The sequence below is a fragment of the Pongo pygmaeus genome, chromosome 14 (genome assembly GCF_028885625.2).
Source record: "Pongo pygmaeus isolate AG05252 chromosome 14, NHGRI_mPonPyg2-v2.0_pri, whole genome shotgun sequence".
NCBI lineage: Eukaryota > Metazoa > Chordata > Mammalia > Primates > Hominidae > Pongo > Pongo pygmaeus.
The window spans coordinates 46546056-46618144 of record NC_072387.2 but is presented as its reverse complement, the minus strand read 5'-3'; the positions used below and the strand labels follow the sequence as shown (position 1 = coordinate 46618144).

At 34.6% G+C, this 72089-nt stretch overlaps 1 pseudogene; it reads left to right on the top strand.

Moving 5' to 3' along the window:
- Positions 1-18849: 18849 nt before the first annotated feature.
- Positions 18850-71279, top strand: LOC129011303 (60 kDa heat shock protein, mitochondrial-like; annotated as a pseudogene).
- The last annotated feature ends 810 nt before the right edge of the window (positions 71280-72089 follow it).

Here is a 72089-nt window from a genome sequence, read left to right as displayed (position 1 = left end):
TAAGATGCAATAGCATTAGAACAGATTTAGGCATCTGAGAACCAATTGTTTATGTGATTAAACAACCTTAAAACTCCCAGAGCATTTTAATAATCAAGAATGTTCTTTAAAATATTAGCATAATAAAAATGATCTCAGTGAAAAATACTAATATGAGAATGTAATGGATGCAAGACACTGTTCTAAGAGCTTTACATGTATTAATTTATTTAATACAATCATACTATGAAGTTGGTCACATTACATTTTCTGTTTTACAGATAACAGTGTTGAGGCACAGAAGTTTCATAATCTGCCTAAGATCATTGCATTTACAAGTGACGAACCCACTGCACAAATTTTGGCAATATGTTTTACGTTAATTAGCATTTACTATCTGCATTTTAGAGTTAATTCTGTTTTATTGTTCTGTATTTTCTCATCTTATTTCATTTGCAATCTGTTCACTAATATACCATGAATTTTAAATATTAATAATTAAATTAACAATGACTGGTAGTTTAAATTTTGGCTCACTGAAAATGAAATTGAAAATGACTTCGTGTCACTTTTTGTATTTTTGAATATTTTATACCTTCACTAAAGTAATGCAAATTCCATAAGCAGTAGAATAACACCTCACAAATCTTTCTGCTACAGATACAACAAAGAGAGAATTTATTAAAGTATCTTACATTTTACCATTGCCAAATCAAAGCTGTTTTTAACAGGTTCACGTAGTCTCATTAATTTTTAGACTCCAGTGGGAATAAAATTTGCAGATCATTAAATTTTTACTTTTCTATGAAATATCTCTAAATTGTTGTTTCTGTCTGTAAAAAGTAATATTATTTTACATTTTCAAATAATATTTACAAAAATGCTACATTTTATAGCTATTCTCTTGATATGCCTGAATTTTAACCAAGAAAACAGTTTCTGAAGATTTCATTACCTCAAAAATATTTGACAGGCTTGCTCTTTATGATAAGTAGAATGACGAAGATGATAATTTTATTAACCAAAATATATATATATATTTTTTTTTGCAGATGACAGAAGCTTCGTCTGCATTGGCTTCGGCAAAGCAGAAATTTATTAGCTTACAAGGTAAATGGGGGAATTAAGTAACCAAATTTTGGGAAGAGTAAGGATGCAGCTAAGCCTTAGCATCAATGGGACAAGAATTTCAGACACCATAGGAGGTCTACCTCTATCATCTACCTATGTGTTTGATATTGTTTAGAAATCTCTAATTCTGGCATGTGTTTTCCACATGTTAAGGATCATATAACTAAGAACTCTCAGACCTCATGGCTCACAGCATTTGCTACTTTGGAAGCACTCCTATTTCAGTTTTAAAATACTGAGAAAATCTATATGATGTTCCTACCTGGGTTTGCTGCTCGGCTTTGGGCAATGAACTCATGTAATGGTGTCATGTGTTAAAATGGGACAGCCCATGAGAACCATAGGACTGGAATGATATAATAAGGAATGTCTAGGCTGGGCACAGCGCCTGTAATCCCAGCACTTTGGGAGGCCAAGGCGAGCAGATCACCTGAGGTCAGGAGTTTCACACCACCCTGACCAACATGGTAAAACCCCATCTCTACTAAAAATACAAAAAATTAGCCAGGCATGGTAGCTCATGCCTGTAATCCCAGCTACTTGGGAGGCTGAGACAGGAGAATCTCTTGAACCCGGGAGGCAGAGGTTGCGGTGAGCCGAGATCGTGCCATTGCAACACAAGCGACAAGAAGTCTGGGCAACAAGAGCGAAACTCTGTCTCAATTAAAAAAAAATGTCTAAAAAGATGAGAGCTGCACTTCCCAATACAAGAATAGGGTCACTGGGCGGACAAAGCAATGATTTTCTATACTGAATTAACATTGATGACGGTAATGGTGGTAATAGAGCAACATTTACTTCATGTTATTATGATTGTTATTGAGAAAAATACCCTGGAAGAATTTTTTCCTAACTACCTCAAGGTAGTTAAAACCTAGTGAGAGGCAAAAATATATGAAAAGATTACATAAAGTCTCCATATTTTTTAGTGCAAGAATATTGATTTAAATACATGGAATAAAATAACCATGGAGACATTCCCAAATAAGGTTAAAATTCAAAGAAATTATATTAATTGAAAAAAGTTCAAGTTTTTAAAAATCCTATACCATGATTTTATTTTTATTAACTTTTGGTTAATACTTTGTGGATAAATATTGAGATATTATGCTAATATTCTCTTCTCTCTCATACATTCATAGAATCCACTAATCCACTGATGACTCCCATCTCTATTTACCGCCACTATGGTGATGGCCAAATAGTAATTATATCATCCTTCCTACATTTTTTCCTACATTTGCTACTTTCTTTTTCACTAAGAAAAGTAGTATGTGTAAAATACATACACACATATATACACATATACACAAAAACACTTAGTCTAATGGATTTCTGTTTTATTCATTGGGTTCTAGTCTGACACTCTCATTGTTTATTTGATGTTAACATTGTTCTAAATTTAGCCAATAAGAGCCACGTCAAGCTGGCTCCTGTATTCTCTTCATGTTCCATTATTCTTTGAGCATTTCCTTATGCCTTATTTTTTGACTCAATACAATCTGCAAGCTTATCTTGTACTTTTCTTGTCCCCATTTTGAAATCAGCCATTTCTGCAAGGCTGCCTGCTCCTTTTAGTAGAGGATGGTATTTAGATATCAATACCCAGAAACTAGATATGCTCAGTGCTTCTATGCCCTCCCAGTAGACAGAACTGAGAAATATGTACAAATAGCTAGATATGCAGATATACAGTTTGATTCTTACTACTCTTGGGTGTTGTATTTGTGAATCCACTTCCTTGCTAAAATTTATTTGAAACCCCAAAATCAATACTCATGATGCTTTTGCTTTATTCATGGACATGCTCAAAGTGACAAAAAATTTGAGACACCCCATGGTGTTCCCAGTTGAGATCAACTAAGGCAATTTTCTCCCTTCTTGTTTCCATACTATAAACAAGTGTCCCCTTTGTGATCTGTTTAGTGCTACATTTTTCACATCTTGATTTTTTGGTGATTTTGCTATTTAAAATGGACCCCCAGGGTAGTGCTGAAGTGCTGTCTAATGTTCCTAAACACAAGAAGCCTGTGATATGACTTACAGAGAAAACGTGTTAGATAAACTCCATTCGGGTACAAGCTATAGTGCTGTTGTTGACTATGAATCAACAATATATATTCAATAAAGTGTCTTTAAGCAGAAAGACACCTAAAACAAAGTTATGTAATGATCAGTTGACAAAAATGTGACCAGAGCCTCACAGGAACCTAACTCTATGTTTTCCCTAAAAACAATGGTTTTAGTTTCTGCTAATTCCATATTCACAGCAATTTTTATAGAACATAATACTTCAAATAATTAAAGTCTATTATGTATAGACTTTTATACACATACATGTATAACCATTTCTATTTATCTGTGTGTATTCATGTCTGTGTATGTATACATAAAGCTCATTAGTTCATATCAATATTTATAATTTCAACGGAACACATTGGGGTTCTTTTCAACCGTCTTCCTTTGCCATAATTATGAATCTATTCTCAGACAACAATGATAAACCTGATTCCCACACCATCAATATACTTACAATAAGTACAAAGTACAGTAAGTATACATTGTGAATACTTATGTATACTCACAAATATTTTGGCATCTCTTTGGCCATATCCTTCACAGGCCCCATCTTGTCCATGCACCTGTTTGCTTCCTTGGCTTCAGGGCATTGCCTCCAAGTCCTCTACAGCACAACTTTCCCCTCAGCATCCAACCTTATGATGTACTGGGATATTGTGTTGCCCCTCTCCCCTCACTACCTGTGCTGGGCTTTGAGGCTGACACACCTATAAACCCTAGGAGTGCACGGAAGGTAAGAAGGAAAAGGGTGATGTTAAAAAAAATGATTGAAAAGGAGATAAGATGACAAGGACATGCAGTGAATATTTATGGCATGTTTACCTTCTAAGGGAACGTAATCTCACAAAGCTTCTGCTACAAACAACAAAAATATTTAATCTGTCAGTTATAAAGATACTAACATATATGAAAATTTGTACACAATGTCAAAAGGTAGAGTGTATATTGAAGGGTAAAAATATCATAGAATGCAGGCAATTGTACACATATGCCAGTTGAGCTCCCTATAAGTGCTATATATAGGATTGTAGTGACATATGAGGCAACGGCCAGACCTAAGACTTAGTTGCTTACTTCAGTGTATCATAATATGTTAATCAAATGTTGGTGATTTTTAGTAATTATTTGAAATTTGGATTAAAATATTTATCTGAGTAAAGTCTCCCAGATAGATGCTAAAGCCAATGAAAACACTACATAGAACATATATTGTGCATGTGAGAAAACTGCACATGTGAAATACATAAACCTGCCAAAAATGTGAATTAGGTAGCAGACTTTACAAAACTGCTACAAATTAGAGGTGGCTAATACTTTAACATATCTTTAATTACTTTATATTGTATTAATAAATAGTGAAAAAGAGAAATTTTAAAATAACCTATCTTGTTTCTTACATTATTTAAAACTATTATATTATTACAAATCAGGTAACATAAGTGCTGGAAGTCCAATTTATATGTGTGTTTCTAATTGTCTTCATTAATTAAATGTTTGAAGTCAAATGCATACATACAGCCAAATCTAGAGATTCTTAGAAAATTAAAAGCTTAGTGATCTAGTAATTTGGATGGATAAATCAATTGCATAGAAAGGAAAATGAAGCCTTAAGGCAATTCTTGAAAAAATGCAAGGCAAACAAGCAAATGAACGCCTTTTTATTCATACAGGTGTGTGTGTGTGTGTGTTTGGTTGATTTTACCTCCTTGATTTTTTTTCAAGGCCTTGGCTAAGTATGAACCAGCATATGTATACATGCCTTATTTTTTATAGTAGAAATACACCTACGTTTTCATGAATCATACAAAATGTTGAGACACAAGAAAAATTGTGAAAAAGAGTGATAATACAGTGGATTCATTAAATGAAATTCTGGGCATTTATCTCAAAATGGCATTGAGATCAAGTGCATATTCTGTCATAATTTGAATTTTTTTATTTTGCATGTCATAATTTTAAAAATAATGTGACATATTAGTATTCATATTTTCTCAGGATATATGAGCTAAAGTGAAAAACTAAACGGAGCTAAAAAATTATTTGGAAAAAATAAAGCACTTAGTGAAAGATTAATATTCATTCATACAAAACATCTAAAATCTCAGCATATTTTCAAATAATTCTACTCTACATAATGCTAGAAGAAAGTGACATCATTTTAAGGATATGGAAAAATCTTTTCTTAGAATACATTGAGTTTCTGTTCTTTGGAAAAACTTCTCATATTTAGCATACTGTTAGTACTAGTGTTAATATTAACAGAAATTATAAAAGTAACAGAAATTAATTTGCACTTACCATGTTCTAAGCACTTTGCTAAGTACTTTATATTATTACCTCATTTGATCCTCATAATAACATTAAATGGATCTTATAACTGCTCCCATTTTACAGATGAGGCAATTGGAACAGCAGGGTTGAATTGACTTGTCCAACATGCTAGTATGTGGTGGAAGTCTGGTTTCAAACCCATTAAATAGGACTCAAGAGTCTGTGTAGGATGCCATTCTGCCATTCCTTCTCTTCATATCATTGAAATGTATGATGAATTATAATCATTTAAAATAAACATGTAACCCACTTTATTTCATACATGTTTTCTTAAAATGTTAAATAGCTTAATTTTTTTCACAAACTGTATTACATTTTTGATACACTAGGAATGCAGGATAGCTAATGAAGCAATGATAAAGTCTCTCTGAAAAGGGTAGATTTTTCCTTTATGAGTTATACTTTTTATTTTTGAGTGACATCTAGGGGATCTGTTTAAAGCAAAACACGTCAAAGATCATGATAAAACTCACAAGATAGTCATATCAATATAGTAATAGCTACTGAGAGCCCTCACTGTTTAAAAGAAAAGAGTGATGCACTTAGCTCATGTTGGTGCTTTAGCTGGACTTGAAATGCAATAGAACAACAAAGCTTTATTACTAAAGTGAAAAGATTTGAGGCTATCTCAAAAAATCCTGGGAAATATTTAAAATGTCAAGATTTTGTGATCATAAAGACATTACTGTTGGCTTATAAAGCTGGGCAATCGTGTCCAAACTATTACCTACCCTCATCTCTGGTAGTTTCTACAGTCATTCGGTAGGAACCCCACAGCTTTTAACAGGCAAGACTTTCTTTGAGAAATATCGGTTTTACATTTTCTTCTTAGACAAACACTTAAAAAGTAAAAAGAAGAAAACCTACTGGAGGCTGGAAATTTTATATGTTTGTATATTTGGTTTTTATAAGACAAATTATTTGATAGGCTTAAAAAAGCCCTGAATCTCAGATAGATTACATAGCTTTGCCAATGTCATATACTTAAATAAGGCAGGAGATTCTAGCTTCAGAACCCAAGCTTCCTTCAATGAACTGCAAACTGCCAATAAACTAATGAAGGATCTCCGTAAGTAGATTTTCTCTTGCATTATATATTATATGTCTAATGGCTGATTGGTGGGTAGAACAGTGTAGGGGAGTTGCAAACATTCCACAGAAGGTGGTCAGACCATCAGTAGTTTTGAGGGGCAGAGTAAGGAAAACATAGGGCTTTGTAGGTATAAAAGCAGGATTTCCTAAGTGTAGACATAGCTGTAGGGAGTTGCTTCCACTGTCTACAGGATTCAGTTCAACTTTGAGCTGGCTGACTTATGTATATGAAAATATTTATTCACCAACATGAGCATGCTATGCCTTCTTTCCTCTGTGAGTTATCCTTTGTGTTTTTATTCTATAATTAGAAATTGATTTTTTTTTCCTGGAAGAATCGTTTGAAAAAAGCTTTTCTTTATATATATTTATGAACTAACCTAGAGAGAGGTATTTCTAAAAATGCTTCAAAAATTAATAACACCTACTGCAAATCATATGTGTCAAGGGGTAGGCACAACTTCTTATGGATACGTAAAGAAATACATGGAATAGGCCCAATGCAGTGGCTCATGCCTGCAATCCCAACACTTTGGGAGGCCAAGGTGGGCGGATCATGAGTTCAGGAGATTGAGATGATCCTGGCTAACACAGTGAAATTCCATCTCTGCTAAAAATACAAAAAATTAGCCGGGCGTTGGGGCACGCACCTTTAGTCCCCACTACTTGGGAGGCTGAGGCAGGAGAATCGCTTGAACCCGGGAGGCAGGGGTTGCAGTGAGCAGAGATCGCATCACTGCACTCCAGCCTGGGTGACAGAGTGAGACTCCATCTCAAAAAAAAAAAAAAAAAAAAAACAAAACATGGAATAATCACACTGTTAAGTTTTCTAATTTGCAATGGATATAAAATACATGAGGATATAAAATGTACTCTTAAGGTCATTCTTAGGCATTAAAGAACATGCCAACTCCTTTATAAGAAACTACGTATTTGTCATAATAAGTATTTTTATAATAGCTTTTAATAAAATATGTATCCAGTAACAATTATTATCATCATGATAATAGTAATAAGAAAAAAAGAACATTGATTGGGTGACTAGTATGGCTGGACTTATAACTTAATAGATTACTTCATTTAACAGTCATTCCAGATACCTGTGAATAATCAAAGGTACCTAATAAGACAATTCCAACAAAATGTGATCCTACCAATAACCCACAACCCCCCCGACTTCCCACTCAAGTGGCAGCCAGAGAAGACAATGGTGTTCTATGAGCACATCTTCCCACCTACCCACACCCAGGTCTCTGCTGGTTGGCTCAATTGTGGATTTGTGACTCAATGACATTCAATCAAACACTAGCCAGTCACCAATGATGCTACATTTTGCTAAAATATAAGCTGGAATAGTCACATTTCTTTGTCTCGAAAATTGAACCATAAACTATTAAGAGAGAAAAAGAGTTCATACTGAGATCAGTAGCTCAACAGTCATGAGAAAAACTGGAAAACCTATGTTATATTGTATATAATCCAAAGCAAGGTAAAAGTTTAAACTAGCAGTGAATAAGAGTTATAGGATGGATAAAGAGTAAATGAGAAAAACAGTTGGAAATAGATGAAAAAAGAGAATATACCCAAAGAATAATCAAATCCCAAAAGTAAACATCTCACATAAGCCTGATAGTTCATGACTCAAAGTTGCCTTGGGTTAACAGTAAGCCTCTTGCTCATCCTGGCAACTGAAGATAACTGAAATTGCAATTTCCTTACAGGGATCTTGTGCTTTTATTGTCCCTTTATGATGAAATGATTATTTTAAAAGACAACTCCATCCCTACTCCGCTGTAAGGAATAGATAGTTTTACTTTACAAAAAAGAAATAATAATTTAGAGTGTAAACAAAGTTTTCCAAGGTCATGTAGAGTGTCTATTGCCCTCCATAATTCTCCACACTAACCTACTACACGCTATTGTTTTCCTATTATCAACTTTTCTTACTCTTTTTTGAAGCATTGATTTAGAAAGCTGAAAATGAATTATAGTTTTTCAACAAAATGTTATTTTAATTAATCAACCATTGCTTATAGACAAAAAGAAGTGTAAGTGCTTGTTGAGAGTAGGGCACACAATTTTAGCTGAATTATTATATTGTATTAATTTCACATACTATATTTAACAAGGATATCTAAATGACAATGCTGCTAAGCATAAGTAAAATGTATAGATATTTTTATACTTACAGGTGATAAAGCAGAACTAGTTAAATCCTAGTGTGAAGGGCTCATTTAGATATGTCTTTGTATTAAGAGAATGATGAACCTCTAAGATTAGAACTAATCCAAAGCAACCTCTAAGAGTGGAACTAATCCACTGAAGCCTAGACCAGAAGGATTTCATAGTAAAACATGATATTGTTGTAATTACAGAGTTTCTCAGCTCGGGCACTATTAATATTTTGGACCAGTAACACTTTGTTGAGGGAAGCTGTCCTGTGCGTTGTAGAATGCTTAGCAGAATTCATGGCCGCTACACATTTGATTCCGGTAACAATATCCTAAGGGTAAAATTGCTCCTGGTTTAAAACCGCTCTATCTGATGTGTTTTTATACCAATATACCCTGTGCATTTGCAAGAGTCCTAGAAAGAAAAGAGTATGCAAGTTAAAACTAATAGCTCTGTTTTCATTTTTTGTTAAAGGGAGAGTGGATAGTCGTTGAGACATATGTTCTGCTTACATGGAGAGTAACTTGAGCAATGTTACCCACCTCTATGTGGAAACACAGGTTTATTTAGTACGTTGAAATTCCAGACATAACTATCTGTTCAGTAGCAGTGGTTCCTATAAGACAACAACTTCACTGTTCATTTTGTGCTAGTAGAATGGAACTTCATGGACCTTGGAGAAGCATACTCCAAACACTACAAATTACGGTTATACTTTGGTGAGATGCTAAGACAGCAGATGCTAAAATCCAGATATCTTTTGTGAATATGAGGCATTTTTACTGGGAACACATCACAATAATTTGTTGAGGTAAACATTGAAGATGGTGGCAATAAGCAGTTGGAGAAAAAGAAAAATATCAACATGCAAGGCACCATTGTTTTCTTGCTTCTTAATTGTAACTTTTTACTTTTTGTGTATATGGGTATCACAGAGATTTAAAAATTAATCATTGAAAATGATTAATAGAATCGACCTGTGAGCATCAACACAGAAATGGATAAAGAAAATGTGTTATATATACAATGGGATACCATTAAGCCTAAAAATGAAGGAAATCTTGTCATTCACAGCAACATGGGTGAGCCTGGTGGGGCATTATATTCAGTGAAATAAGTCAGGCACAGAAAGATAAATACCACCTGTTCTCACTTATATGTGAGAGCTAAAAGAAGCTCAGCTTATAAAAGTAGCGGGTAGAATTGTTTAGTATTAGAGGCTTGGAATGGTAGGGAGGAGAAGAAGATAGCTAGAAGCTGGTAAACTGACACAAAATTATCTAGATGGAGAGAAAGTTCCAGTGTGCCATAGCACTGTAGGGTGACTATAGTTAACCATAATCTACCATATTTTCCAATAGCAGGAAGAGAGAACTTTGAATGTTTGAAGTGCTGGACATTCTCACTACTCTGAGTTGATTATTACACATTGCACACATGCATCAAAACATCACTCTGTATCCTATAAATATGTACAATATTACATGGCAACTCAAAATAAGAAAAAATGAAGTCTTGATTTATTATTATCTAATTTCAGTATTTTACCACTTTCCCCCAAATGAAAAAGCAATTTAATACTATTTGTCAGCATCCCATTGTCTTGTATTTTAGTATACATTTTATAAATCCCATACTACATGTATTTTTTTCCCTAGTATTGATTTACATATACCTACACACATCTGTACTTTCACCTGGGATTCCTTCGTTTTAGTCCTTTAGCATTCATTTTAGAGAAGATCGGCAAGTTGTGAATTCTTTTAGCATGTGATTGTTTCTATCATATGCTAAAAGAATATGATAGAATAAATAAAATAATATGTTTTTTCATTTTGAAGGATATTTTCACAGAGTATAGATTTTGAGGGGTTTATGTTTACTTTTAATATTTTAAAGGTATCATTCTATTATCTTCCAGCTTCCATCATTTTTGACAAAAATTTAAACATCAGTCATGATTTTACTTTGAAGTGCTTTAAAATGTTTCCCTTTGTCTTTGATATTCAGCAATTTGACTAGGACATATCTAGATGTGTTCATCTTTATATGCGTCCAGATGGCTTTCACTGCACTTTGTAAACGTGAATTGATAATTTTTTCTGATTTGAAAAATTCTAGACAAATGCTTTATCAAATATTGTTCCTATTCCATGCTCTTCTTTCTGAGCAATAACTATAATTCAAACTATTTTATCATGTTCCAAATATCTCTTTCTTTTTGTTACTGTTTTCTCCCCTGCTTCAGTATGTAAAATTTTTATTGACCTATCTTTGGGGTCACTAATTCTTTATTCTGTTGTACCTAATTTTTAATATTATTAAAATTTTTAATTTTAATATTATTAAAATAATTAGTATTAAAATTTTAATATTTCAATGTTGTTTTTATTAATATCATTTAATATTATTTAAATGTTATTTTTATTAAATGATATTTAATATTATTTTAATATTTTAAATTTTATTAATATATAAGCAGAGTTATTTTGAATACTTTTTATTTCAATTCCATTAACTAGATTATCTCTTGATCTCCTTTACTTTATAGTTTTTCTCTAAACTTTAGTTACCTACTTTCAGGATTATTTTAAACTTTTATTTTAGGTTCAAGGGTGCATGAACAGGTTTGTTATCTAGGTAAATAGCATGTCATGAAGGTTTGAGGTATAGATTATTTTGTCACCCAGGTAATAAGCATAGTACCCAATAGGCAGTTCTTCAATCCTCTCCCTCCTCACACTGTCTTCACTCAAGTAGGCCTTGGTGTCTAACATTCTCTTCTTTGTGTCCATGTGTTCTGAATGGTTAGCTTCCGCTTATAAATGAAAACGTGATATTTTGTTCTCTGTTCCTACATTAGTTTGCTTAGGATAATGGTCTCCTGCAGCACATACATGTTTCTGAAAAGGACGTGATTTCATTCTTTTTTATAACTGCATACTATTCTATGCTGTATATTTATCACTTTTTCTTTATCCAGTGCACTATTAATGGTCATCTAGGTTCATTCCATGTCTTTGCTATTGTGATTAGTGCTGCAGTGAACATATGCATAAATGTGTCTTCATGGTGGATGATTTATATTCCTTTCAGTATATACCCAATAATGGAATTGTTGGATCAACTGGTCATTCTGTGTTAAGTTCTTTGAGAGATCTCTGAACTGCTTTCTGCAATGGCTAAACTAATTTATGTTCCCAGCAGCAGTGTGTAAGTGCTCCCTTTTCTCCACAACCTTAGCTGCAACTGTTATTTTTTGACTTTTTAATAATAGTCCTTCTGACAGGGGTGAGATGGTATCTCGCTGTGGTTTTGATTTGCATTTCTGTAATGATTAGTGACGTTAAGAATTTTTTATATGCTTGTTGGTCACATGTATGTCTTCTTTTGAATAGTGTCTTTGCCCACTCTTTAATGGGGTTGTTTTTTGCTTGTTAATTTGTTTATTATTGATTCTAGATATTATACCTTTTTTGAATGCATAGTTTGCAATTTTTCACCATTCTATAGGTTGTGTGTTTACTCTATGTATTTTTCTATCCCTGCATTGCTATAAAGAACTACCTGAGACTGAGTAATTTATAAAGAAAAGAGGTTTAATTGACTTATGGTGCTGCAGGCTGTACAGGAAACATGGCTGGGGAGGTCTCAGGAAACTTACAATCATGGTGGAAAGTGAAGAGAAAGAAGGCACGTCTTACATGACAGAAGCAGGAAGAAGAGAGTGAAGGGGTAAGTGCCACACACTTTTAAACTACCAGATCTCATAAGAACTCACTGTCATGAGAACAGCAAGGGGGATGTTTGCCCCTATGATCCAATAACCTCCCACCAGGCACCTCCTCCAACACTGAGAAAACTATAATTTGACATGAAAATTGGGTGGGGACACAGAGTCAAACCATATCATTCTGTTGATAGTTTCTTTTGCCATGCTGAGACTCTTTAATTAGGTCTCATGTGTCCGTTTTTTGTTGTTGTTTTTACAATTGCTTTTTGTATCTTTGTCATGAAATCTTTGCTAGGGCCTATGCCCAGAATGGTATTTCCTAGATTATCTTCCAGCATTTTAATAGTCTTATGTTTTACATTTAAGTCTTCAATCCATCTTGAATTGATTTTTGTATATGGTGTAAGGAAGGGATCCAGTTTCAATCTTCTGCATGTGGCTAGTCAGTTATCCCACACCATTTATCGCATAGGGACTCCATTCCCCATTGCTTGTTTTTGTCAACTTTGTCAAAGGTAATCTAAATGGTTGTAGGCATGTGGCATTATTTCTGAGCTCTCTATTCTGTTCCATTGATTTACATTTCTGTTTTTGTACCAAACTCATGCTGTTTGGTTACTGTAGCCTTGTAGTATAGTTTAAAGTTGGATAACAGGATGCTTCCAGCATTTTTCTTTTTGCTTACTATTGCTTTTGCTATTTGGGATCTTTTTTGGTTCTATATGAATTTTAAAATAGTTTTTTTTCTAGTTCTGTGAAAAATGTCATTAGTAGTTTGATAGGAAAAGCATTGAGTCTGTAAATTGCTTTGGACATTATGGCCATTTTAACAATATTGATTCTTCTTATCCATAAGCATGGGGTGATTTTCCATTTGTTTGCATAATCTCTGATTTATTTGAGCAGTGTTTTGTAATTCTCATTGTAAACACATTTCACCTCCCTGGTTAGCTATATTCCTGGGTATTTTATTCTTTTTATGGCCATTGTGAATGCGATTGTGTTCTTGATTTGGCTCTCAGCTTGGATATTGTTGCTATATAGGAATGCTACTTTTTGTACACTAATTTTGAATCCTGAAACTGCTGAAACTGTTTATCAAATCAAGGAGGTTTTGGGTAGGGACTATTTGGTTTTCTAGGTATAGAATCATATCGTCTGCAAAAGGGGATTATTTGACTTTCTATTATCCCATTTGGATGCCTTTTTTTCTTTTCTTTTGGCCAATTATTCTGCTTAGGACTTCCAGTGGTATGTTTAATAAAAATAATAAGAGAGGGCATTCTTGTCTTGTTTTAGTTTTCAAGGGGAATGCTTCCAGCTTTTGCCCATTCAGGATGATGTTGGCTGTGAATTTTCATAAATGGCTCTTATTATTTGAGTATGTGCCTTTGATGTTTACTTTGTTGAGAGTTTTTAACATGAAGGGATATTGAATTTTATCAAAAGCCCTTTCTGCATCTATTGAGATGATCATGTGATTTTTGTTTCTAGTTTTTTTTATATAATGAATTACATTGATTGATTTGCCTATATTGAACCAACCTTGCCTCCCAAGAATAAAGCTTAAGAGATTGTGGTCATTTAGCTTTTCAGTGTGCTGCTGGATTCAGTTTGCTAATATTTTGTTGAGGATTTTTACATCTTTGTTCATCAAGAATATTGGCTTGTAGTTTTCTTTATTTGTTGTTTGTCTGCCAAGTTTTGGTATCAGAAGGATGCTGGGCTCATAGAAGGATTTAGAGAGGAATTCTTCCTCCTCAATGTTTTGGAATATTCACAGTAGGGATTATACCAGGTCTTCTTAATATGTCTGGTAGAATTCAGCTGTGAATCCATCTGGTCCTGGGATTTTTCTGGTTGGTAGGCTTTTTATTACTGATTAAATTTCAGAACTCATTATTGGTCTGTTCAGGGTTTCAATTTCTTCTTGGTACAATCTTGGGAGGTTGTATGTTTTCAGGAATTTATCAGTTTCTTCTAGGTTTTCTATCTGGTATGCATTTAGGTGTTCGTAGTAGTTTCTAGGGGCTTTTTGTATTTTTGTAGGGTTAGTGGTAGTGTTCCCTTTGTCATTTCTGATTTTGTTTATTTGGATCTTCCCCTTTTTTCTTTATTATTCTGACTAGGGGTCTATCTATCTAATCTATTCCTTCAAAGGATCAATTCTTATATTTGTTGAACTTTTTTACAGTTTTCTGCTTCTCAATATCCTTCCATTCAGCTCTGATTTTTGTTAATCCTTGTCTTCTACTAGCTGTGAGGTTGATTGCTCTTATTTCTCTAGTTCTTCTAAGTGTGCTGTGAGATTAATTGGAGGACTTTCTAACTTTTTGATGTGGCATTTATCAAGTATAAACACCCCTCTTAACACTGCTTTTACTGTGTCTCAGAGACTCTTGTATGTTGTATCTTTATTCTTCTTAATTTCAAAAAATTTCTTGATTTCTGCTTTGACTTTATTGTTTATCCAAAGGTCATTCAAAAGCAGGGCTTTTAAAAATTTCCATGTAATTTTATGGTTTTGAGGGTTTTTAAAGTAATAATTTCTATTTTTATTGTGCTGTGGTTTGAGAGTGTGATTTGTATGATTTTTTGTTTGTTTGTTTATTTCCTGAGGATTGTTTTATGGCTAATTGTGTTTTCTCTTTTGCAGTGTGTGCTCTGTGCAGATGAGTAGAATATATATTCTGGTGTTGTTTGGTGGAGAGTTCTACAGATGTGTATTGGGTCCATTTGGTCAATGTTGAGTTTGAATCCTGGATATTTTTGTGAGTTTTCTGCCTCAGTGATCTGTGTAATACTGTCATTGGGGTGTTGAAGTCAACCACTATTATTGTCCAGTTATCTTAAGTCTCTTCATAGGTCTCTAAGAACTTGCTTTATGAATCTGGATTCTCCTGTGTTGGATGCATATATATTTACAATAGTAACATCTTTTTGTTGTATTGAACCCTTTACTATTATGTAATGTCTTCCTTTGTCTTTCTTGATCATTGTTGGTTTAAAGTCTGTTTTGACTGAAATTAGACTGTCAACTCCTGCTATTTTCTGTTTTCCATTGGCTTGGTAGATTTTTCTTCATCCCTTTAAGCCTATGGATCCATGTGAGATATGTCTGTTGAAGACAGCATACAGTTGGATCATGCTTCTTTTTTTTTTTTTTTTTTTTTTTTAGGCTGAAGCGCAGTGACATGATCTCAGCTCACTGCAACCTCTGCCTCCTGGGTTCTTCAAGTGATCCTCCCGCCTCAGCCTCCCTAGTACTTGGGACTATAGATGAGTACCACCATGTCCACGGCTAATTTTTGTATTTTAATGGAGATGGGGTTTCACTCTGTTGGCCAGACTGGTCTCGAATTCTTGATTCACCTGTGTCGGCTTCCCAAAGTGCTGAGATTACAGGCATGAGCCACCTGCCTGGCCAGGGTCTTGCTCTTTATCCAACTTGCCACTCTGTGACTTTTCACTGGGGCACTTAGCCCCTTCACTTTCAAGGTTAATATTGGTATTTGCTGATTTGATCCTGTCATTGTGCTGTTAGCTGGTTATTATGCAGTTTTATTTGTGTGGTTGCTTTACAGCGTCAATGGTCTACGTTTTTAGTATGCCTTAGCAGTGGTCAGTAACAGTCTTTCTTTTCTATATTTGGCACTTGCTTCAGGATATCTTATAGAGCATGTCTGGTGGTAATGAATTCCCTTAGCATTTTCTTGTCTGAATAGGATCTTATTTCTCCTTTGCTAATGAAACTAAGTTTGTCTAGATATGAGATTCTTGGTTGAAATTTATTTTCCTTAAGAGTGCTGAATACACACTCCTAATCTCTGGCTTGTAGGATTTCTGCTGAATGATCTGCTGTTAGCCTAATGAGGTTTCCTTTGTAGGTGATCTGCCTCTTCTCTGTAGCTTCCTTTAACATTTTTTTCTTTTGTTTTGACCTTGAAGAATCTGATGACCATGTGGCTTGTGGATGGTCTTCTTACATAGAATCTCACAGGGATTTTCTGCATTTCCTGAATTTGAATGTTGTCCTCCGTAGCAATGTTGGGGAAGTCTTCATAGATGATATCCTGAAATATGTTTTCCAAGTTGCTTGCTTTCTCCTCCTCTCTTTCAAGGATGCCAGTGAGTCATAGATTTGGTCTCTACATAATCCCATATTTCTCAGAGGTTTTGTTCATTCTTTTTTATTCTTATTTTTGTTTGACTGAGTTCAGAGATGTTGCCTTTGAGCTCTGAGATTCTTTCTTCAGCTTGGTCTATTCTGCTGTTAATACTTGTAATTATATTAAGGAATTCTTTAGTGTGTTTTTTAGCTCTATCAGATCAGTTTGGTTCTTTCTTATAATGGCCATTTTGTCTTTCAACTCCTGTATTGTTTTATTGTAATTGTTAGATTCCTTGGATTGGGTTTTGACTTTCTCCTGAATCTTGATGACCTTCATTCCTATCCATATTTTGAATTCTCTGTCATTTCCACCCTTTCAGCCTGGTTAAGAATCCTTCCTTGGGAACTAGTACAGTTATTTGGAGGAAAGAAAACACTGTAGTTTAGTTGTCAGAGTTCTTGCACCAGTTCTTTCTCATCTGTGTGGGCTGATGCTCCTTTAACTGTGGTGTAATTGAGTGCAGACTCCTTTTCTGAATGTTTTTTGAGGGCCGAGGCTTTGTGCAGGGTCTTTGTTGTTGAAATCTTGTCCTTGTTTTCACAGAGGAGGGTATATTAGCAAGTATTTTTGGAGTTGGAGTTTGGGCTATGATCCAGTAGATGGCACTGAAGTGTAGTGGCCAGTAGGTGGGCTCTTGCTCCACCACGTGGCTCCTCTATATTTCCTCATGATTGCAGCCGTGCTCCCACTCAGTGCTCTGAAAGTGTGGGCTCCCTTTCCCACTCCAGTGCTGGGTAAAGGTCTGGCCTTGGCACTCCTGGGCTGCACACTGCTGCTAGGGGCGAGCTAAGGCTTTATTTTCCCTCCCGAGCTTGAAGGCGACAGGGGAAGGGACCTTGGCAGTTGCTGTGGCAGAGGGCCTTTCACTTGCCTCTTGGGGCTCCACCCTAGAGAAATGCAGAGCCATTACTAATTGGAGAGATGGGCTTGGGATTGGGGCAGCTGCATTGTGAACCCATGCCTGGAGGCCCCGCCTGGTGATGAGCAAGGGTGGCAGGGGTCTCGCAGAGGAGACAGACTGGCCTCCTCTCCTTAGGGCAGCTACCACTTCCTGGACATGTGGGTTAAGCACTCAAGGTCTCTGCCCCTTCCCCAGTCCAAGGGCAGCAAGGCAGTACCGCTGCAGTGGCAGTGGGAGAGGTGCTTTCAGTTGTTCCCGGGAGCCCTACCTCAGAGAAACGCAAGCCATTGCTACTGAGAATGTTCAGCCAGTGGGTGGGGTGGCTACACTGCTAGCCCAAGCTGGAGGCTTCACTTGGTGAAAAGTAGGAGGTCAAGGGCTCACCAGGAGGAACATCTGGGCTCCTCTCCATATCATGACTGTGTTGTGCTAGGAGTGTGAGTGAAGACCTCAGGCTGTTTGTTCTTTCCCCAGTCTGAGTGCAGTAAGGGCAGAACTGCTGCAATGACAGTGGCAGAGGGGATGTCAATTGCTTCTGGGAGCCCCACCTCAGGAAAATATAGAGCCAATAGCAGTGGGAATTCTCACCTGGGGGTAGGACAACTGCTCTGCCATCCCCAACTAGGGGCCTTGCCTGGTGAACAGTGGTGAGTGGGGGCTTACAGGGAAGTGAGACTGGGCTCTTCTCCATATGGTGGCGGTGGTGTGCTGGAAGGGCCAATGTAAGGACCAAGTCCTTTGTTCTTTCCCCCAGCCTGAAGGCAGTAAGGGCCATACTACTGCAGCTGCAATAGCAGAAGGCGTATGGATTGTCTTTTGGATTTTTCTCCTCAGAGAAACACAGAGCTATCAATGACAAAGTGTTCATGTGGGGGCAGGGTGGTTGTGCTGGGGGCCAAGGTCAAGAGGTGCTGCCCAGTGAGGAGTAGCAGGGGTGAAGACCCATGTGGAAAACAGTCCGGCTGCTTTTCTGCAAGTCTGTACACTGTGCTGGGGGTCTGTGTTAGTCCCCAGTCACTGTGCTCACTCCCAAGCCTGAGGGCAACAAGAGCAAGGGCTGTGGAGCAGCAAAAATAGCAGTCTGCCCATCCCCTCCAGGAGTCCCATGCCAGGGAAGTACAGAGCTGTTCCTCGAGAGCCCAGGTGGGTCTCTTGTGACCATGCTAGGATCCCAGGCCAGTCCGGCAACAAGCAGTGTAGAAGAGCCCCACAGTCCACCCACTGCTTAGCCCCATGGATTCTGTTCCTATTCTGAGGGCATGCAAGGGAGCCTGTCCTCACCCATTGCCACAGCTGCAGCCATTGGTACCAGGGTGCCTGGGGATCAAAAGCTCCGAGGATTTCATGTGTGCCTGAGCGGCAGCTCTGCCCACACTCCATGCAGCTGTCTGTGTCAGTCCAGAGGCCCTGGTGGGGCACGGGTGTCATGGGGGATCTTCTGGGCCCAGGGTTGCAAAGGTCTATGGCAGAAGTGTGGCTCCCTGGGGACTCTCACCTACTAACCATGGTAAGGGCCATCTCCTGACTCTGTGCCACTTCTGGGTGAATGATTGTCCTGTCTCATTCTTCTGTTTTCTGTGTGTTGAGGTGTTTCCTTGATGAATCCCAATGTGTCCACCTGGATGGTCCACTCACCACTCTTTCTTCTCTTTGTGAGAGCAGCACACACCAGTTGCTCCTAGTCAGTCATCTTAGAAGGAGCTCATCTTTATTTATTTTTTTATATGCCTACAGTGGAAGATGTGGAAGATACATTAAAGATTATCTGAATTGCACTATATTCCCTCAAAGATTGTTAATTATTCTCTGGCAAGCAAGTCTTTGAATTCAGGCACATCTTTTATTTATTTATGTATTTATTTTTTTTAGATGAGGTCCTGTTCTGTCACCCAGGCTGGGGTGCAGTGGTGTGATCATGGCTCACTGCAGTCTTGACCTCCCAGGCTCAATGGTCCTTTTGCCTCTCAGCCTCCTGAGTAACTGGGGCTACAGGCTCACACACCACCCCGCTAAGTACTGTATATTTTACAGAGATGAGGTTTTGCCATGTTGCCCACCCTGGTCTTGAACTCCTGGACGGAAATGATCTGCCCAGCTCAGCCTCCCAAAGTGCTGGGATTGCAGGCGTGAGCCACTGCATCCAGCCAGGTGCATCTTAATTTTTTCAAGGGTTAGTTTCAGGCTTTTTAAAGGTACATTATTTCAGCTTTCCCCTTACACCTAGAAGAGACAAGACCCTTACTCCTAGGAACTAGGTCTTACCCTTACAATGTGTTTCTACTGGAATCTCTAGCTAAATCTCACTATTCATCAAATTGTCTCCACTATAGCTGGAACCAGTGTCATCTTCTATCTATCTTCCTAATACTGTGCGGCCTCTGTGATTTCTTCTGTGATCTCCAGTTTCTAGCTGCTATTCTATGCTTGGCCTTCTAGAATCTCTTCTTATGTATACAAATCTCAGTAGTTGGCCAAAAACCCAAAAAAAATTTTGGGGACACTTTACGGCTCCTTCTTTGTGGAATCCTGCCTCTTGATTCAACCACGTCAACCCCGTTAAGCTCTAATCTCTGTTTCCCATGCCTAGTGAAATTGACATTCATCTTGGGTTCTATGTAGCAGCTTAGTAATTGGTAAATGCTCTTGGGGGAAAGCTGGAATATGTGTGATCTTAACTTTCTATGTTTCCTTCTTTCAAAGACCATAATCCACATTGGTTGCCTTCCAATGCCTGCAGTCATTGTGTATATTTTAGCTGTTATATCATTAAGGAAAATCTTATATTCAAGCCATTTACTTTAACTGACACTATTTAAAATCTTAATCTTGTATGGTTTGAAAAAATATGGTATTTGCATGTTCTCACTCATAAGTGGGAGTTGAACAACGAGAACACACGGACACAGGGAGGGGAACATCAGACACCAGAACCTGTCGGGGGGTCAGGGACTAGGGGAGGGATAGCATTAGGAGAAATACCTAATGTAGATGACAGGTTGATGGGTGCAGCAAACCGTCATGGCATGTGTATACATATGTAACAAACCTGCACGTTCTGCACATGTATCCCAGAACCTACTTAAAGTATATAATAATAAATATGTGTATATACATATATACATATATATATATTTTCCTAGAAAAAAATGGTGTTCAAGGGAAATGGATAAATACAAAAAATAAAAAAGCATACAATATATAATGCTAACAAAACATTCTTTGGCATATGACTTGGGCTTTTAGTATATTCAATCCAATCTCCAGTTATTTTTATATCTTGAGAATTATATGAGAGATTAAAATTCAGAACTACGACTCTAAGGTCATATAAATCTTTAATAAAATTAAATAATATCTAGTAGATTATACTTATTAAACTATACATGCATCTCACTGATACTGTATTAGAGAAAGTCTTTAAAGTAAAATATATTTTTAAAAATTAACCATCTTTGTATTAGGATACTGAGAACATGAATCACTGTCTTTTTCTCCTCTAAGGCATGCATCCATCGACCCAGGATTTTTACTCTTGTGACTCAGTACTATCAGACATTACCCTACAACACTCTGATGAAGAAATATAAAATGTTTCTATTTTGAAGTGAGAAAAGGAAACTCAAAGGAGCTACTTTGTTTGTTTGTGTATAATATCATATCTAGTTAGTAATGAATAAAATACTAAAACATATATGTTTTTAAATATTCATTATAACACTCTTTTTAATAGGCAAACTGCTTATATTTCACAGATGTTTTGTGTCTGTGTTTGTGGTGTGTGTGTGTGAAAGAGACATAGAGAGAGACAGAGACACACAAAACACACAGAGACATTAAGGTGGGGAATACAAGGCTTTATAATTAACCAGCTAACTTGAGAAAATTATCTAAGCAAAGATCCCCAAAGATTACTATTAAACTAGGTTTTATAGGAGACGTTCTTTTGAATCTCTGGCCCCCAATCTAAGCAGGAGTTCCAGAATGCTGCTTCAGAAATCTTCCATAAGAAGAAGAAGAAGAAAGACTGCAGTTGTGAGGGACTGAGGCTTGTTTTTAATAAATGGAGTTAGTTATCTTCTCAATTATGAACTAGTTTTTTTTTCATTTTTTCTTTGCTGTATTGCAAACTTTGTATTTTATCCTAATGACAAGAATATCTTGAATAAGATATTTTTTGACCCATTTTTTTTTTCTCCTGGAGGCATAAATGAGCTAGAAAATTATCTAAACTCAGGCTTCAGACCGATAATTCAAAACCTAAATTTCCTAACCCTTAATTTTAAATTGGGACTTTTCAGCATGTAGATTATTGGATATGAACTATATCAATGTGCTTAAGGTGGAGATAGTGATAGGGCAAATTTAAATTTGTCTAAAGCTTGATTTACAAACAAACAAAAATATACTTTTGGATTGAATTTAAAGATTCCGTTAAAATATTCATGTCTTCTCTCCCTTTTCCACCACCTGAAATTATAGATTCTCTTTATAGCAGCAGAGTACATGAGGCAGTACAAAACATGTCAGTCTGTGTATGCATAATCATATGCACATTTATTTTTTCCATTCTATGTTGGTGAGTTGAAACAATCCTGCTGCTATATCTCCTGGAGAAGACTGCTGTATTTTTTGGTGGGGGCTTACAAAATGAAGAGATTTCAATGTTCAAAAATTGGCTCTGCAGCTGTGGCATGCCACCTTTTATAAACAAGGAAAAAAAGAGCCGCTTTTTATTTTTCTGGAAGGAAAATGCCACCTGTCATAGAGTTCTGCAGCCCCAGTTCATATTTTAACAAATAATTTTCATTTAGTTTTCCTTTTCCTAATGAAAGGTCTAAAGTTATTAAAAATGTAAGTAGTGCAGTAGGAAATAAAAGGAAGGTTAATTGTAAGAAACTGAAAAAGGATATTTTAAGAAAAATACAAAGCCTCCAAGAAATATGGGACTATGTGAAAAGACCAAATCTACGTCTGATTGGTGTACCTGAAAGTGACGGGGAGAATGGAACCAAGTTGGAAAACACTCTGCAGGATATTATCCAGGAGAACTTCCCCGATCTAGCAAGGCAGGCCAACATTCAAATTCAGGAAATACAGAGAATGCCACAAAGATACTCCTCGAGAAGAGCAACTCCAAGACACATGATTGTCAGATTCACCAAAGTTACAAATGAAGGAAAAAATGTTAAGGACAGCCAGAGAGAAAGGTTGGGTTACCCACAAAGGGAAGCCCATCAGACTAACAGCTGATCTCTCAGCAGAAACTCTACAAGCCAGAAGAGAGTGGGGGCCAATATTCAACATTCTTAAAGAAAAGAATTTCCAACCCAGAATTTCATATCCAGCCAAACTAAGCTTCATAAGTGAAGGAGAAATAAAATCCTTTACAGACAAGCAAATGCTGAGAGATTTTGTCACCACCAGGCCTGCCCTAAAAGAGCTCCTGAAGGAAGCACTAAACATGGCAAGGAACAACTGGTACCAGCCACTGCAAAAACATGCCAAACTGTAAAGACCGTCAAGGCTAGGAAGAAACTGCATCAACTAACGAGCAAAATAACCAGCTAACATCATAATGACAGGATCAAATTCACACATAACAATATTAACCTTAAATGTAAATGGGCTAAATGCTCCAATTAAAAGACACAGACTGACAAATTGGATAAAGAGTCAAGACCCATCAGTGTGCTGTATTCAGGAAACCCATCCCATGTGCAGAGACACACATAGGCTCAAAATAAAGGGATGGAGGAAGATCTACCAAGCAAATGGAAAACAAAAAAAGGCAGGGGTTGCCATCCTAGTCTCTGATAAAACAGACTTTAAACCAACAAAGATCAAAAGAGACAAAGAAGGCCATTACATAATGGTAAAGGGATCAATTCAACAAGAAGAGCTAACTATCCTAAATATATATGCACCCAATACAGAAGCAACCAGATTCATAAAGCAAGTCCTTAGAGACCTACAAAGAGACTTAGACTCCCACATAATAATAATGGGAGACTTTAACACCCCACTGTCAACACTAGACAGATCAACGAGACAGAAAGTTTAAAAGGATATACAGGAATTGAACTCAGCTCTGCACCAAGCAGACCTAATAGACATCTACAGAACTCTCCACCCCAAATCAACAGAATATACATTCTTTTCAGCACCACACCACACCTATTCCAAAATTGACCACATAGTTGGAAGTAAAGCACTCCTCAGCAAATGTAAAAGAACAGAAATTATGACAAACTGTCTCTCAGACCAGGGTGCAATCAAACTAGAACTCAGGATTAAGAAACTCACTCAAAACCGCTCAACTACATGGAAACTGAACAACCTGCTCCTGAATGACTACTGGGTACATAACGAAATGAAGGCAGAAATAAAGATGTTCTTTGAAACCACTGACAGCAAAGTCACAACATACCAGAATCTCTGGGACACATTCAAAGCAGTGTGTAGAGGGAAATTTATAGCACTATATGCCCACAAGAGAAAGCAGGAAAGATCCAAAATTGACACCCTAACATCACAATTAAAAGAACTAGAAAAGCAAGAGCAAACACATTCAAAAGCTAGCAGAAGGCAAGAAATAACTAGATCAGAGCAGAACTGAAGGAATTAGAGACACAAAAAACCCTTCAAAAAATCAATGAATCCAGGAGCTGGTTTTTTGAAAAGATCAACAAAATTGATAGACTGCTAGCAAGACTAATAAAGAAGAAAAGAGAGAAGAATCAAATAGACGCAATAAAAAATGATAAAGGTGATATCACCACCGATCCCACAGAAATACAAACTACCACCAGAGAATACTATAAACATGTCTATGCAAATAAACTAGAAAATCTAGAAGAAATGGATAAATTCCTCAGCACATACACCCTCCCATGACTAAACCAGGAAGAAGTTGAATCTCTGAATAGACCAATAACAGGAGCTGAAATTGAGGCAATAATTAATAGCCTACCAACCAAAAAAAGTCCAGAACCAGATGGATTCACAGCTGAATTCTACCAGAGGTACAAGGAGGAGCTGGTACCATTCCTTCTGAAACTATTCCAATCAACAGAAAAAGAGGGAATCCTCCCTAACTCATTTTATGAGGCCAGCATCATCCTGATACCAAAGCCTGGCAGAGACACAACAAAAAAAGTGAATTTTAGACCAGTATCCCTGATGAACATTGATGCAAAAATCCTCAATAAAATACTGGCAAACTGAATCCAGCAGCACATCAAAAAGCTTATCCACCATGATCAAGTGGGCTTCATCCCTGGGATGCAAGGCTGGTTCAACATATGCAAATCAATAAACGTAATCCAGCATATAAACAGAACCAAAGAGAAAAACCACATGATTTTCTCAATGGATGCAGAAAAGGCCTTTGACAAAATTCAACAATCCTTCATGCTAAAAACTCTCAATAAATTAGGAAGTGATGGGACGTATCTCAAAATAATAAGAGCTATCTATGACAAACCCACAGCCAATATCATACTGAATGGGCAAAAACTGGAAGCATTCCCTTTGAAAACTGGCACAAGACAGGGATGCCCTCTCTCACCACTCCTATTCAACATAGTGTTGGAAGTTCTGGCCAGGGAAATCAGGCAGGAGAAGGAAATAAAGGGTATTCAATTAGGAAAAGAGGAAGTCAAATTGTCCCTGTTTGCAGATGACATGATTATATATCTAGAAAACCCCATTGTCTCAGCCCAAAATCTCCTTAAGCATATAGGCAACTTCAGCAAAGTCTCAGGATAAAAAATCAATGTGCAAAAATCACAAGCATTCTTATACACTAATAACAGACAAACAGCCAAATCATGAGTGAACTCCCATTCACAATTGCTTCAAAGAGAATAAAATACCTAGGAATCCAACTTACAAGGGACGTGAAGGACCTCTTCAAGGAGAACTACAAACCACTGCTCAATGAAATAAAAGAGGATACAAACAAATGGAAGAACATTCCATGCTCATGGGTAGGAAGAATCAATATCGTGAAAATGGCCATACTGCCCAAGGTAATCTATAGATTCAATGCCATCCCCATCAAGCTACCAATGACTTTCTTCACAGAATTGGAAAAAACTACTTTAAAGTTCATATGGAACCAAAATAGTCCACATTGCCAAGTCAATCCTAAGCCAAAAGAACAAAGCTGGAGGCATCATGCTACCTGACTTCAAACTATACTACAAGGCTACAGTAACCAAAACAGCATGGTACTGGTACCAAAACAGAGATATAGATCAATGGAACAGAACAGAGCCCTCAGAAATAATGCCGCATATCTACAACCATCTTATCTTTGACAAACCTGAGAAAAACAAGCAATGGGGAAATGATTCCCTATTTAATAAATGGTGCTGGGAAAACTGGCTAGCCATATGTAGAAAGCTGAAACTGGATCCCTTCCTTACACCTTATACAAAAATTAATTCCAGATAGATTAAAGGCTTACATGTTAGACCTAAAACCATAAAAACCCTAGAAAAAAACCTAGGCAATACCATTCAAGACATAGGCATGGGCAAGGACTTCATGTCTAAAACACCAAAAGCAATGGCAACAAAAGCCAAAAGTGACAAATAGAATCTAATTAAACTAAAGAGCTTCTGCACAGCAAAAGAAACGACCATCAGAGTGAACAGGCAACCTACAAAATGGGAGAAAATTTTTGCAACCTACTCATCTGACAAAGGGCTAATATCCACAATCTACAATGAACTCCAACAAATTTACAAGAAAAAAACAAACAACACCATCAACAAGTGGGCAAAGGATATGAACAGACACTTCTCAAAAGAAGACATTTATGCAGCCAACAGATATATGAAAAAATGCTCACCATCACTGGCCATGAGAGAAATGCAAATCAAAACCACAATGAGATACCATCTCACACCAGTTAGAATGGCGATCATTAAAAAGTTAGGAAATAACAGGTGCTGGAGAGGATGTGGAGAAACAGGAACACTTTTACACTGTTGGTGGGACTGTAAACTAGTTCAACCCTTGTGGAAGTCAGTGTGGCAATTCCTCAGGGATCTAGAACTAGAAATACCATTTGACCCAGCCATCCCATTACTGGGTATATACCCAAAGGATTATAAATCATGCTGCTATAAAGACACATGCACACGTATGTTTATTGCGGCACTATTCACAATAGCAAAGACTTGGAACCAAGCCAAATGTCCAACAATGATAGACTGGATTAAGAAAATGTGGCATATATACACCATGGAATACTATGCAGCCATAAAAAATGATGAGTTCATGTCCTTTGTAGGGACATGGATGAAGCTGGAAACCATCATTCTCAGCAAACTGTCGCAAGGACAAAAAACCAAACACCGCATGTTCTCACTCATAGGTGGGAATTGAACGATGAGAACACATGGACACAGGAAGGGGAACATCACACACCGGGGCCTGTTGTGGGGTGGGGGGAGGGGAGAGGGATAGCATTAGGAGATATACCTAATGTTAAATGATGAGTTAATGAGTGCAGCACACCAACATGGCATATGTATACATATGTAACAAACCTGCACGTTGTGCACATGTACCCTAAAACTTAAAGTATAATAAAAAAAAAGAAAAGTATTTACATTGAATAATCAAAATTTTACAGGCAGGATGAATATTGAAATTTGTCTAATTTTCTCATTTTACACATAATGAAGCTGAGGTTTTTATCAGTTCAACATTACACAGCTAAGTAGTGATAAAAATCAAAGCTAAGACTCATTTCTACTAACCTAATTGACATTTTTCTTTACTTTAAATATCAAATCAGTATAAAAGGGTCATGTCCATCAATCCCTTTCATTTTAATAAATGAAATTACTTTCTCTTACCTATAAAATACCTTTGAACATTTTGCTATATTAATCAATTATATTGTTTTATTATGATAGATTTCAGTTACTTGTCTGTAATAAACTGAGCATTTCACAAATATATTTATACAAATATATTAGAAACTGTAAAAAGACAGAGTCATGTTTGCCTTTTATTTTAATCTATTATATAACCAATATGTGCCAAAGTAACCAGGACACAGAACATGCACATTAAATATATGTTAAATATAAATGTATTTAATAATTAAATATATCCTAAATTCTGGTGAAAACTTAACTAAAACATGCAAACTGACTTACAAGGGCTTATGCTTCATTGAGGGAGACAAAACAATTAAAAATTAATATCACACAAAATTTTATAAAACTCATTTATAAAGAGACCAATTTATGTGAAAGTTGCAATAATACTGAGTTGAAGAAGGAGATTTTCAGAATATCTACCTGTAAGCATCATTTAATGTTCTTATGAGTGAACTATTATTTAATAGTTCCAGTTACACTTGATTGCATAACACATTTTACATTTTTTTAGTTCTTTCAAAACTAATGTAAGTGTTATCTGAAGTTATGACTAATTGTTAAAAATGTTTCAAGGGAGTATATAAAGTTTTTGCAATATGGCATAGTTTTGATTCACATGAAATTGATGAATAATCGATGAATAAATACACATATCCAAGTGGCTTATGAGGACTGACACAGAGAAATTCTGTTAATGTACTAAAGTTGATCATATGCGGTGGACAACTGGAAAGGAGGAGTTAGAGTGATTTCGGCTTAGATTCTGGCAACTGTAGATGTTAACATGCGGATCAGATTTGAATGAGGTATCTATGTTGGCTTCACATTAATTCTTAAATAATAGATCTATCACCAAAAGGATATGAAATGCCCATTATTTAAATCTGGTCATATGCCACATTCTCTATGATATATCACACTTCTTGAAGTGATCTTAGTAACCATCAAGTTTACTCTACTAATTGTCCATCTGCATAGACTGAAGGAGAGAGGTGAAGGAATTTGCCAAAGGTAAATATAAAGTCAATACAAATAGTGAGCAGCAAGGCCAGGATAAAAACACAAATCTACTCTATCTCAGATGAATATTGCTGTTTCTAAGTCATGCTGTCTAACTTCGAGATACTGGATTGACTCAGAAACATAATGATTCAAATTAAGTTGAATAGCACTGATAGTGAAGATAAGTTCCTTGGATGATTGGTAGTACTACACGTGTGTGTGTGTGTGTGTGTGTGTGTATATATATGTACATATATGTATACTACATATACTATTACTACTACATGTACTATATATTGGTAGTACTATATATGTGTGTGTGTGTAGTACTATCAATCATCCATGGAGCTTCATATATATATATAAAGTTCTATGTGTGTGTGAACTATATATATATACACATACACATACATATATATAAAGTGCGTGTGTCTAATAAAGTTCTGTGTGTCTGTGAACTATATATATTACACACACACTTTATATATAAAGTATCTGTGTGTGTAATATATATATAGTATATATATACTATGTATAGTGTGTATATATATATATATAAAGTATCTGTGTGTGTGTGTGTAATATATACGCACATACTTTTTCTTCCCCATCTCTGATTTGAGTGTGTGTGTATATTATTTGAGTATACATATAGTGTGCATATACACACACACAGTTTATTGAGATATAATCCACATACCATACAGTTCATATATTTAAATGGTACTATTCAGTAGTTTTTAGTATCTACAACGTTTATTGTTTTATTTATTTACTTTTTTGAGATGGAGTCTCACTCTGTCACCCAGGCTGGAGTGCAGTGGCATGATCTTGGCTCACTGCAGCCTCTGCCTCCTGGGTTCAAGCAATTCTCCTGCCTCAACCTCTCAAGTAGCTGGGAATACAGGCATGTGCAGCCACACCTGGCTAATTTTTTTTTTTTTTTTTTTTTTTTAGTAGATACAGGGGTTTCACCATGTTGCCCAGGCTGGTCTTGAACTCCTGAGCTCAGGAGACCTGCACACCTTGGCCTCCCAAAGTGCTAGGATTGCAGGCGCGAGTATATTCTCAGAGGTGTACAAACAAAATCAAAATCAATTTTAGCACATTTCACCACCCGAAAAATAAACGTTCTACCCATTAGCAGTGACTCCCCATTTAACACTCAACATCAGCCCCAGCCCTAGGCAAGAGCAAATCTACTTCCTATCTTACATTTTTGCTTTCTGGATATTTCATATGAGTAGAATCTTACAATATGTGCTCTTTTGTGACTGGCTTCTTTCACTTAGCATAATGTTTTCAAGCTTCATCTATCTTGTAACATGCATGAGTACTTAATTTCCTTTTATTGAATAATATTCCATTGTATAGATTGACCACATTTTTAATCAGTTGTTCAGTTGATAAATATCTGAATTGTTTCCACTTTTTGACTATTATAAGTAATGCTGTTATGAATATTTATACCAAGTTTTTGTGAGAACTTGTGTTTCTATTCATATTGAGAATAGATATTTAGAAATGGAATGACTGATACATAAGGTAACTGTATTTTTAATTTTTGCAGAATTGCCAAACTTTTCCAAAGTGATTGAATCACTTTATATTCCCACCGGCAGTAGATGAGAGTTCCAATTTTGTACATCATCTCCAACACATTTATTAGTTGTCCTTTTGATTATAGCCTTTCTAGTATGCCCAAAGTGGTATCTCACTGTGGTTTTGATTTATGTTACTCTGATGACTACTATTGTGGAGCACTTTTTTATTGGCTTTCTGACTATTTGTATATCTCATTGAGGAAATATTTATTCAGATCTTTTGCCTATTTTAACATTTGATTATATATCTACTTTTTTATTGAGTTGTAAGTTGCTTATATATTCTAGATACAAATCCCTTATCGGATATAGGATTTGCAAATATTCTCTCACATTCTCCTGTGTTTTTCACTTTTGGGATGGTATCCTTTGGAGCACAAGATGACACCTACTTTTACAAGTTGCATTTTATACACGATCTGTGTATGAATATAAGATGCTAAGGGAGTGAAATAGACTGCATTTCTCCTGTAGAATTGAGAGGTGAGAACTAAGAATTTCATGGTATTCAGGTCAGAACACAAAAGTTAATAGTCGTTCATCACACAACATGGATGTAATAACCTCCAAAATTAATATAGTATAATCTATTATGGCTAAAGTGTGGAATGATATTTCAAACCTGAAAATGTATATGTTTATGATTAATATATGATACAGTAAATATGTGTGTATGTATATATGCATACATACATACACACACACAAACATATGAGTTGACCGTAGACCCACCTAGTATTAATTGAGAATTAGCTGACACAAAGAGACAAATGACTAAAAAGACACAGTAAGAAGCCTTATATGTCTCTGCTAGAGATACTCTCACTAGGTGTTTTTGTCGAGACCAACACAATTTTATGAAGTCAAGAAAGCTGTTTACTAAAAATTAAAGTGGATTTATTTGCTTGTTTTCTAGGTTTAAGTAACACCTTTTCTTTCCTAGCTCTGATTTATTTGAGTGCAAAGACTTCAGTATTCAAGTTGAAGGAGTGGAAATAAACCAGGAAAGAATAAGGAGCAAGAACGCCTTGATTTCTTATCCTTTTAAGGTGTCTTTATTCTCTTAGCTTTATTATTATTAGAGGCATGTGGATCTAAAATTACCTAACAATGTAGTTAGGTTCCAGCTAATTGTCAGATGGTACTACCTTGAATTAATTGCTTCTAATATTGATTGATATTCAGCTTAGAGAAAGAAATATGTAAAGAAGTATATGTTGTCCATTATTTTTCTCATATATTATAAAATATATAATTTGATTAACTCCTACTAACCAAGATCAGGTTATCCAGACTATAATTCATTGGCAGGCACATATTTTTTTTAACTGAATTGTGTCTTTGAAGTGTCATGCCTACACTGAGGGTTACTATAAGACAGGCCTAATATATGTGTCTGTATGTGTTCTGGAAAGACCTTTAAGTAGGGATGTGCTGGTCAACATTTGACAACTAGCTTTCTAGGGGACAAAAATCCCTTGTATGTAGCATTTGCCAATCCCCATGGTGTAAATTCTTCCACACTGGCTGACTTCAAGATATCAATGTGACCTCGCTGGACTCAGAGTTGAGAAGACATGCCCACAAATGTATCACATTGCATGGTTTAAGCTAGAGCGAATCAGCTCCTGAATATCACTGCCTGCAGAAGTGAGCATACTTCTCTAGAATTATGGCTTCTTTTACCTTGCGGATAACAGCAACTTGCATCCTGGATCAAATTTTATTTATCGTATTTGTGCTGCAAAGCTTAGAGCCAAACTGAAAGCTAATTTAAAGTAATATATGTATGTTTTCATGTTTTTGTTGCCTAATTTCTAGGTCTATTTGATCTTAACTCAATCCTTGTTTTATTTTTTTAGTTTTGTTTTGTTTTCAGAGACAGGGTCTCACTCTGTAGCCCAGGCTGGAGTACAGTGGCATGATCATGTCTCACTGCAGCTTCAAACTCCTGGGCTTGAGCAATCCTCCTCCCTCAGCCTCCCCAGTAGCTGGGAGTATAGTTGTGCCCCACCATGCCTGGCCTTGTTTTTATTTCTTTTATTCCTATTTTTAAAGTTCATTCCATCCTTTAAAATTTATAAACTATATCAATTATTTTCTAGAATGAGTCATAATAGACTTAAAGAAATAAATGAATAATCCTTGGACAACTTCAGACACACAGTGGGAATTAAAAACGAAGTACTAAAATATCTCATGGCTGAAAGTGAAAGAAAAGAGGTTGCATATTAACTCCACTTCCACCTGGGCAAGAGCAATTTGCTTCCCTCTCTGGCCCTCAGTATTCTTACCTATGTAATTAGGTATATTAGGAAAAGCTCTAATACTATTCAAATTATCCATAATTTTGTCACTTCAAAATCCACTGGTTCATTGTAAAACTACATTGCATTGATATTTAACACAGTTTAAATAAACTATGTAGTTTCATGCTATGTTCAAGTGATTTTAATATACTCAATTTTAACTTTTGCAGACTGCTATTGGCTCATTGGTGTTGACAGGCAAACTTGTAGCTACATATTATTAGCTCTTTATAAAATGACATTTCATCTGTAGGCAGAGTAAAAAATTTTGAATTTTATGCATGAAAAGATTGATAGCTGGCACAATTATTAATTTCTGCAGGCTTCCTGTTGGTGGTATATGATTTGGAAAAGACATTTGCATTTACACTCTAATACAAAAATGATTGTATCCTGTCGGTTAATTTTGGAAAGCGAAATACTTTAAGCAACTCTACTTTAATAGTCCTAGTTCCCAGGGATATGTTAGCAATTCATATGAGCAGATGGCTGTGGCCTGGTAGAAAGTGTTCTGAGATTGTCAGAACTTGTACTTGAATTACAGCCATGCTTTGATAACCACTTGACCTTAGAGAAGGTATGAAATAATCTAAGCCTTAATTAATTTTGTGTTGTAAAATGGGCAAATCCATTCAATTTTCAGGACTGATTTGGAGATCAAATGAATTAATAGACTTAATATTCTTAGCATAGTTCTAACTTGGGAAATGCAGATATTTGTGACAATCCCCTCCCTGGTCTTTTCATATGTTCTTTAGTGCAGAATTGCTCAGCCGTATTCAAGGGTTTATTTTAAATTAAATGGCAAGGAAATCAATTGTTTCTTCCCAAATTCCTTAGGGCATGACTTATCTCACTAGAACAAATTTAGGTAAAATATTCCAGTGATAGGTATCTCAATGAGGAAAAAACATCAAATAATTGTTATAACAGGCAAGGCCTACAAATATTCTAAATTAAAGAGGTTGCTTAGTTCTGTTTTTTTCTACTGCTTAACTACATGAAAATCACATTTTTAATAATCTCACTTCTGGGAAATATAGTGACGTACTTCAAAATTTGGAAATAATTACCTTACATTCTGATTCCATATTGTAAGAAGACATAAAATAGATGTTCTTAGAAGTTAGATACAAGGAAAAAGGAATGAAAGAAAATCCTTTATAAATTTTTGTGAATCATATGTTCAAAATAAATCTTACTGTGGAAGATATTTTCATCACCTTATTTTAAAAATGTGTTGAAGAAGGAAAGTGACTTGTGATAATATCATTTAAATGCATTTATGGGGCATAAAATAAGCTTAATAAGAAACTAAAGTTACTGGATTTTTACTTTTAATTAGAAGCAGTTGAATTTAAATTCCAGGTAAAGAAAGCATAAACAGTGCAATGTTTGTCAGCTAAAAGACCATAATAAGTAAGTTTGAAATTGATTTCTCATCTGTCTGTTTCAAAACATACAACATAGAAATTACCATGAACTATATAGTGTATGTGTCGGGGGTGGAGGAGGGACTCTGGGAAAAGGGTGGACTGTGGAATAATATTAAAACAAAATAGGGCTGGGGGCAGTGGCTCACACCTTTAATCCCAGCACTCTGGGAGGCCGAGGTGGGCGGATCACCTGGGGTAGGGAGTTTGAGATGAGCCTGACCAACATAGAGCCATCTCATCTCTACTAAAAATACAAAATTAGCCGGGTCTGGTGGCACATGCCTGTAATCCCAGCTACTCAGGGGGCTGAGGCAGGAGAATCGCTTGAACCTGGGAGGTGAAGGTTGCAGTGAGCCGAGATCGTGCCATTGCTCTCCAGCCTGGGCAACAAGAGTGAAATTTCGTCTCAAAAACAAAACAAAACAAAAACCACAATAAAGTATCTTTTTATAAATATAAATAAAATCTAGGAATACAGAGGGCTAATTACCAGCTTTATCTTGCAGTATAATGTATGTTATCTTATAAGACAATATTTACATATGGACTTTACAGCTCATAATTATTATTACTACATTTATAGTAACATCTATAAATTATTAATGCAAAATAGATTCTGTTTTAAAACTCTCAATAGCCATTATGTCTGTTTCCAAATACATATTCATATATTTGATCTCTGATTTTCAACCTGAGTGTTTGAGTACCCTTCAATGTGTAGAGAAAGGAGTAAAATTGCTCCCATCTCTCCCATGTTCTTAAGTTTACTTGAGCCTCTGGCCAGATACAAGTCTACTGGTACTTTAGGTTATGGGGTGCCTGGGGTATTACCTGGTTTATTTCAACTAAGAACACATATCGTGCTGTATTTCTCACGTACGCAGGAATGCAGCTGGAAATGCTATGGGAATGCAGGGGAACTATATGTTCCCTTGTGGGTCTCTGCATCCTTCCCCTCTACCCTTTCAGAATTGTATCAACTGAGCAGCTTCACTCCTGGGACTACTAACTACTCTGACTGATATTTAATTTGTTGTTTTCTTCTGAGGTAATTACACCAGTACATAGTAGTTTCTGTCACCTAAATTTTTTTTTTAAAGATTGGAGAAGACAGCACCTTACTTTTCTTGTCTCTATGACAATGTCTGTAAGATCCATTTGCAAGCTGTACAAAGACAAAAAGATATCATTATTAAATGTTTATACCATATAGCCCAACATTTGTATGTAACTTTATGTACAAATGTGTTCATTATTTGATGAGCTTGTCTCAGTGCCAGCGGTCACTAAAAGAATGAGAAAAGAGGAAATAGTGGGTAGGATACAATTGAGGGCTTCACATTTAATGATTGTTCCCATCTGCTTTCAGAACAACTTTTCTCGAAGAGAATGTGGAGACTAGAAAATAACTGGCAAATTTATTCTTGTAAAATAATTTCTTTTTTTGTTTATTTTGTCTGTTTGATCACAAACAAGAGCATGGCATGTGAAATACTTTCTACCAGTGGTTACATAATTAAATAGTCAGCTATTGAAAAAAGTATGAAATATTGATTTGAAAGACACTTTTCACCAAGCACTGTTCTAGACATTAGAAAGATGGTAAAAAATAATGTAGAGACATGTTCTGCTTTCATGGAGTTAACATTCTAATGGGATATACAGTTATGCAGCTGAACTTCAGCTTGAGATGAACCTTCTACAGTATGCCCCATGCTGAATTTAAGTACTTTTTACCTGACCAGTATGTTTGGTTAAAACTCTGTGACATGGTTTGGATTCATGTCTCCACTCAAATCTCATGTCGAATTGTAATCCTCAATGTTGGAGGAGGGGCCTGGTGGGAGGTGACTGGATCATGGGGGTGGATTTCCCCATTGCTGTCCTGTGATAGTGACTGAGTTCTCACGAGATCTGGTTGTTTAAAAGTGTGTCTCTCTCTTTCTCCTGCTACTGCCATATAAGACGTGCCTCCTTCCTGTTCGCTTTCCCCGTGATTGTAAGAACTAATGGCAATCCTACTCAAACTATTTGGAAAAATAGAGGAGGAAGGAATACCTCCAAATTCATTCTATAAGGCCAGTATTATCCTGATACCAAAAGTAGACAAACATGAAGAAGGAAAACTACAGGCAAATATATCTGATAAGTACTGATGCAAAAATCCTCAACAAAATACTAGCAAACTGAATTCATAAACATATTAGAAAGGTCTTTTATCATGACCAAGTGGGATTTATATCTATGATACAAGGATGGTTCAACATACATAAATCAATCAATGTGATACATCATATCACCAGAATGAAGGATAAAAAACATATGATTATTTCAATTGATGCTGAAATAACATTGGATAAAATTCAATATCCCTTCATGATAAAAAGCCTCCAAAAACTAGGTATAAAAGGAAAATATTTCAACGTAATAAAATCCACTTATGACAGACCCACAGCTGGCATCATACTGAATGGAGAAAAACTGAAAACCTTTCTTCTAAGATCTGGAACATGACAAAGATGCCCACTTTTAACTGTTATTCAACATAGTACTGGAATTTCTATCTAGAGGAATCAGACAAGAGAAAGAAATAAAGGACATCCAAATTGGAAAGGAAGAAGTCAAATTACCCTTGTTTGGAAATGATATGATCTTATATTTGGAAAAACCTAAAGACTTCATAAGAAACATGTTGGAGTTGATAAACATATTCAGTAAATTTGCAGGATACAAAATCAACATATACAAATCAGTAGCATTTCTATATGCCAACAGTGATCAATCTGAAAAAGAAATAAAAAACATAATCCCATTTACAATAGCCACAATTAAAATTAAATACCTAGAAGTCATTTAAAATAAAGGGTGAAAGATCTCTGTAATGAAAACTATAAAACAGTGATGAAAGAAATTGAAGAGGACACCAAAAAATTAACAGAGATTCCATGTTCATGGATTAGAAGCATCAATATTGTTAAAATATCCATACTACCCAAAGCAGTCTAAAGATTTAATTCAATCCCTATCAAAATACCAATGGCGTTCTTCACAGAAATAGGAAAAAAAATCCTAAAATGTATATGGAATCCCAAATTCTCAGATGGCCAATGCTATCCTAAGCAAAAAGAACAAAACTGGAGGAGTCACATTACCTGATTTCAACTTATACTACAGAGCTATAGTAAACAAAACAGCATGGTATTGGCATAAAAACAGAAATACAGACCAGTGGAACAGATAGAGAACCCAGAAACAAATCCACACACCTACCATAAACTCATTTTTGACAGGAGTACCAAGAACATACACTGGGAAAAAGACCGTCTGTTCAATAAATGGTGCTGGGAAAACTTGATATCTATAAGACAAAGAATGACACTAGATCCCTATCCCTCACCATGTACAAAAATCAAATCAAAATGAATTAAAAACTTAAACCTAAGACCTCAAACTATGAAGCTACTACAAGAAAACATTGGGAGGGCCAGGCATGGTGGCTCCTGCCTATAGTTCCAGCACTTTGGGAGGCAGAGGCAGAATTCCTTGAACCTAGGAGTTCAAGATCAGCCTGGGCAATGTGGTGAGATTTGCTATCTACAAAAAATACAAAAATTAGTTGGGCATGATGGCATGTGACTGTAGTCCCAGCTACTCGGGAGGCTAAGGAGGGAGGGTTGCTTCAGCCTGGGAGGTCAATGCTGCAGTGAGCTATGATCCTGCCACTGCACTCCTGCCTGGGCAACAGAGCAAGACCTTCACAAGAAATATTTAAAAAAGAGAGAGAGAGAGAGAAAGGAAACATCGAGGAAAGTTTCCAGGACATTTGTCTGGGCGAACATTTCTTGAGCAATACCCCACAAGCACAGGGAACCAAAGGAAAAATAAACAAATGGGATCACATCAAGTTGAAAAGCTTCTGCCCAGCAAAGGATACAGTCAACAAAGTGAAGAAACAACCCACAGAATGGAAGAAAATATTCTCAAACTACCCATCTGACAAGGGATTAATAACCAGGGTATATAAAGAGCTCAAACAATGCTATAGGTAAACATCTAATAATTAGATTAAAAATGGGCAAAAGATTCAAATAGACATTTCTTAGAAGAACACATACAAATGACAAACAGGCATATGAAAAGGTTCTCAACCTCACTAATCATCAGAGAAATTCAATCAAAACTACAATGAGATATCTGACCCCAGTTAAAATGACTTATATCCAAAAGATGAGCCAAGACAAATGCTGGCAAGGATGGAGAGAAAAGGGAACCCCCATACACTGTTGGTGGGAATGTAAATTAAAACAACCACTATGGAGAACAGTTTGGAGGTTCCTCAAAAAACTAAATATAGAGCTGCCATATGATCCAGCAATCCCACTGCTGGGTATATACCCAAAAGAAAAATCAGTATATCACAGAGGTATCTGCACTCCCATGTTTGTTGTAGCACTGTTTACAATAGCTAAGATTTGAAAGCAACCTAAGTGTACATCAACAGAGGAACATATAAAGAAAATGTGGTAAATATACACAATGGAGGACTAGTTTACCACAAAAAAGAATGAGATCCAGTCATTTGTAACAACATGAATATAACTAGATGTTAAATGAAATAAGCCAGGCACAGAAAGACAAACATCACATGTTCTCACTTATTTTGGGATGTAAAAATCAAAGCAACTGAACCCATGGACATAAAGAGTAGAAGGATGGTGTCCACAGGCTGAGAAGGATAGTAGGGGGTTTGGGAGGTGGTAGGGATGGTTGATGGGTACAAAAAAAATAGAAAGAATGAGTGAAACCTAAGATTTGATAGCAAAACAGGATGACTGTAGTCAATAATAAATTATATATTAAAAAATAACTAAAAGAGTTTAATTGGATTGTTTGTAATGCAAAGGATAAATGCTTGAAGGGATGGGTACTCATTTTCCATGATGTGATTATGACACATTGCATACCTGTATCAAAATGTCTCGTGTATCCCATAAATATATATGCTTACTATGGACACATAAAAATTAAAAATAAATCTTAAAGTGCATACAACAGTATCTGACACATATCAAACAAGTTGTAAATTCTAGCTATTGTTTTTGCTGTTATTTCTTTAAAGCATAATGATTATAGATTTCTATTTATTTTCTTCTGTTAATAGATAAATAAGGCATAGTTTATGGTAAGTAAGAGAGACATGGATTTATATATTTATATCATCTCATGCAATATGGCATTCTGAAAATGTGGTACTAAAATGTATAGGCAAATAATCTACCTGGGCCTCATATTTATTATTATTAGATAGATAATAGTATTCATTGAGCAAGAGAAAACAACCATGATGGAAAACAATTACAGATAATGAGATGATTAAGGACATATTTATTTTGCGCCACCTGAGGCATTGTAGAGAGTTTTAATGGTTAGATAGTGGGGCTTGAACTTAGGAGAAAAAGACTTAAGGTGTAAGAGTAGAAATACTAGCTCTACCCTTTGCCAATTGTTTGATCTAGAACATGGTTATTCATTTCTGAATCTCAGTTTTATACTCTTAAAAATAAATGGAAGAGATAACTGAGATACTATATGTGAAGTTGGCTAGCACTGCACCTGAGGTTTTAGTTATATCCTTTGTCTTTCTTTCCATTTCATTCCTCCTCTTCTCTTTCCCATACTGTATAGTGTAACCATCATTGGTGTTGGAGACAAAAATAATTTGTTTTAAATCCTGATTCCATCACTTATTAATAATGTGACCTTTACTTAAACTCCAGGAAATTTTGTTTTATCATCAACTATAAAGTAAGCATGTAACCATGTGTTGGTTTTGCCAGGATTAAGTAACGATTTAATTATTGTTTAGTATTTATTACTATGATTTTAATAATATGCCAGGAAAATACAAGGTGATTGTACAATGGTAACTTTCATTTTTTTTCTTTTTATCATTTCTGTTTTCTATATGTATTTTTTCTTATTTTTAAATAAGAAATATTTAAAAATTTATTTTTAATTGTATATAAGAAATATTTTAAAATGTATTTTACTTTAAATATTTGAGAAAATGTAAAATATATACACTTCAGGATTCTACATAAGATCTTGATTTTAGTGTTTGTCTGTTATATACTTTTGTGTAGGCTTTCTATTATTGATGCTGGCAAAGCTTGTCCAAATGTGGCTTTCTACTAGTAAATGAAGGCAACATAAAGTGTTATGCCTGACTCACTTGGCTGACACATTTTCTTATTTCTTTGAATAAAAAGAAAAACCCTTCAGCGAGATTAAAATGTTGATTAGAGTGAAATCTAAGGATTTCTGAATTCCCAATTTATGTGATCCTTTCTTCTAATCCTTTCTTTAACTGCCTCCAAGCTTTGAACACCATAAAATGTACTTTAAAAAGCAATCAATACCAAATAATTTTATTTTAATATTGATGAATAACGATATTTCTAATATCATATAAATCAGAAAAATTAGTTTTTTTAAATTCAACAACTCATTCTGTTAAGCTTGCTATTTTTTTCTTCATCTATAAAGCATGAATAATATCCTCCCTTGGTTACCTCTTTGGATTAGTGGAATGATGAAATAATCCATATATAATTTTAAAACCCATAAATTAGTAAGTTATTGCTATTAATACTCCAAGAAAATATGAAAATAGAAGCAATTAACACATTAAAAGTTAACAAATTATTCTGTTGTGTAGCTGACAAATATCTGCTGCTATTAAATAATGTATATGATCTAGCAGAGTTTTTAATGCTTTTTTTAACCCTAAAAGTAAATTTTCTAGAAAAACTACCAGCTATGTGAGTTTTAGAATATTAAAGATATTCTTGGAAGAGGAAATGTGAATGCTTGTTGAAAAATAAGATTTTTTGGCAGTTCGTTGTCAAAAAAACTTAAAATTCCAAAGTGTCTACCAGTTGTATAGTACTAAAATAAACCTATCCTTGTTTTTTTCAAAATTTTATCAATAACCATGCAGCTGGGAAGTACACAAGCTAAATTAAATCAACATATTGGAAGAAAAGGAGTTGATGATGACAGTAATCACTGAGTATTTAAGTGATGTAAAGGCTGAGAAGCAAATAAAAGGGGGGGGGAGGGAGAGAAAAAATAAATCATAAACATCAGATAGTTTATAACTAGGGCAAGCCAGTAGCTTTAATGAACATTTTCCATAAAATAGCATGACAAGTGATGCTTAAAATATTGTGCATACAATTAATTATTGCTGCTTCTCTTTTTTACCCAGTGGATAACATACTGAATTTGTAATTTTATTATTTCAAACTAATAGGTTTTGTACATAATTATGACAAATTCCTTTAAGGTTTTCATGAGATGTCAGTACTAGTTATGATCAAGAGCTATAAAATGACTGCAATATAGGTTGGTTTCAAGTGTAATTTCTAAACTAGCCAGTGTTTTTGAGAATAATTTATTATTAAATTCTAAGGCAATTACTTATTAACCATTAAAAATAAAAATAAATTATATATTCAACTCAGGAAGCTAGAGAAAAGTCTTTTTCTTGTTTGTTTTTTTTTCTTTTTTTTTTTTTTTTGAGACGAGTCTCATTCTGTCGCTCAAGCTGGAGTGCACTGGTACAATCTCAGCTCACTTTAATCTCCACCTCCCAGTTTCAAGAGATTCTTCTGCCTCAGCCTCTCGAGTAGCTGGGACTACAGATGTGTGCCACCACACCCAGCTAATTTTTGTGTTTGTAGTAGAGACAGGATTTTACTATGTTGGCCAGGCTGGTCTCAAACTCCTGACCTCAAGTGATCTGTCTGCCTCAGCCTCCCAAAGTGCTGGTATTACAGGCGTGAGCCACTGCGGCTGGTGGAGAAAATATTTTTTAATTAAGAAATTTAATATCAGAAGTAAACAATATATTTCTAAATAATATATAAGTGAAGCACAAGAGAAACTAGAAAATATTTTTAATTAAATAACATTAAAAATGTAGTCTCAAACTCTTTGTAATAAATATAGATTTAAACACTTTCAAATGCAAAGCAAACCCTAAATACATAGAAAAAATAAAATAAGAATAAAGAAAATTAAGAAATGTGGTTCCATGAAAGAACAATAAAATTGATAAACTTGTAGCTGGATAGATCACAAATTACCAGTTTTATTAATGAAAATAAGGAACGTTATAAAAAATAGCACAGACATTAAAATGATTATTAAAAAATTTGAAAACTGATTATTGGACAATGAATTTAACAACTTAGACGAAAAAAAGTTCTTAAAAAACACAACATGCAAAACTGACACAATATTAGTGAGAAAATGAAAGTATCCCTATGTCTCTGAAGGAAATTGAATGTGTTATAAAAGTCCTTTCAATAAAGTAAACTTGAGAGGGGAGGCGCTTCAAGATGGCTGACTACAGACATCTGGTAGTAGCCTCCTCTACAAAGACAAACCAAATAATGAATAGATAATAACACTTTGAATACATCACCTAAAAAAAAAATGCTGTAATTCAACAAAGGAATGACAGGAAACACCTAAGGTGAAAAAGGAGAGGGAAATAAGCCAGGCTACTCTAGCGGTATTGGCTGGGAGACTGAAAAGACTCACCAGTGTGCAGAAAGGGTAAATGAGTGACTCCCACAGCAGTCTACATTCCCACCACAGACCCCTGCAATCCCAGCCATGGAAGAGCTCCTCAACTTATGATCCACATAGGTTTTGAAACTAAGATGGAGCACTGCCTGAAGACTGTGCAACAGCATTACTCCATAGAAGGAGCACACGTTCTTTTGAAATAACTGAATTAGACAAATATTAAGAGGAATAAAAAAGGAGGAACAGTGTCTATGTGACATAAGGAACAACAGAAGGTAACCAAATATTTAAATTTTCAGAGTCCCAGAAGGCAGAAAGGAAACAAACGTTGGAGAAAACATTAATTTTAACATTTCTGAAGTCTAACAAGAGATTTAGACATTCAGATACAGGAAGCTCAGAGATCCCCAAACTGATATAATATAAAAAGTTGTTCTTTACAGCACATTGTAGTCAAACTATCAAAAGTGAAAGACAAAGTGAGAATTCTTTTGTAAATTCTACAAGAAAAAGTATATAGTCACTTATAATGGAACCCCCCTCAGACTAAGTGAGTTTCTCAGTAGAAACTTTATAGACCAGGGGAGAATTAAATAATATATTCAAAGTTCTGAAAGAAGAAAACTGCCAGCAAGGGATACTAGACCCAGCAAAGCTACTTTTTATAAATGAAGGACAAATAAAGTTTTTCTCTGACAAGCAAAAGCTGAAGTAATTCATCACCACTAGACTGGACTCACAAGAAATGCTTGAGGGATCTGTACATGTGGAATTAAAAGGAGTATATCTGTATCACAAAAACACATAAAAGTATAAAACCCCGCTGGTAGAAAAAAACACACAAATGAGGAAGAGAAAGTTCTCAAATGTTACCAGCACAGAAAAACACCACACCAAAAAAATAAACAATAAAAAAGAAAGGAACAGAAGGACAAACAACCAGGGGTGAAGAAAACAAACAGGTATCAATTAATGAAATGGTAAGGAAGGATAAGCCCTCACATATCAGTAAGAATTTTGAATGTAAATGGATTAAACTGCCCACTTCGAAGATATAGACTGGCTGAATTGATAAAAGAAAATAATATGACCCAACTATATGCTGCCTGTAAGACACTCATCATGGCTGCAAAGACACATGTAGAATAAAATTAAAGGAATGGAAAAAGATATTCCATGCTAAGAGAAACCAAAAGTGAGTAGGAGTAGCTACACTTATATCAGATAAAACAGACTTTAAGTCAAAAACAGTAAAAAGAGACAAAGAAGGTCATATATAATGTTAAAGACATCAGTTCAGCAAGAGGATACAATTCTAACCATACATGAACCCAACACTGGAGCACCCAGATATGTAAAGCAAATATTAGATCCAAAGGGAGCGATAGACTTGTACTATATGTATTTGGGGGCTTCACCACACAACTCTCAGCATTAGACAGATCATTTAGACAGAAAATTAACAAAGAAATATTGGATTTAAACTGCCCCAAAGGACCTAACAGGTACAGAGCACTTCATTTACAGCTACATAATACATGTTATTCTCATCATCACATGGAACATTCTTCAGATATTTTATATTTTAGAAGACAAAACAAGTCTCAACAAATTTTTAAAAATCAAAATCACAAGTATCTTTTCAGACCGTAATATAATAAAACATCAATAATAAGAGGACATCAGTAACAAGACATCAGTAACAAGAGAAACTTTGGAAACTATACGAATATATGGAAATTAAACAACATCTTCCTATATGACCATTGGGTCAAGGAATAAATTAAGGAGAAAATTTTTAAAACATTTTTGAAAAAAATGAAAACCAAAATACAACATACCAAACCCAATGGGATACAGCAAAAAGCAGCATTCAGAGTAATGCTTATAGCAATAAATGCCTACAATGAAAAAACAGAAAGATTTTACATAATCTTACAGTTCTTCTCAAGAAATTACAAAACAAGAAAAAAACAAAGCCAAAGTTAAAAGAAGGAAAGAAATAGTAAAGACCAGAGCAGAACTAAATGCAATAGAGACTAAGAAACAACACAAATTATTAACAAATGAAAAGTTGGGGTTTTTAAAAAAAATTACATAAAATCAATAAACTGCTAGCTATACTAACCAAAAATAAAGACTCAAACAATATCAGAAATGAAAAATGAGACATTATAACATGCCACAGAAATACAAAAGATTATCAGGGACTATTATGAACAACTACACACTAACAAACTGAAAAAACTACAGGAAATTGATAAATTCCTGGATATATACAACCTACCAAGATTAAAGCAAGAAGAAACAGAAAACCTGAACAGAATTATGAGTAATGGTATTGAATTAGCTATAAAAGTGCCCCGACAAATAAAAGTCCAGGATCGAATGGCTGCCAAATTCTACCAGACTTTCAAAGAAAAACTAACACCAATTCTCCTCAAAGTATTTTTGAAAACATAGAGAGGATGGAATTCTCCCTAACTTATTCTAAGAGGCCAGCATTACCCTGATACCAAAACCAGATAAAAATACAACAACAACAAAAATTACAGGCTAATATTCCTGATCAATATAGACACGAAAATACTCAATAAAATATGAGAAAGCCAAATCCAGCAGCACATTAAAAAGATAGCACAATATGATCACGTAGAATTTATCTCAGGGATACAAGGATGATTTGACATATGCAAATCAATAAACATGATACATCACAATAACAGAATGAAGGACATAAATCATATGAACATGTCAACATGCCCAGAGAAAGCATTTGACAAAATTCAACATCCTTTCACATTAAAAACTATCAAGAAACTAGAAGAAACATACTTCAACATAATTAAGGCTATATATGATAAATCCACTGCTAACATCATATTGAATGGGGAGAAGCTGAAAAAGTCTCTTTTTCTTTTTCTTTCTTTCTTTCTTCATTTTTTTGAGTTGGAGTCTCGCTCTGTCGCCCAGGCTGGAGTGCAGTGGTGCGATCTCGGCTCATTGCAAACTCCGCCTCCCGGGTTCATGACATTCTCCTGCCTCAGCCTCCTGAGTAGCTGGGACTACAGGCACTCACCACCATGCCTGGCTAATTTTTTGTATTTTGTAGTAGAGACGGGGTTTCACCGTGTTAGCCAGGATGGTCTTGATCTACTGACCTCGTGATCTGCCCTCCTGGGCCTCCCAAAGTGCTAGGATTACAGGCATGAGCCACCATGCCCGGTCAGCTGAAAGTCTCTCATTTCAGAACTCAGACAAGATAAAGATGCCCATTTTCACCACTTCTACTCAACACAGCACTGAAAATCCTAGCTGGAGCAATCAGGCAAGAAAATAAAAGGCATCTGAATTGGAAAATGGGAAGTCAAATTGTCCCTCTTTGCAGGTGACAAAAATCTCATATCTAGAAAAGTCTAAAGACTCCACCAAAAAACTCCTAGATTTGATAAACAAATTTGGTAAGGTCTCATGATACAAAAATCAACATAGAAAACTCAGTACTGTTTCTCACAGAGGGGAGCAACACACACTGGGGCCTGTCAGAGGGTGAAGGGTAGGAGGAAGGAGAGGATCAGGAAAAATAACTAATGGATACTAGGCTTAATACCTGGATAATGAAATAATTTGTACAAAAATCTCCCATGACACAAGTTTACCTATGCAACAAACCTGCATATATACCCTTGAACTTAAAAGCTAAAAATAAAATAAAAGAAAAAAGAAGCTTAAAAAACAAAATTTAGTATTGTTTCTATATACCTTAATGAAATAGCTGAGAAAAAATATCAAGAAAGCAATTCCATTTACAATCGACACACATATACAAATACCTAGGAATAAATTTAACTAAAGAGGTGAAAGGTCTCTACAAGAAAAACTGCAAAAGTCTGAAAAATAAAAATAGCTGAAGAGGACACAAATGGAAAGACACCCTGTACTCATGGATCAGAGGAATTAACGTTATTAAAATGGCAATACTGACAAAGAAAGCTACAGATTTAGTACACTCCCTATCAAAATACCAATGTCATTTTTCCCAGAAATAGAAAGAACTATCTTGAAATTTGTATGGAACCAAAAAAAGAGTCCAAATAGCCAAAGAAATCCTGACCAAAAAGAACAAAGCTGGAAGGATCTCATTGACTTCAAAATATATTACAGATCTATAGTAACCAAAAAAGCTTAGTGTTCACATAAAAACAGACACATAGACCAATGTAACAGAATAGAGAAACCAAAAATAAATTCACATATTTACAGTGAACTGATTTTTGACAAAGTTGCCAAAAAATACAGTGCAGAAAGGATACCCTCTTCAGTAAATGTGGGAAAATCAGATATCCACATGCAGAAGAAAGAAATTAGACCCATATATCTCACTACATACAAAAATCAACTCAAGATGGATTAAATACTTAAACATAAGGTCTGAATTATATAAAACCACTAGAGGAAATAAGAGAAAACACTTTATGACATTGGTCTAGGCAAAGATTCTATGGCCAAAACATCAAAAGCACAGGCGAAAATCCAAAATTATACAAATATACAGATTAAAGTAAAAAACTTCTACACAGTTAAGAAAACAACAGAATGGGAGAAATGGGAGAAATGTTGAATGGGAGAAAATATTTGCAAACTTTTCATCCAACGAAGGACTAATCTTCAGAATATAAAAGGGACCCAACAACTCAACAGAAAAAAGAAGTTATCTCATCAGAAATGGGTAAAGGATGTGAACAGGCATTTCTTAAAAGAAGACATACAAATGGCCAACAGGTATGTAAAAAATGTTCAACATCAGTAATTATTAGGGAAATGCAAATCAAAACCACAATAAGATATTGTATTATCCCAGTTAGAATAGCTATTACTTAAAAGACAAAAATAATAGATGCCAGTGAGAATGTGCAGAAAAAGGAACTCTTATAAACTTTTGGTGGGAATGTAAATTAGTACATTCACTAAAGAAAGCAGTAGGCAGATTTCTCAAAAACTATTCATAGAACTTTCGTATAATCCAGCAATCCTGCTATTGGGTATTTATCCAAAAAAAAGTAATGAATATGTCAAAAACATAACTCCATCCTCCTGTTTATTGCAGCACACTTCATAATAGCAAATATATAGATTCAACCTAAGTGTTGAAGAAAGTGTGGTATATATACAGTGTCCACAAAAAAGACTTAAATTATGTCATTTGCAGCAACATGAATGAAACTGGAAGTCGTTAAGTGAAATAAGCCAGGCATAGAAAAACAAATATCACATATTCTCACTCATATATAGGAGCTAGAAAAAGTTGATCTTATAAAGGTAGATAGTAAAATGATAGATACTAGAGGTTGACCAGGATGTGTGAGTTTGTGGAGTGGAGGTGAAGAGAGGTTGGTTAATGGGTACAAGCATACAGTTAGATAAAATATATTTTAATGTTCAATATCAGAGGAGGGGACTATAGTTAACAACTATGTATTGTATATTTTAAAATAGCCAAAGAGAAGACTTGAAATGTTCCCAACATGTGGAAATGATATTCGAGGTGATGAATACCCTAAGGACCCTGACTTGATCATTACACATTATTTATGCATGTAACAAAATATCACATGTACCTCATAAATCTGTGCAAATATTATGTATCAATGAAAAACTAAAACATATATATTTGAAAACATAAAATTAAAATAAAATTAAAACATAAAGATAAAATGTCATGTCCTTATGGCTTCAATGATATCTCTGCCAAACATTCAAGAAGAAAATACCAATATCACGTGAACTATTCCAAGAAACAGGAGAGGAAGGAGCCCTCCTAAAATAATTTTATGAAATCAGCATCACTCTAATAGAGGCTGAGTATCCTAATTTGAAAATCCAAACTCCAAAATTCTCCAAAATTTTAATCTTTTTAAGCACCAACATGATGCTCAAAGGAGCTGTTCACTGGAACATTTTGGATTTCAGATTTTTGGATTAAGGATGCTTAACCTAAGGATAATGCAAATATTCCAAAATCTGAAAAAATTTGAAAGTCAAAACACTTCTGGTTTCAAGCATTTCAGAGTAGGGATACTCAACCTGTACCAAAATATAACAAAGATGTAGTTTAAAATATACACCAATATCTCTAAATTAATATAGATACAAAATTATTTAGCAGATACCAGCCAACAAATACAGTAGTATTAAAAAGTTTAGTATACTGTGAACAATCAACATTAATCTGAATAATTTGGGATTGGTTTTACACTTGAAAATCAACCATTGCATTTTACCATAAAAAGAGAATAAAAGACAAAAACTGTTCTCATTTCAGTAGATGCTAAAAAAGCATATAACAAAATTTAACAGATAAAAAACTCTCAGCAAACTAAAAAATATAAGGAGATTTCCTCAACCTAATATAAGGCAGCTACAAAAGGCCTACAGCTAAATAATAAATATTTGAATATTGAAAAAGGAAGTGATGTACATTTCTACCACTTCTATTCTGCACTGCACTGGAGCTCTTCTCTAATGAAATCAGGAAAGGAAAACAATAAAAACAGATAGATAGATTTAAAAACAATAAAGATATAAAAGGAAGAAGTAAACCATTTATATTTGCAAATGTCATGATTAGTTACATAGCAAATCCTGAGGAATCTACAACAAAACTATGGAACTAATATATTTATTTAATGAGGTTGCATGATACCACCAGCAAACAAAATGAAGAAAAACAATGCCATTTAAAATACTGTCCTTACACATAAAATGTCTTTGAATAAATTTAATAGATATGCAAAACTTCTGCATTAAATCATACAAAACATTGCTGCACTAAATTAAAGACCATCTATGTAAATATCTAAAGAATGAATTTTACAACATTCATGGGTTGGAAAACTCAGTATTGGTAAAACATCAACTTTACACAAACTGATCCATATATTCAATACAAATTCAATGTAAATCCAAATGCTAGAAGAGTTTTTATAGAAATTGACAAGCTAAATCTATGCTTTATGTGGAAATGCAAGATGTAAAATAACCAAAGCTATCTTGAAAAATAAACCAAAGTTGGAAGATTATCTCATGACATCATGAGGTAATATAAAGCTACACTAATTAAGACAGTGCAGTAGTAGCATAAGTATTGGCACAAAAGTTTGATGTAACAAAATAGAAAGTTAAAACATACATACGCATTTATATACTGTCATACATAGATAAATATTTATATAGTATCATTTGACTTATGAACAGACAATCAAATTAACTAAAGGGAGAAAGAAAAGGTTTTTCTTTCAACACATTGTGCTATAGAAAAATTTATATTCATGGGGAAAAAAGAAAAAGAGAAGTTTGACTCTTACATTAAGCAAAACAATTATTTAGATATAGAATGTAGACTAAAAGATAAAAGCAATGAGTATAGGACTTTTAGAGAAAAGAAGAAGGAAATATTTTTTATGACTTGGGAGACAGCCTTTTTCACCAATTCACAGAAAGCAATAACTTTTGAATAACATATATAATAATAAATCAGACTTTGTCAAAAAAATGTACTCATTAAAAATATCAGAAAATCAATGTGTAAGTGCTGGAGTGCAAAGAAAACAATCAGCAGAGTAAAAAGACAACCTACAGAATAGGAAAAATATTTACAAACATACATCTGATAAGGGATTAATATCCAAAATATATAAAGAACTCAACTGCATTGTAAGAATAAAAATAAGCCACTTAAAAAATAGGTGAAGGACCTGAACACATATTTCTCAAAAAAAGACATACAAATAGCCAAGAGATATATGAAAAAAGGTTCAACATCATTGGTCATCAGGGAAACACAAATTAAGACAACAATGAGATATTTCATAGCTGTTGAAATGGCTTTGATCAAAAACAAAAGACAAGTGTTTTTGAGGATGTAGATAAAATAGAACACTTATGCCCTGTTGGTAGGAATGAAAATTAGTACAGGTATTAATAAAAATAGTATGGAAGTTCCTTGAAAAATTAAAAATAGAATTACCATATGATCCAGCAATCCCACTACTGGGTATATATACAAAGGAAATGAAATCACTATGTCAAAGGATATCTGCCCTCTGATGTTGATTTCAGCATTATTCACAACAGCTAAGATATGGAACCAACCTAAGTGTCCATCAACAGATGAATGAATAAATAAAATATATATTTACACAATGGAACACTATTCAGCCCCAAGAAAGAAGGAAATTCTGTCACTTGTAACATGGATAAGCCTGGAGAACATTATGTTAAGTGAAATAAGACAAACACAGGAAGATAAATACAGTATGGCATATTCTCACTTATGTATGAAATCTAAAAATGCTGAACTCATAGAAGCAGAGATTGGTGGTTACCAGGCACTGGAAGTGGGGTGGGAGTTAAGGAAGATTGGTCAAAGGATAAAATGTTTCAGTTAGACAGAAGGACTAAGTTCAAGAGATCTATTTTACAACATGATGACTGTAGTTAATAACAATGTATTGTATACTTGAAAACTGTTTAAGAGAGTAGATTTTAAGTGTTCTCACCACACAAAAAAATAAGTATTCGAGGTGATGCATATATTAATTAGCTTGGTTTAGCCATTCCACAATGTATCCATATTTCAAAACATCATGTTGTACACAATAAATATATACAACTTTTATTTGTCAATTAAAAAATTAATATTTTTAAAAATTAGTCAGGTGTGCTGGTACATACCTGTAGTCCGAGCTACTGAGGAGACTGAGGCAGGGGAATCACTTGAGCCCAGGAAGTCAAGGCAGCAGTGAGCTGTGATCGCACCACTGCACTCCAACAGGGGTATAGAGCAAGACCTTGTCTCAAAGAAAGTATTAATTAATTAATTATGAAAGAAAACAAATGTGCAAGCCACAGCTGGAAAAAACATTCACAAAGCAAGTATATGACCGAAATCTTGTCTCCAGAATTTATAAGGAGCTCTACAACTCAATAATAATACAAACCACTGAATTGAAAAAAAAAATAGTGGGCAAAAGATTTGATAGGCACTTAAAAAAAGAGCAAGAGTAGGAGAAAGAGACAGATATGAGTTCACATAAAACACAGGAAAAATAATATTATTTTATAAAGTAAAACTACAATGAGATACTACGCAATGTATCTCATACCATATGTAAGAAATAATTCGAATAGACTTATCATAAGGGCCTAACTGTAAATCTTGTAGGAGAAAACATAGGAGAAAATCTTATGACATTGGGTTTGGCAAAGAGAATTTAAACAGGACACAAAAAGAAAAACTTTAAAAGGAAGCATTTAGTAAATTGGATTTCATTAAAATGTGCACTTTTAGTCTTCCACAGTCACTATTATGAAATACAAACAGCAAGCCACACCAGGAGTAAATACTCCTAAAACCTATGCCTGACAATGGGGCTTGTATTTAGAACATAAAATGAGCTCTTACAATTCGGTAAAAAGAAGACAACCCATTAAAGAGAATATATGAATCATTTCCCCACTCAAAATCAAATATTATGTATTTAATACAAAATTGGCAGAGGTTAAGAAAATGAGTAAGCAATTCATAAAAATCAGAAAGCTTTTTTATTAGCTTTCTGTTGTTTGATGGATGCAACGATCATCACAGTTCTCTGTGGTTCCTAATTATTCTTGTATTTTCATCTCATCAATAAACTGCTTCTTTCAAAATAACATTCTTTTTGGTCATTTCTGCACATCTCTTTTATTCATCAGGTGTTTTTAAAAGATTGCTGGTACCTTTTTACTGTCGATACTCTATGCATTACCTATCCCTCTGAGTTGACAGGTGTAGGTAAATGGTGGAGTATTCTCTGTAGTTTGAAAAGTTATTTTGCCAAGAAGCCCCTTCCCTGAATCACCTGACTGTGGGCTCAGTGCATGCTGGGCTGTGCGTGACCAGGCACGTGGGCAGCACAGAGTGACATGGGCAGACTCCCTGTAAGCAGACACTATGGTCAAAATACAAAGGACTGAAATTCAGACATGAACACTTTATGCATTTTGGACACAAATACACACTCTGCAAAAAGAGAAGGAATATTTTATATTTCGAAAAGTCACAAAGAACAAAGTAATCCCTTTTTCTCTTTCAAATCAACAGTTTTTTCCAAGTAACATTTCCTCTGGGAAATAGTAGGGGGCCTTTTAATTCATAACTATTTTATTTCAACTTCATTACTTATTTTTAAATTCATTTATAATTAATTATTTTTCTTTTATCTTTTATATTTTTTCCAAAATTCTCAATTTTTCTGTATTCACTCATATTGATTTTTTATACATTTTTAATTTGATTTCATTTTGCACAAGCATCAGCCCAAGGATCTTTATTTGAAGAAGTTTTCATCATACTTTCATCAGAAAATATTTAATCTTATCTCAATGTGTACCAAATAACATTTTAATTTAATTCTTAGATATTTTAATTCTTAGATAATTTAATTCTTAGATAGAGGTCTTCTAACCTTGTGGATACTACAGATTAAAAACTCAAGTGATATAGACCTTCATTACAAAATCTTAGGAGAGACTATTTTAACCCACAACTTGGAGCTAAAACATAGATACACAATTTTTATTTTGGGGTTTTCTGCTCATAGTTGCATTTTCATTCCTTTACAAGCAATCTTTCTTTGAGGAAACAATCCTTCATTATTTAATCTAATGAATTATTTGTAAGAGATTAAACAGTTATTATTTTTTTTTAAAAAAGGTGTTTTTTTGTGCTAACTGTATGTTGATTTTTAAATTTCTTTTGTTTCTTAGGTTTTTTTCTTGTGTTTAGCAAGACATTTAAAATGATATTTTTTATAATTTATCTAGAAACTAGATGTTTTCAAGCATAATATTCTGAAAGCAGAAGTCAGTTATGTCATATTGTCATTATTTGAGATTTTTGATAAGATACCACAATTTAGTTATAAATTTGAATTAATATTTGACATTGTTTTCTGTCCTGAAGATTTTTAAACAGAAGCAACTATTATTATAAGTGGTGCAGTCTTCCCTTTAAAACCAGTTTTTATATAAAACTGACATCATTCATCTGAGACTGAACCAAGTAAGACCGTCTTTCTATCCTGCAACCATCAAAAGGCACAGCACTGACATTTAATAGGAAACATTTAGTCATTTGTTTTACAGAAAGACATTGGGCTTCTCTATGATAGTGAAATGAATGTGAAAAGTATGGCAAAAGCATGCTTTAAGTAGGAAATTGAGAGATAAATTATTTTCTTTCAAACATTCCCACTAATTGGGGCTCAAATGAGGCTATGTGAGAGGCAAACATTTTCTAAAGTAGGGTAGAAAGAAGGAGAAATGAGAATTTTCATTTTATGTGTAACTAACTAAAAAATAGCTTAAAGATGGAGATTAGAAACTACAGCTGGGTAAAATAAAAAAAAATTTGATATCTTCTAAAATATATTCAAATTTTAATTTGAGTAGAAATGTATTCAAGTTAAAGGAAAATAATCGACTACCATTTTAAGCATCTTCATTTTTTATTTTGTTCTGCTGACTTATAACTAAGAGCTGCCTTAGCAGATTGAAATTTGTGTTATGTCATTCATAAACAAACGCATTCTGAGTGTGCATCACACTTTTTACATTTGTTTAGTTTTGTTTTATTTTGAGACACAGTCTCACTCTGTCACCCAGGCTGGAGTGCAATGGCATGATCTCGGCACACTGCAACATCCGCCTCCTGGGTTCAAGTGATTCTTCTGCCTCAGCCTCCCAAGTGGCTGGGATAGCAGGAGCCCACCACTGTGCCCAGCTAATTTTTGTATTTTATTTTTTAGTAGAGACGGGGTTTCACCATGTTCACCAGGCTGGTCTCGAACACCTGACCTCAAGTGATTCAACCGCCTCTGCCTCCCAAAGTGCTGGGATTGCATCTGACATTCTCAAACAATCTCTCGTTTCATTTTGTGGAACTCTATATTCCACAAATGTGGAATGCCAGGCCCACACTTTTAAAGTTTTAAATGTTACTTTCTCAATTCTTGTATCACCATTTTCTAAAAAAAACTATATTTTTTATATTATGTGTGATTTACAGATATTCTTCTCTGTCACAGTGAAAAACCTAAAAGACAATTTTCATTTTAATATTAACTTTCTAGTTTTTGTCTGAAATTGCTTTTGATGAGGAATCACTCTGAAGAGCTATTAAATAATGGATTAACATTTAATGCACTATCTGATTATTGAGAAAACACAGTTGAATTTCTTCATTTTATGCATGAAGTATTGACAACTACAGCCCATGCTAAGTGCAACCGATTTCAGTGGCAAAACCTCAACAAAAGATTGTACCCCAGCTATATTGCCTTCCAATAGTGATATGTTTCACAACCGTTTGTGCTGAGACTTGGTATTTTCTCATAGACATTTCCTACTGTCTTATCGTTTGCTCATTTTCAGCTATAAAATATTGATTATGTAATCAAAAATACAGTTTTGATTATTTTCAGGGCTACTGACACACACCTTTAAGGAAGTTGGAGATATAGTGGTGAATATTGCTAGCAAAATCCCAGTGCCCATAAATGCAACTTATGTAGACTATGCCTAAGAATATGGGTTTCTAGCTTAGATTTTAAAGAAGCTTCATTATATGCTTGAATTTAAAAATCCCTGAAAACAATTGGGTAAGTGTATTTCGTTGTTTTAAAAGAAACAATTTCAAGGTTTTATTGTCTATTTTTTCTTTAAAAATTCACCTTTTCAGTGTCTAAGTAGATTTTAAAAGTCATTTGGATTCAGAAATTAAATCTAGTATTAATTCATATGATGTGGACATCCATGAAACTTCCTCAATATAATTGAACACAGATTTTTGAATATCATGGAGTGATATAAAATACCTGAGAATTATGTCAACTCATCCAAGTTTTCCATCTTTTGATTAACCCAGAATAATGTTGAAATATATACAGTTGAATAATTGTGTGTATGTGTGTGTGTGTGAACATACTCAAGCAAATGCTTTATAAATATAATTGTGATCTTACACAGTTCTTACACACACACCGCTGTATTTATAAGGTATTTGCTTGCGTATGTTCGTGGTATATAGGTATGTAAATATGCACATACATGAAATATTGTTCATGAGGGAATCATAAGTAAAAATTACTGAGAGCAATTTAGTAGTAATAGAGAAGCTATTCTAAAATTTCAGAAAGAACATTTTAAAAAATTTACCAAGGTAAAACATAATTAATAATTAAATTTGAGTTCAGAACCAGCCATGGGCAGAGCTGATGAGCCCTCCAGGTTTCCAAACCGAGCTTATGGAAGATTATATCCTAGAAGCACAGGCAATACAAAGGCAGCTGGCACATTGCCAATATTGTATTGCAGAATGTAGAAAGCTCTCTTCCTTGTCATATTGAAGTCATCAGTCCTGCTCTATTTGTCTGAAAAAGTAAACATTCTCTAGAAGAAGAAGCCACCATCTGGAATCCCATATACAGTGCTCAGCTTTTAATCTTAAATTTTGAGCCATGCCAAGAAAAAAGCCCCTAAACCACTGATTAATAAGTAAACTTAGCAAAGTTGCTGAATACAAGATCAGCATACAAAATTCAATTGTAATTCCACATGCTAGCAGAAAATAGAGAACACAAATTTTACAAGGGATTGGTGTTTGTTAGTATCAAAAGAACTTTGGTGCCTAGCAATAATTCTAAAAACAGTTGTACAAGAACTCTAAAATGAAAACTCCAAAACATTATTTAGGAAATCAAAAAGATTTCAGAGAATGGAAGGATAGACACTGTTAATAAATTCCAAGACTCAATAATTTAAAGACATACTTTTCCCAGATTAATCTATGTAATCGGTGCAAAACTCTTATCAAAATGTGAACAAATTTGTACTATTTGTGTGTGGGTGTGTGTGTATAAACTCACTGGCTGCTTAAAATTAATTTGGGAAAATTACAAAAGGCTAAATAGAATCAAGAAAATCTTAAGGAAGAGTAAAGCTAGGGTAATTTTACAGTAGATTTCTGGAAAAATAACCTACAGTAACTAAGACAATGCCATATGGACAAGTAAACTAATGGAATGAAGTCAAACGTGCAGTCCCACCCATACAGGGTAATTTGATTTGTGAGAAATGTCATACCACAATACTGTGAGGAAAGGGACAGTTTTACAAATAAATGTGCTGGGGCAACTAGATAGCCATATAGATACAATTTTATCTTGCCTTCAAGCACAGACCATTCACAAAAATCAATTCTAGATTGACTGCAGATCTTATTATAAAATGTAACTATATAAAACTGTGGGAAAAATAGGAAATATTTTATATTATTGAGGTAAGCAAAAATTTCTTAAATAGGACACTAAAATTGCTAACAGTGATGGTAAAATTCAATAAATTGATAAAACTATTAAAGTTAAGAACCTATGTTTATCAAACAAATATTGTAAAGACATTGAACAAACAAGAATGTGGGAAGCTGTCTGTCGAACATGTATCTAACAAAGTCCCATATCCAGAATATATAAATATCTACACATCATTCTTTTTACTTTTTAAATTTTTTCTTTAATTGTTTGAGACTGGGTCTCTCTCTGTCATTCAGGCTGGAGTGCAGTGGTATGATCATAGCTCACTGCAGCCTCGAACTCCTGGGGCTCAAGCAATCCTCCTGCCTGAGACTCCTAATATGTGGGGCTACAGGTTTGCACCACCACACCTGTCTAACATGTTTTATTTTTTTGTAGAGATGAGGTCTCACTATGTTGCCCAGGCTGGTCTCAAACTCCTGGGCTCAAGTTATTTCCCACCCCAGCCTCCCAAAATGCTGGGAGTATAAGCATGAGCCATTGCACCTGGCCAATATATACAAATCAATAACATAAAGATTAACAGAGTAATAGAAAAAAATAGACAAAAGACATACACTGACATTTTACAATATCATCAGGGTAATAAACATATAAAATCTGTTTAAGGAATCTAGTTGCATGGGGAAATGCAAGCTAAAACCACAATTACTACTACCACACCAGAATGATAGTAGTAATTGTTTCTACTAATTAGTAATTCTAATTCTTTAGCTACCAGAATGGCTAAAATAAAAAAGATAATGCCAAGTGTTAGCAAGGATGTAGCACTCTCAGACACAAATAAGAGTGAATGGTAACCACTTTTCAAAATTTTTTACCAATATCTAACAGCCAAATTATGCATACTTAGTGTCTCAGCCACTCATCTCATATATATATATATATATATGATCATTAACAGACATGTACAAGGACGTTCATAGCAGTGTTAATAATAACAAATGTTTTGAAACACTAAGATAAAAATATCACTACCTACAAAAATGGATAACTCTCAAAATATAATTTCTAATGAAAATATTAAGGTATAAATGAGTATGTATAGTACATAATTCTATTAATAAAAATACCATTAAGAGGACAAATACATCTGTGGAGTAAGTCATCATAATAGTTATTACCTTTGTGAAGAAACAGTGACTGGGAAGTTGGCTTTTTGAATATTGGTAATGACCTATTTCTTATATCAGTGCTGATCACTCAATTTATTTCAATTTGTGAAAATAAAGTTGTATACTTTTGATTTGTGTACTTTGGGTCTATGTATTCTAGTTCAATAAAACATTTAAATGATAAGATTAAAAAATGGATTTAGACTATTATCACACATATCTGACCAAGAAAAAGTCATTTCTACCTCAAAAAGCAAATATATTAAGAATATTACGCTACATCAAAAAGCTAGAGAGATCTCAAATGGACACCCTACCATCACAACTAAAAGAACTAGAGAACCAAAAGTATACAAATTCTACAATTAGCAGAAGAGAAGAAATAACCAAGAATAGAGTAGAACTGAAGGAAATGGAGACATGAAAAACCCCTCAAAAAAAATAAATGAATCCAGGAGCAGGTTTTTGAAAAATATAATAAAATAGGTAGACTACTAGCTAGACTAATACAGAAGAAAAAAAGAGAAGAATTAAATAGACACAATAAAAAATGATAAAGGGGATATCACCGCTGACCCCACAGAAATACAAACAAGCATCCGAGAGTACTATAAACACCGCTATGCAAATAAACTAGAAAATCTAGAAGAAATGGACAAATTCCTGGACCCATGTAGTCTCCCAAAACTGGACCAGGAAGAAGTCAAATCCCTGAATAGACCAATAACAAGTTCTGAAATTGAGGCACTAATTGTTGGTGGGAAAGTAAATTAGTTAACCATTGTGGAAGACAGTGTGGCGATTTCTCAAAGATGGTAGAATAAGAAATACCATTTGACCCAGCAATCCCATTTCTGGGTATAGAGCCAAAGAAATAGATATTGTTTTATTATAAACATACATGCCCATTCGTGTATGTTCATTGCAGCACTATTCATAATAGCAAAGATATGGAATCAACCCAAATGCCCATTAATGATAGACTGGATAAAGAAAATGTGGTCCATATACACCATGGAATACTTTGCAGCCATAAAATGGAATGAGATTATGTCCTTTGCAGGGACGTGGATGGAGCTGGAGGCCATTATACTTAGCAAACTAATGTATAGTTTTCTGGAACAGAAAAGCAAATACCGCATGTTCTCACTTATAAGTGGGAGCTGAATAATGAGAACACATGGACACAGCGAGGGGAATGATACACCCTGGGGCCTGTCGTGGGGGTTGGTGGGGAGAGAGAGTATCAGGATAAATGGCTATTGCATATGGGGATTAATACCTAGGTTGGGTTGATAGGTGCTACAAACCACCATGACACACATTTACCTATGTAACAAATGTGCACGTCCTTCACATGTATCCCAGAACTTAAAATGAAATTAAATTTAATTTTTTAAAAGAATATTGTGCTAATAAATACAAGTGACTCATTTTTAGTAAAAAAAAAAAAACATTCAAACATGACATATATCTACAAAGTGTTATTATGTATGCACATTTCTAAAATTGGGCACAAACTTCATATTTGATAATGAGGTTTTCTTTTGTCCTAAATGTGTACATATAATGAATAATAACATCCTCATTTATTTCCCTATATGAGACAATGCTTTGCTCAATCGTCTTGTAAGAAGGCATGCATTTTTTTTTTCTTTTTCCGGAGATGGAGTCTTGCTCTGTCGTCCAGGCTGGAGTGCAGTGGCGAGATCTCGGCTCACTGCAAGCTCCGCCTCCCGGGTTCATGCCATTCTCCTGCCTCAGCCTCCCGAGTAGCTGGGATTACAGGCGCCCCCCCACCACGCCCGGCTAATTTTATATATATATATATATATATATATATATATTTTTTTTTTTAGTAGAGACGGGGTTTCACCGTGTTAGCCAGGATGGTCTTGATCTCCTGACCTCGTGATCCACCCGCCTCGGCCTCCCAAAGTGCTGGGATTACAGGCGTGAGCCACCGCGCCCGGCCAGAAGGCATGCATTTTTAAGTCTTTAGTGAAATGGTTGTAATTAGTAGTACCTTCAAATCTTCTTCTAGCGCAGAATGATGTACTTTCAAGTAAACTCACACAGGCTACTTGGCTTCTGTGGCGACTCACAAACGTAGGGACTATGAATAAACTTTATGATTTTAAATATTGATTTTAGTATAGGTGATATATTGTCCAATGCTTTCTATTATCCAGTTCTTAAAATAATTGTATGCACACTAACAGTACACATTCTTTGATTTATAAGAATATAAATAATGAATTATTTTATCAGCATAAAAATAAGAGCAAGACAATTACCTCAGATGCTCAATTCTCTAGTTTACATTTTTGGAGCACTCTCAACATTGTCATTCAGCAGAGAAATCATCTTCCTTTCAATCTCATTACCATGAGAATGAAATGTTAGGGCATTATTCATAAAATATGAAGTTGCATTTGAAGGTTTTAAACATAAGTAAATGACATGATTAGAGCTGGAGAAAACTAGCTTGGCATTAGATTGTAGGTTGGATTAAAGAAGAAAAGTGGAAGTTGGAAGGCCAGATAAGATATAATTAGTAAAGCCTAAGCAAGAAGTAAATATAACTTGGCGTAGGCTGTTGTCAGTAAAAATAGAAAGCAGAAGTAAAAATGAATAATGATACAATATAGTCAGCAAATATGAAAACTGATTGGATTTGAAAATTAGGCAGAAAGATACATATGAGATTTTGTGTGTTAGTGTCTTCAATTTACTATCATATGCCATGTGTGGATTTGAAGTCTACTTAAATATTTCCATTCTTTTTTTATAAGCTCACACAATAAACCACTTCATCCCTGTAAATCATCTAATATTTGATCATATTTCCCAATACCTGAGGCACCTCTACACTGAGCCTAAATCAGGGTAGGAGAGAGGAAGGTGCCAGAAAGTTTTCTACTATAGCAATGTTGGAGAGAGAGAGGAGATAAGAAAAAGAGAGAGAGAAGTTTGAAGGTGGGAAAGTTCAGTCACATTGACAATTCATGGTCTCTCCACTCTTCATGCCTATACTTACAGTGTCTCAGGGTACAAAGTACCAGGGAAGCAGGAGCTGCCACCAATACTGGTCCTTGTGCTAAAGAAGAGACCATTGACTATGTTGATCTACAGCCTTTTCCCAGCCCTCTGGGCACTTAGAGGCAATATACAGAGCACAGGAGGAATGCTTGCTGGAAGCTGTGTTGAATGCATAAGGAATTATCCCTGTCCTCAAAAATCCTCTTTCCCTCCTTTTGACAAATCAAGATTTTGAGCTCTAATAACATAATATAAATTATTTTTATATTGAATCTGACATTTGATGTTGAAAGGCACAAAAATGTATGATTCAGAGAACAGATCTTGTGAGATTCCAAATCAGAATGTGTGCCTGTGATAAGTAAAATGTTGACCCAGGTGCCAGCCTGAAATATATTGTTAATTGAGCACTTGAATAATTTTTTATGAATAAAAGCAAAGTTTATTTTTATAATGATATGATTTCAGTAAAATTGTGACAGTGGGGGAGTGAAGCCAGAGTTCAAGGGATTTGGGGGAAATTATACTCTGCACCAAAAGGTATTTTTAAGAACATGTAAAATTCATGGCAGTAGTTTCATCAATAAATATAATTTTTACATAAAATTTTGGACAAAGGCTATGCTCCAATAAGTCTGCAAAGAGGTGATTTGCTTAATACTCAAAGTGCGATACCCTGTGCAGCACCGCACTTAAAGAACATAAATCAATCACTTTGGATTATAAAATCGTTACAATATAGGGAGTTCTCAATTGTCCCGAAGCCATTCAATGCAAAGCAAATATTCAGTGTTTGCATGATAGTTTCCTCATTTCCTTGTGTCAGGTTCCTGACAGGAAGATTTATACGCATGCACTGTTTGGCTTGTACATGTAAACGCAACAATTTCCTTATTTGCCTGTAGTTTGATTAGCCTTATGCCAGAAAAAAAAATAAACAAAAGAAACCTTATGACCTGTTGGTACTAAGCTTGCTACTCATGGTCTAAATGTTGATAAAATTTGAACCTAATAAAAGTTTACAATCTTGTTTGTCAAAAAAATCATAAACTGGAAACTGGGAGAAAATATGAGTGTATATATGTGTATATCTATGTCCAATAAAATTTTAGCATGTAGAATATAAAGAGTTGCTAAAAATAGATAACACAATGTGAAGCAGTCCAGTGGAAAAGTAGGCCAAACACATGACAAAAGAAGTCAGAGGGGCAGATGAAGGAAATGTGGTTAATGGGTTCAAAAACACATTTAAATAGCAGGAATACATTTTAGTATTTGACAGAACAATAGGGAAATTATAGTTAATAACAATTTATTGTATATTTCAAAATAACTAGAAGAGAATTGTAATATTCCCAACACAAAGAGAAGATATATATTTGAGGTGATGGTTATCCCATTTACCCAGATTTGAGCATTATACGTTGTATACGTGTTTCAAAATATCACATGTATCCCCAAAATATGTACAACTATTATTTATCATTAAAAAATACAAAAAATATAATACAAACACATGACAAAAGAAGAGAAAGTAAGGTCAATTAGCATATGAAAAGCTGCCAAAAAACAGTGTTAATCTGAGAAATATAAATTAAAATAACCAGAAATAATTTTATACATTCTAAGTTTTCAAAATTAAGAAGTCAGATAATACAACCATGATCTTCTCTATATCTTGTGAGAATGTAAATTGATTGTAACCATTTTTGGAAACAATCTAGCACAATCTCATAAAGCTAAATATTTGTATACCCCTTTACTCAGTAATTTCAGTAAAATTGTGACATTCATAGACCTATATCCAAACTCTTGTCTATGTGCACCATGTAGAATAGCATATTTTCCTCAAAAAATTGTATTTACAAAACAAAACAATAAAGCAAAACTAAAAGCAATTCAAGTTCATAAAGTGTGGTATATTGACACAATAAAACATCATTCAACAAGGAAATCAGTTGCACGGAGCAACATGCGTAGATTTTGAAAGCATAGCATCATTAATTAAGATTTGGAAGCATAAATTAAGTAAGCAGTCAGACCCACAAGACTATCTACAACATGTTATCTTTTATTCACTAATTTAACAAGAGAAATTGATGGGTTCATGTCCTTTGCAGGGACTTGGATGAAGCTAGAAACCATCATTCTCAGCAAACTAACACAGGAACAAAAAACCAAACACCACATGTTCTCACTCATAAGTGAGAGTTGAACAAGGAGAACACATGGACACAGGGAGGGGAACATCACACACTGGGGCCTGCTGGGGGATGGGGGGCTAGGGGAGGGATAGCATTAGGAGAAATACCTAATGTAGACGATGGATTGATGGGTGCAGCAAACCACCATGGCACGTGTATACCTATGTGACAAACCTGCACGTTCTGCACATGTATCCCAGAACTTAGAGTATAATAATAAAAAAAAAATTTGTATTTTAAAAAACATATATATGTATATAATGGGACTTCAAAATTTCATTAAAAATAGAATTAAAGGATAAGAATAAAAATATAAACTTATTTCTTAACACAAGCTCCATCAAGTTCAAGATACTTTTCTAAGAGATAATACCAGCCATTCAGTCCATCCCTAAAGAACTGAGGGTCCTGGGACTTTAACCAGAACAACAACTGATTTAACAACTTTCTTACATTATTATTTTTATATTATTAACTGAAGAAAAATGGGCGTGTCCTTTAAATACTTTTTTAAGATTAGAAAAAAAAAAGAAGTTTGAAGAAGCCAAATCAGGGCTGGAAAGGTGGATACCTAATAATTTGTTGAAACTCACAAAATTGCCCTAGTTTGATGAGAGAAATATGCATGAAACTTTTCCTGAGAGAGAAGGACTCTGTATTGCTCTTTCCTGGGTGTTTTTGCTAAAGCTTTGGCTAACTTTCTCAAAACATTATCATAATAAGCAGATGTTATTAGTCTTTGGCTCTCCAGGGAGTTAGCAAGCAAAATGCCTTAAGCATCCCAAAAAATCTGTTGCCATGACCTTTGCTCTTGACCAGTCTGCTTTTATTTTGACTGGACCACTTTCACCTCTTGGTAGCTATTGCTTTGATTGTTTCTTTGTCTTTAGGATCATGCTGGTGGAGCCACATTTTATCTCCTATTATAATTCTTTGAAGAAATGCTACAGGATCTTGATCCTGCTTGTTTAAACTTTTTATTGAAAGCTCTGATCTTGTCTGCAGCTGATCTGGGCACAACAGTTTTGGTACCTATCAAGTGGAAAATTTGCTCAGCTTTAATTTTTCATTAAGAGTTACGTAAGTTGAACCAATTGAGATGTCTATGGTGTGGGCCATTGTTTGTGCTGTTAATCATTGGTCCTCTTCAATTAGCACATGAACAAGATGAACAACAAATTGATGTGGATGGTCTGCTACTGCAAGCTTCATCTCCGACACTGTCTCATTGCTTCTTGAGTTATTCCTTTGTAAGATGCTGATGTTTGCGAGACATTCTCTCCATAAACTTTTCATAAAGCATCAATGAGTTCACCTTTCTTCCTCCCAGGCGTCACTATAAAATTAATCTTTGTTCTTGCTTCGGTTTTAACAGAATTCATGTTGCTCTGATAGGAGCTCTTTTCAAATTGATATGTTATTCTTAAGTACCTCAAACTAGATGATATTTAAGCATGTTACAACAAGTTAGTAGGAGTTTATTTTGATGCAAAAAAATAAATTCATGCAAGTTTTTTTATAATATACATTTTCATAAACTTTTTGAAGAACACTCATAAATAATACAATATATAAAATACATAGGGACATAAGGAGAAAGACAGCAGCAATAGGTAATGTAAGTTATTGATTATATTTTAGTTCAGGGGCTGGAAAGTAGGTTCACGGTTGTTTATCATTATAGTTTGTCGGTCATATTAATATTACTTATATCTATTCGTATTTGTCCAGCACATTAAAATTTGATAAAACAAAACTAGAGAAAAGTTTAAACAGCTATGTATAACAATTTTTTAAAAATAATGAGACAATATACATATGCTTAATCAGATAGTTTATTTTACGTGTTTGAGAAAGAAGATACTTCATATTATTTTTCAGCAGATATAGTTCACCTTTTCCTATGATTTTTTCTTAAGCAAATGGCAAACAAGAAGGCTTTTATTGTAGAGTTAAAGTTCAATACATATGACATAATAGTTTGTTGATAATATGATATTATTAATAGTGTTAATATGTTATTAACACACTACTACTAGTAATTGTAAATAGCATATTAATAGTATGTCATATAATAGTATGTTGAAAAATAAGCAGTTTAGTGTTTGTTGAGCAGAGTAAAATATAGTTGAATATTTTTCCTTGTATCTGACATAGAGTGTATGTGCGTGTGTATATTAGAGAAAAGTGAGGCACATTTTTGTGAGGGTAAAGCCTATGTGTACATGTAGATTTTTATAAATCCAGTGAATATAGTTTAAAATGTCAAAATTGAAAGTTATCTATAGTCATTTAGATTTTCAGATGGTTTTTAATCATCTCAGAAGAGATTAATAAAAGTTCTATTTTGTAATCCCAGTGAGGCTTGAAAATGAATATTGTTTCTGTGACACTGTTGGTTTCTTCATCATGTTTCCATACCATTTGCAAATCAATTGCTTTTCTTGTGAAATTTTAGTTGTCACTTTTCTGTAGGAAATCTTCACTATTTCCAAAACAGCCAAGCTTTTTAAAGAGATGTGTATTAGATACACCATAACTTTAACTAATTAAAGACTATTACTTTGACAGTTTTAAATAAAGATTAACAATTCTGCTAGCAAGGATGTGAATCCTGAAAGAGCCACTCCTTCAAGATGGATCCTGAGTGGCTAACTGGGCCTAAATTCAAAATAGAGCCAAGCACCCAGTTGCTGACTATAAGGGTCACACACATATTCTGCATTTCTGGAAAATCCAAACACTCCTATAATTTTTGGACTTTCATAACTGTCTGTAGCTGTTCAGGTTAAAACCCCATTTTGCTTCCTGGACCTAACCAATAGACTGTGAGCTGCATCAGTCAATAAGAATTAACAAGTTTGCATGCCTCATTTGCATAAGCAGACCAGAGTGGGAACCTGAATGGGGACTCTCTGTGAAAAAAGAGCAATCTCTGTTGTCTCCAACACACCTTTGCTTTGTAAGGAAGGCAGCATCTGCTCTGTTTGCAAACCACTCACTGGAATCGTCTCCTTTCTTTTTTTACAAAGAAAATTCTTTTCAGTGGATTTATTAACAAGTGGTTTAAAAGTTCTATCTGTGGCTAATGGAGCTAGTAACATGATTAAAAAAGAACAAGTTCAGCAGCGTACAAAAGCTTTTAAATGACCCATATTACAAAACAAGTATTAGAGTATTTTAGAGATGAAAGAGAGCTTAGAGGCAATCTCCAAGTAATCCATTCAAGTAAGAGATTCTGTATGCAATATCAGGCAAAGTTATCAATCTGCCAAACTAAATTAATGTCTTTTGTCCAGTTTACACACGTCTTTTCCTTAAATGTAATGTACGAACCAAGTAATTAAAATTAAATTTGTATTTACAATGTTCACATTAAATATGGCTCCAAATTTAATATTATTCACCATAAGACAAAATTCAAATATAGTAAAAGATGTACCTAAATTGCACTTACATCTTTGTTTGGAATCACTATGCTACAAGGCAAGTAGTTATTAGTTATAAATAATATATAGTTTTGTAACTCACCAGAATAAGCTTTGTTTCTATACAGCCAACCAGATGTTAGCGATTTTCGTGTTGTTGTTTTCTTCATGTTTCTATGTTTTTTCATATGTTCATGGTACATTATCAGGGATAATAGGAAACATCTCCCTGGTTAGAAACAAAACGTGTCTTAGAAACAGCCAGAAGGTGGGCTCTGTACACTAATTAGACACACCCACAAAAATGTAAATAGAATTGCCTGATAAAATTCTATTGAAAATAAGACCAAAAGTTGAACATGACACTCAATTAACTGATATTAATAATTCATATTTGATCCTACAACACAGTAAATCTTTAATAGTGCCTAGCACATACTAAAGCCAAAACTTATTAGATAACTAAATAACTAAATATCTATTCTTAATGTTATTTTTGCACTTTTGCTTTTGAAAGTTGAAGAAAGTTTGATTTAGAACTCTGAGGAAGAAAAAGAAGGTACCTTTAAATAAGAACATAATTAAAGAAGGATGCTCCTAAATCAAACTTAGCAAATTTGCATAGTGAGCCAAGTAAACCTGCAGATGGAGTATTTTAGGCATACCTTATTATGCGCAAAACTAGCAGTTCCAAATTCCAGAAGTCTATGCTATTGTCATAAATTATTTATAATCCATTATTACAATCTCAAAATCACTTTCCATGACAGATTCTCAAATCCTGTAATTCCCACTTCTTGGAATCACTCAAACAGAAAAAACAAAACACAAAAAGCAAGTGTGTGTGTGTGTGTGTGTGTGTGTGTGTGTGTGTGTGTATACAATTGAAGTAAACTAAGTAAAGTATCCATCAGAGGAGAAATTTTTCAGTAATTTCTGTTAAATTCATAGTAGAGTAAAACACATATATTAAAAATAGCTATGTAATGTAACACATATTACCTGACAAAATGTCTATGATGCATTCAGGGAAAACACAGTGTTTCAATTAATCCAATAAAAATGATGGAATAAAAAGAATATGTCTGTATCTGTGTGTGTGCATATGTGAGTACACACATGCACGTGTGTGACAGAGGAGACAAAGGAGAGAAAGTAAATATTATATTTGAAAAGCAATATAAAATATTAATGTCCCAATTTTTTATTGAAAAATCAGTCTCATTTTTTGGTTCCAAAATAGTCATATGTAGAATGTCCTATGATTTAATTTACAAGAAGAGTATTCAAAAGAGTATTTTGTAATATTTTTCCCTTTAAGTTCTAATTGTAAAGATGCTCTGCTAAGTATTCAGCAAAACAGGTTTAAACAATGTAATCTGTACTCCTCTAGTTGCACAGAATTTAAAATTCACAATGTTCCAGAGCTGATTAATTACATATAAATTGTGTTTTTTTGTGGCAACTCAATAGATAATTAGACTTAATTGTCTTGTGAATGAATAGGAGTTGTATGTCAGAGAATAGAAGTTGCTATTATATAAAATTAAGAGTTTAAAAAGGTTTCAAAAATAATTTTAAAACAATGTTTGACTTATAAGGAGTCCTAATCTGCCAGAAAATTTTGTCCACATTTAATAATAATACACAGCTGCTCTTTAATTTGATTTCTTTTAAATGCTCTTATGCTGGAAAAACAGAGAAATCTACATAATGTAAATGCATTTACTTAACTTCTCTGTCTCACCCCTCTGCCCAGAAAAAACTTTGTGTATTGACTGTATATAATAAATTTTATCAATACTTTGTCTTTTAATGTTTTAGTTTACTGAAATTATCTATGTCCTTTAGGCTATCCATGCTTCTAATATCTTCTAATATTTTCTAGATCTACAGACAGGTTTTCTCCAGATGTTTTAAGATTTTGTGACCCTTTGCAGTCAATTTCAGATAAGTTGGGTCTCTTCCATTCATGCAATATTAAGGATTAGTTTTTCTGCTTCAGAGCAGTACTGTGAACTAACCGCTATTTATCCTTGAAGTGCTCACCTACAGCTCACCTTTGACTTTAGCTGCTAATTTGGTAGTGGGTGATGAGGGTGAAGTAGAAGGGAAAGTAATTATTTTCACCTGTAAAAAAAAAATTGGTAAACACCTAATATATTTTGGACCTTGAATTAAACTGTTAAACCTGAATTAGAAAGAGGAAGCAACCTCATTATAGAATTAATATCTTCCCTCAAATTGCCAGTTATTATAGCAAATGCATCTTTCCCATTGAAGCTTTTCACATGCAAGGTTGAACAGGGTAATAACTGTCCCATTATCCCATTGTCTTTGTAAAATATATGCAGCCTGCTACCTAGGAAACTTGAGTGTAGGAGGAGCTGTTCTGAGAGACTGCACATGGCTCCAGTTGCCAAGGAAACTCATGCCTTTTTTCCCTGTAAATGCACAGAGCAGCTTCCTTATTAGGACTGGGTTAACAATCTTCTTAAAGGAAAAGCTGAGTGGAGAAGGTAGTAAGTTCTTTTCATGCATACAATCTGAATTGTAAACTCTATATAAGCTGTGGTGAATTGTTTTTAGCAAGTAAGCTTCAGTGATAAAAGTAAAAACGTGTGGATTATCACATATTGTTTTATCTGACATAATTGAAAATATTAGAAAATGAAAAAACTTGATATTAAATGAAAAATAGACCATTTGCTTATAAAGAAAAAAGAGATTTTCAGACTAATAAATGACATATACTGACAATGTATGGTATGTACCCAAATGTAAATGAGTTTTTAATTTGCACTTTTAGAATGACTCTACATAAAAAAAGTTTTCCTAAAATACTTTCATATCAAGCTATTCTAATTAATTATCTAAATTAATCCTCTTTCTTTATATCACTCTGTTATTATTGTGCTAAAAAGCACCTATTTCTCCTCACTCACCACCACTGCTCTGCAGAAATGCTTCAATAACTCACAGTCTTTCACTACATGAGTCCAGGGTACTGGCCCCTCATCTCACTTGGGCTTATGCTAAAGACGTAAAATTTGGTATAGATGCCCAGGCCTTAATGCTTCAAGGTGCAGACCTTTTAGCCGATGCTGTAGCCATTACAATGGGGTCAAAGGGAAGAGCAGTGATTATTGAACAGAGCTGTGGAAATCCCAAAGTAACAAAAGATGGTGTGACTGTTGAAAGATCTATTGACTTAAACGATAAATATAAAAATATTGGAGTTAAACTTGTTCAAGATGTTGCCAATAACACGAGTGAAGAGGCTGGGGATGACACTACCACTGTACTGTTCTGGCATGCTCTATTGCCAAGGATGGCTTCAAGATTAGTAAAGATGCTAATCTATTGGAAATGGGGAGAGGTGTGATGCTAGCTGTTTATGCTGTAATTGCTGAACTTGAAACGCAGTCTAAACCTGTGACCACCCCTGAAGAAATTGCTTAGGTTGCTACAATTTCTACAAATGGAGACAGACCGTAGAAAGTTTGCCGTCACAGTAAAGGAAGGAAAAAACACTGAATGATGAATTAGACTTTATTGAAGGCATGAAGTTTGATTGAGGATATATTTTTCCATATTTTATTAATATACCAGAAGGCTAGAAATGTGAATTTCAGGATGCCCATGTTCTAATGAATGAATAGAAAATTTCTAGTGTCCAGTCCATTGTACCTGCTCTTGAAGTTGCCAATGCTCACCATAAAACTTTGGTCATAATTGTTTAAGATATTGATGGAGAAGCTCTAAGTACATTCATTTTGAATAGGCTAAAAGTTGGTCTTCACATTATAGCAGTCAAAGCTCCAGGATTTGATGAACAATTGAAAGAACCAGCTTAAAGAAATGGCTATTGCTACTGGTGGTGCAGTGTTTGGAGACGAGGGCTTGACTCTAAATCTTGAATATGTGCAGCCTCATGACTTAGGTAAAGTTGGAGAGGTCATTGTGACTTGTGACTAAGATTATGCTATGCTCTTAAAAGGAAAAAGTGACAAGTCTCAAATTGAAAAAAAAACATATTCAAGAAATCATGGAGCAGTTAGATGTCACAATTAGTGAATACGAAAAGGAAAAACTGATAGAATGGCTGGAAAACTTTTCAGATGGAGTAGCTGTGCTGAAGGTTGGTGGGACAAGTGATGTCAAAGTGAATGAAAAGAAAGAGTTACAAATCCCTTAATGCTACAATAGCTGCTGTTGAAGAAGGCATTGTTCTGGGAAGGGGCTATGCCCTGCTTCAATACATTCCAGCCTTGTACTCATTGACTTCATCTAGTGAAGATCAAAACATTGGTATAGAAATTAAAAGAATATTCAAAATTGCTAAAACGACAATTGCTAAAAATGCAGGTATTGAAAGATCTTTTATAGTCAAGAAAATTATGCAAAGTTCTATAGAAGCTGGTTATGATGCTATGGTCAGAGATTTTGTGAATATGGTGGGAAAAGGAATCACTGATCCAACGAAGTCTGTGAAAACTGTTTTATTGGATGCTTTTGGGTGGCCTCTCTGTTAACTACAGCAGAAATTTTAGTCACAAAATTCCTAAAGAAGAGAAGGACCCTGGAATGGGTGCAATATGTAGAATGAGAGGTGGTATGAGAGGTGGCATGTTCTAATTCCTAGAATACTGCTTTACCTATATTAATGAACTGTGACAGGAAGCTCAAGGCAGTGTTCCTCTCCAATAGCTTCAAAGAAGTCAGTTGGAGAAAATGACTGAAGAAAAGGCTGGCTGACATTTAAGAAACCACTATAACCATTACTGGCTTCAGTTGACAAAATACATAACGGCTTACTGCTGTCATTGTCCAGGCCTACAGATAATTTATTTTGTATTTTTTAATAAAAGACATTTGTACATTCCTAATATTGGGTGCAAAGCCATGTACCAATATATTGCTTTCAACTTAAATCCCTGAGGCATTTTTACTACTATTCTGTTAAAATTTTAGTGCTTGCCATCACCAGATGAGAATTTAAGCAGTCTTTCTGTGGAGATTGAGAATAATTGTGTACAAAGTAGAGAAATATCCAATTATGTGACAACTTTTGTATAATAAAAACTATTTTAAAGTTAAAAAAATCACCTATTTCATATTCGAACAGTCTATTTTTTGTGCTTCTGAAATTAAAATTCTCTAAAGTATAAAATCTCAAATTATATCTTCTAAATGTTTCCTCAGTATGATCTGTTACCACTTGTAGTTATTTATTAAGTCCATAATTTATCAACTATGTAAAACAACTTTAGGTAAAATCTAATAATTTTTTTCAAAAGATCCTTAAAAAATCATGTACTATAGAAAGAAAAAGGAAGTGAGAATATTTCCAGGCAAAAAGGCTATTTCTTAGAAATTTGAGCTGTATCTTCTATGTTAATAACAGTATTAAAATTCAAATGGAACAAAAAAGACTCCCAGTAGCCA